Here is a 72,089-nt window from a genome sequence, read left to right as displayed (position 1 = left end):
TAATGACTGGAACACAGCTGATACATGTGAACTAATAATGACGTTAACCAAGGAGACAGACGAGTGGGGGGAAACAAACTGAAAGTCCATGAAACTGAACAAAACAGAACTGAATGTGACATCCTTAATATTTCAAGAAGAAACAAAGAATGTCGTTCAAAGAATTCTATGAATGTTACTGGAAGATCATGGTAACACTTTATTTTAGGGTTCAATTCTCAATTTTAAATAGTTGCCTATTAGCTTGCATATTACTAGGATATTGGCTGTTTATTAATACTTATAAAGCACATATTAACGCCTTATTCTGCATGACCTTATTCTACATCCTTTAATCCTACCCAATACCTAAACTTAAAGGTAACACTTTAGAATAGCTCACTCTATGAAGCATTAGTTAAGCATTAGTAAATAGTTAGTTCATCATTTATAGTCAAGTCAATTCAAGTCACCTTTATTTATATAGCGCTTTTTACAATGCAGATTGTGTCAAAGCAGCTTTACATTGATAACTGGTACAATATTTGGCTGCACAGCAGCTCTTAAAGAATAGTGTCAATGCAGGCAGATCACAGCACTGTTGAATATCAAATGTCAAGTCAAATGTCAAGTGTCCCCAACTAAGCAAGCCAGAGGCGACAGCGGCAAGGAACCCAAACTCCATCAGGTGACATCAGGTGGCAGACAAGTGGCAAATTGGTGTTAAAATAGAAAAAAAAACCTTGGGAGAAACCAGGCTTAGTCGGTGGGCCAGTTCTCCTCTGGCCAACAGTGCTTTGTTACAATTCAGGTTGCTATCATAAGTCCAATAGGATCGCAACATTAAAAGTATTTATTCCAGTTCCATCCAATTGAGGATCGTATTGAGGATCACACCGGTATGGACGGTTGTTGAGGAACTGTGTCGTGGCTCTCGAAAAGCATTAATGTCTATTAAAGCATTAATAGACATTAGTAAGCAGTTTATAAATACACCTATAAATGCTTTGTTCTTGATTTATATGTATATCTATAATGTGTTTAATAAATGTATTTTCATACTTTATTAATGATCAATTTATAATTTCTAAATTAAGTATTACATTATTTACAAACCAGTTCTTTAGTTGTCGTCAGTGGTTCATAAGATCATTTATAAATGTTGTAAGTAAATTATTCATATATCATTTATAAAAATTGTAAGTAAATTATTAATAATCAATTTAAATGTACATTTATGCATCTTATTATTTAGACATATAGTAATAGTTACTCCGTGTGTTAATAAATGCTTTATTAACACAAATTTCTACTGCAATTCATGATTAATTCAGGTAGTTATAAAACATTTAGTAGTTGTCAGTTAACTATTTTTGTGAGCTTATCTAAAGTGAGGACTATTTATGCCTCGTAAAGCTTTTATAAAGGAGATTTAAGAGATACAGAACATAGAAATATTTATTTCAAGGAATAAAAATGAAACTTTACCATAGGTAACTTGATTAAAAGTAAACCTCTGCAATTTCAAAGAAAGTAAAAATCCCTGTACTCCTCCAGAAAACATAATTGTGCAGTAAAATGAAACTAAGCTTTTGCAATCTGATATAAAAATAAATTTCTGTAAAGTGTAAACATTGCTGAAAAAAAAATTAACAGTGCCAACACTGGATTACAGGAGTGCCAAAATACAACAAATAATGTTTTTATAAAACAATAATAATGTAATAAAATATTTCATAGTGTCAAAACTACCTCAGTACTAACTTTAAAACATTAGAGAACAGCAGTGCAGAAGATAACTGAGCCTTTAAAATCTTCTTTGTAAAGCTTTACGAGGCTCACTTTAGATAGAGCTCACAACAATAGTTAACTGACAACTTCTAAATTTTAAATTTTATAACTACCTGAATTAATCATGAATTACAGTAGGAATATGTATTAATAAAGCATTTATTAACACACTGAGTAACTATTACTATATGTCTAAATAATAAGATGTATAAATGTTTTAAATAGTTTATTAATTATTTACTTACATTTCCTAAATGATCTTATGAACCACTGACAACTCCTAAATAACTGGTTTGTAAATAATGTAATACTTAATTTAGAAATGATAAATTGATCATTAATAAAGTATTAAAGTACAATTATTAAACACATTATAGATATGCTTATAAATCAAGAACAAAGCATTTATAGATGTATTTATAAACTGCTTATTAATGTCTATTAATGCTTTATAAATGATGAATTGACTGTTTACTAATGCTTAACTAATTCTTCATAGTGTGCAGTTATTATAAAGTGTTACCAACTTAAATTCTACAAAAACTACCTTACCAACTATTAATAAGCAGTACATTAGGAGTTTGAGTTTGCCAAAGTTATGAAAATGTTATGTTAGCTGGGTCATCATTTCATCTTGTTTATCAAAACTTACAGTCAGGAGGTTCGTTTTTGCTCCATCTTTTCCTGTCAGGATGATTGTGAGCATCATTCTCTGTATAAAACAGAAGTCTTACATTACAATTAGTTCTTTCATCACAGTATACACATACCAGCAGAAATAATTTTAATCATTTTGCAAATAGCTATATTAGTCAGAGAATGTGAGATGAAAATAGAAATTACATTTCAGAAAGTGTAATCAATTATACTATTATTATTGTTGCCTTAACAAATAAACATAATATATAATATATATGATACATAATATATAATTATGTTTATTAAGGCAACAGTGATAATATATATGCGTGTGTGTGTTTAAATCTCCATTTTGACATTTCCTTGACATAGCCTACTTAAACAATTTGTATTGACAGTTAAGAATGCACTTGAGCAATAATTTAAAATGGATTTGTCTGTGACTCTCACCTCTGGTTTCAACAGTTGACATGTTGATATTCTGTTCTCTCCTCAGTGTCTTTCTTTAGTTTCAGCTTAATCTTTTCTGACTCCTGATGTCTATCTGTTCATTGTCCTGTAAAAGATTCATCAGACTGTGTCATATGGAGCTGCACACCTGCTGTGAGTCACGGGTTTGATTCCCAATGAACAAACATTAGGGATGTGTCGTTCATGAACGATTTGTTCAAATTGAACAAATCTTTAATATGACTCGGGAACATCGTGTTGTCTCATTGAGGGATTGGATCATTTCAGGTTGACCAACATCCTATAGGTTCTGTACAAGAAAAATAAATTATTTATTCACCTCTCAATTCTTCGGGTTTGGGTCCGAGTCATTTGTTCATCCCGTGACAGCCCTATATGCTGTCTGTACCGGAAAGAGAAATGATTAGGCCACCTCTGAGTTCGGGTCTGAGATGTTCGTTCTTTTGTCACATTACATGACAGTCATATTGGATACAGAAATTATAGTTGACAATTCCTTACAAACATGGGTAGTCAGGTTTTTTTTTTTTTTTTTAACTCTTGCAGTTATGCAATGCGTTTCTGGTCTCAAATTGTAGCTTTTTATTTCTTACAATATATACATTTGTGAATTTCTGTCATTATTTTCCATAACACTGAATGTGGTAATAAAGAGTTGGTTACTTTAAACTTTATCTTTATTACAGGGAAAAAAATCACTCTGATAAAGAGACCATAATAACAGCATACAGTTGTAATACTAATGTAATGTTGTTTGTTGTAAGATACTGAGCCAGGAAGCTGTCACGTGACAAAAGACTGGAGAGGTGAACTAATCAATTTGGTTTCGGGTACAGACTGCATTATAACTTATGGGGCTGTCATGGGATGAACAAATGAATCAAACCCAAAGACTCGAGAGGCGAACTAATCAATTCTGTTTCCGGTGGTACACACTGCATAGTTTCAGCTTATGGAGATATGATGTGACAAAAGAATGGTTATGGCCAGTACTAGGAGAAATGCCGCCCCATGCTTGCTATGACCTCGTTAGTATTTTTATCTAGCCCCCTATTGTGAATATGACTGCATAACAACTTAAAGTCAAGCAGTTAGTCAGGAAACTAGAATCTCGCCTGATGTCCCCTCATGCTCCATACAATCCGAGATTTAGTATGTACTTAACCCTGGTCGTAGATTTGCGGTCACAATTAATACAACGTAATCTACTAGAAAATAAGTTCAGAGTAAATCAGAATAAAATCAAATGTAACAATGTAGCAAAAGATGCAAAGTGCCATCTGAAATGTGTGGAATGAAGATTGGTGTAATAAAAAATAATATAAAGAATATTATAATATAGAATCGAACTGTAAAAAAAAAGAAAGGTGAATTCTACTGTACATTGCTCAACTCTGAGAATGAATCAACAATGCATTTCATTCCTTGCTCGTCTTGCTGGAGGACATTTTTCATGAGGGAAGTGTCAGTGAAAAGAAGCAGCAAAACCTTATGTGAAACAAAACCTCATCTGCTTTAGATAATCACTTTTTAAATTATTTTTTGGCTTATTTTTAACACAACAAAATTGGTGTATGCTTTCAAAAAGTCATTTAACCCTCTATGGTACGCAATATGATATCAATGAGGAAAAAATTATTTGTGTTGTTTTTCCTGCTTAAAATTGGACACTTTAACAATATCAATCAACATTTTCATAAATTTTTAAATTATTTATTTTTAAGTTTTTTTTGCTTTGAGGCAACATTGGAAAAATTTAAACATTTGGCATTTTCATGTAGAAAAAAAGAAATATATTTATTGAAAACATCAATTTCTTTAACTAGACACTTGAACAAACAAATTTATCCAGTTTTTAATGTATTAAAAGTTTCATATTTGATAAAAAGTAACATTTTATATCCAGCTGTTGCCCTCAGGCAACATTGTACCATAGTGGAACACAAGTATTACCAAACCATCATATTATTATGTTATTATATCAAGTTATCATATCCATCTTCATCCTCATCTCCATCTTCTCTCTCACCCTCACTCTCTCCCTGACGGATTGTCACTATGATTTTATCTTCCTCATCACAGTATTTCAGTTCATTTTTTTTTTTAAATATTGGCTGAAACATGTTATTTCAATTTACAGTCAAAATCTGTTAAACAACGATTTAAACTTTATTTCAGTTTACAGTCAAAACATGCTTTCTTAAGTAATGGGTTTACATGTTATGTATATTTTCAGTCAAAGAATGGTATTTAATTTAATGGTCTATGCATGTTTCTTAATTACACAGACAAAACATCTCATTTCAGATTACACTTTAAGCATTTTTTTGGATTGTATAGTCAATGTACCATTTCTCATGTTGCTGTGTAAGCAACTTCAGTTCATGGTGTATCACTGTTATTCCCATTAATGGCAAACGTTTGGCACCTTGTGCTGTCATGCATTGCACCTTTTATTTTTTTACGTGTTTTTTTTTTATTTTTTTTTACAGTGTATGGTACAATGTTGCCTTGAGGCAACACACAGGTTTTTGTTATTTTCTCCAAAACATTTAATGATATATAATGTAAAGTTCTTGAAAATACTTCTTTACTTGCCAGTGAAGGTGACTCGTATTTTTTTGTGGGTGATTAAATGGATACAAACATGTGAAAAAAGCACTTTTCATTGGAGAAAATATGGAGCCATGTGATATATGCACATGTGCTGAAACAGGACACAAAATGGACCTGTTGGTCATGTTTTGGTCTTTTTTTGCACTTTTATTGATTAGTATTTGAGTTATTCTGTCCTGAGATACATTTTATCAATCAATTGGTGCCTTATTTTATTAAAAACAAACTAAAATAGGCCATGTTGCCTGGAGGCAACACCGTACCATAGTTGTGCAACAGAAAAATCAGTTGTGCCTGGATGTTTTTCACAGCACACACAATCATGTAAATAATCAACTATACTGAACCATAATAAACTAAATGACTGAAGGAGATGAATGATCTGCTCCTTCATATAATAAAATCTAAAATAAAAAGAGATCATTGTTGAGCAACATCATATAGAACAATTCATCATTTTCTGCTCCAGCATCTCTTAATACAATTGTACATGGATTTGTAGCAAGAAAACAATATGAAAACAGCAATATTTGTGCTTCTCAACACTGAACAGTGTTTTATACACAGATTTACTTCAGTTATGTGACAGAAGATGAAAGTGAAACTCACTGATGTTACTGGAGCTCATACAATTAATAATTACATTCATATTTAAAGCAAACTCATTATTTATTGTTACACATTACAATTAACGTTTATAGAACAAACATAAAGAGAGTATTTATAATAAAATATTATACCTGTTTTCCAAGGTCTCATCATGCTTAGACGTTTCTTTCCTTGTTTCCAACATGCAAGCAACTGAAGTTTTTGGGTGGAGTCGAGGGAAAAAAAAATAAACCTGTTTCTGTCTGTCTGGTCTGACAACAAATGCAGCAAAAAGTTCAAGCTATGTTTCCTGTGAGAATGAGGAATAATTCGTGTAAATGACAAAGCCAGAAAGAAAAAGACCTTAAAAACTTTCAACAACAAAAACAGATACAGATGGAGTAAAATCTGTCTATTTCAGTTTTCAGTGATATTGTTATAATTGATGACTGATGACTAGTTTGTGTTCTGTATAGTATCTGACGGGTGTCCACTTTTCACATTGTCTTGTCTGAATATTATCATATCATGTTCAATTTCTTCATGAGTAAAATCAGCAGAAACACACGAGGAGAACGTGAGATGGACGTGAAGTCTTTTGATTCTCAGGTAATTATTACTTCAATTACACCAGTAAACAGGACGAAAAGCCCAATTAAGTTTCATGCACGTGAACCTTTTTATTTTTGTATAAGACATTTTATATAAATCCCTCATGCTTTAAATAAGAGTAAAACCAAGTGTCATAACTGTAATGTTTAAGTTGCAAATAATGCAAGTGTAAATTTGCTCACTTGTGGTGAAGCTGTAGAACTGAAGCTCCAGATATTACAGTAGAAAAGCCTGCAGTTACACATACTGTAGTCATTATTCATTCACCTCTAAAGTTGCTGCTCTCTTATTATTTTTGATATCATATAGCATGTTTTGTTGTATCTTATAGGACTATAATATGAATGTCTTACAGACAGAAGTGGAAAGAGTTCAATTGTTTTAAATTATAAATTCCAGTTATTTATGCTCATTATTTTTCTAGTTTTTAACATATAGTCACTACTGAATCAGAAGTGTTGCACATTCAAAAAAAAAAAAAAAAAAAAAAAGCTTCATAAAGTACTATTCATGTGGCTGTTGCATAATAGTTGTGTACTAGTGATGACTGACAGTATTTTTTTTTTTTTTTTTTTTTAAGGTGTCTGTACAGTGTAATTAAGTACTGAGTAATAAGTGTGTTAGGCTTTCTGCTATTTTCAATATATATGCTGCCACTCTGCAATATTATTAGAAAGCATGGAATTAGTTTCCACTGCTTTGCCGATGACACTCAGTTATATATTTCATCATGACCAGATGAAATCTCTAAATGAACCAAATTGACAGAGTGTATTAAAGAAGTAAAACATTGGATGACCAGTCATTTTCTTCGATTAAATTCAGATAAGACTGAAGTATTACTTATTGGACCAAAAACCTGTACACAGAATCTCTCAGACTACAATCTGCATTTAGAAGGATGTACTGTTACTCCATCCTCGACAGTTAAAGACCTGGGTGTTATATTAGACAGCAAATTGTCTTTCCAAAATCATATTTCATATGTTACAAAAACAGCCTTCTTCCACCTCAGAAACATTGCTAAGATACGGAATAACTTTACATTGTTATTCCGTAACAAAACATTAGTTGTATTCTTGTGCATGCACTAAAACAAAAATTTGAACATGCAGAACTGCTTGTGTTTCAGTGTGTGCGGATGGAATAAAACCATCTGTAACATTTCTCTGCCCATTGTCTCTGCGAGCTTCAACTCTCAAACTATGTTGTTTTCTTAATTTGTCATATTATATATCTTTACTTCTGTAACTACTTTCTATATGTAAAGCTGCTTTGTAACCATGCAAAATTGTGAAAAGCACAATAGAAATAAATTTGAATTGAATTAAAAATTCAAAGTGTGGTTAAATTATTGAAAAGGTAAAGGTCATAATTATAAAACTTACTTCATGATTATGAATTATTATTTTTTAACTCAAAACACTGGCCCTCATTTATCAAACGATCGTACGACAGAAAACTGCGTACGCTCGTTTCCACAAAACAAAAGAGAAAAACCGTGCATCAAGTAGGGCTAGTACAGGCTACGCTCATTGGACGCGTTGTATTCGTTTTCTTTATTTTATTAAAATATTTACCTGTATTTTCACTCTCACACGCAGACGCTACATATCAGTTCTAGCGTCGCTAATTTTACATTTCAGCCATTTATCAGCAACTTAAACGCAGGCAAAGTTAACACTGCTCAGTTTAAACAGGAGTACATCTGTACCAGTCGGCTCGCGCAACACCCAACCTAACACATTTCTGTGCATGTGAAGGATAATGTTTTACCTGGATATTGAAACAAAAGTGAAATAGAAAGCCTAAGTTTTTAATGAACAGTAGTTCAGCAATCAATAAATGTTACATTGCGAATATGGAAACGTTTGGATTCCTCCGGAATGAGAGAGGCCTACTTATTTTTCGGTCTTGTTATTTTCTGAATAAAATACATTTTAAGGATCTTCTGTGGCGTGAAGAGGGGTACTAAAATAACCAAGTTTATATAGCCTATGTTAGTAATGTTTGTAAGTATTTCGTTTTATTTACCGGTATTTTTATTTAAATTAATTATATTGTTACTTTGAGGGGTGTTTTTAGAGTAAGATAAATTTCTTTTTCATGAGATTACTTCCTCTTCATGGCTGGGTTACATTTCTCTGTGTCGTAAACTGGGCGAGGCTTCTAAAATTTGGGGCGTGATATTTAAATGACGAAAAATACATTCATCAAAGTACGATCAGTCGTACGATTGCCAGCATACGAATGTTTGATAAATCACACGTGAGCCCAGTAGTAAGATGATTTCTGCGCTCGGATCTGCACTCATTCCTATGTTAGATTGATAAATGAAGCCCATTTTCTGTAAATTTTTATCTATACAATTTTTACTCAACAAGTAAGGAACTCAAATACAGTTTATTGTATTGTACATTTAATCAGGATAAATTACTGAAGTAGTTCTTAAATATTTAACAAATTAAATCATTTTATTTGCAAATTGTGTTTGCAAAATTCTGCCCTCAAAGCACCTGTTAGCAGAAACAAACTAGAAGTTTCAATTCATGCCTCACATTTTCTTTGGTTTGCACAAAAACAAAGTCTCATCTTAAAAAAAATAAAATAAATAAAAAATTATATATATATATATATATATATATATATATATTCTGTTTGCTGACAATGTCACAGTAGGGAAGATTTATTTGGGTCAGATGTCATTCAGAAATAAGTGTTGACTGAATGTTTGTCATAAGAAAATTAATTATTTGTTAGGCTCGAAGAGTATGGTGAGTAAACAGCAAAATGGTTTATTAACAGATGATATAGCACAAGGTGGCTATATTACATAAAACAACAACTGAGCAGAAGAGAAAGGTGGAATCATGTCCAGGTATGCTGCACCACACACACCTAGTTGAAGATGTCACTGAATATGAGGTAATAATGATGAATATGATATTGATATTGTCAGAACACAGATGGAGGCAGAGGGGTGAGTGAACACAGATGTTTATTTAAACAGAGGCACGAACACAGGTAATGGAGAAGGCAGGTGAGTAGATGAACAAGCACTTTCAAACGGTCACTTAGCTGAATATAATTAGAGTTCTTTCTTGCTGGTCGGAAGGACAACGTGGAGCTGACGACTGGAGACAGAAGACGAGAGGAGGGAGGCACAAGAAGACGCCGGTAAGTAGCGGGTAATTAGTCCATGAGTCTCACGAGACCAGACACTGAGTGCAGGGAGTGAGAGTCTTTTAAGGTGTCACTGGTGACGAGGTGCAGGTGCAGGTGATCAGAATTCAGGGGATTGTGAACGAGTGGGTGGAGCGTGAAGATCTGGTGACGATGTGTTGTAATTGGAGGGTGCAGGCTGTGACTCCGTGACAGATATTGTGAATAAAGTGCTGGACATATATAATAAGAATAACCAGTAACACTTTAGAATACTGATCCTTCGTTGACGAATAACTTCACAGGAACAAATGAGTAATGCATTATTAACACTCTAGTAACTACTATTAACTAACAAGAAACTCTGATTAATGAATTAGTAAGTAATAGTGCTCAGTTGAATGTGGTATTTCACTATTAGCTAACCAGTAACTACTGTTTTTTTTTTTTTTTTCATACCTCCCAGAGAACTACTAAGAACTACTATATACAGGTTCATATTTAACATGAATAATGCATAATGTATAATTAATTCTAAAGTAATACTTAAGTGTTACCAAATCCATCAGAAGGAATTACTGTACAAAACTGAACAAAAACGTACAAAACCCTCAAAAGTTTACAGTGACTCCAGTAGTTACTAGAGAGTTATCATGTTTCTCACTTTAGAATACTGATCCAAATAATTAGTAATTCCTTCTGAGGGATTTGGTAATACATCAGTCATTACTAGTGGGTTACCATGATCTTCACTTTAGAATTAATTATACATTATGCATCATTCATGTTAATTATGAACCTGTATATAGTAGATTTATATAATAATGTAACTAGACATTTGATTATTCTACTATACTCTTTATTTCAATTATACTCGTCCATTCGGATTCCACTGTAGCTCAAGTTCTCACACTGGCCATGTACACAGATCCTACAGTCACAAACTCACTCATCTTGGTAATTCGTCAGAGGTTATGACTAATACTATTTAATAGGAGAGAGAATATATGTATTAGATATATATATATTCACAATGCAAGTTTTTGATGGTACAAGAGATCTACATTGCATCTGTATATAACATACAGCTAGTACGATTGTTGTTCCTGTTTAGATGCTCTGGTCATCATTTGGCTACAGAAACAGGCAGATGGAGTAACACACCAGTGGCAGAGAGAATCTGCAGTTATTGTTAGTTAACTTTGAAGTCTTCTGTGATAGAAGATGAGAAACATTTCTTGTATGATTGTTCTTTGTATGTGGATCTGCGTAAGAAATATTTGGGTGATCTTGCTTTTGTTGGTGATGTTTGTATTGATGTGTCACATGTTTGTAATTCCGAGTATGCATGGAGATTGGCATTGTATATATATCATGGAATGAAGAAAAGAGCATCTTTTATGCTATTGTGATTCTGTGGAACTATGGGCCGAGAGGCCATGTATTCCTGAAATAAATTTGATTGATTGATTGAATATGGTACTGATAGTTCGCTTCTATTTCTTTGGTTCAGACAGACAGCAAATCATAAATGATGCATCACGATACAAATGTCAACTTGTGTCCGATACACACTTTCTAAAATTGATAACTCATCGATAACTTAATTGTTAACTTTTATGCCGATGCACTAAAGCGAATCGGTGAATCTTACCATCTCTAGTGGTTAAAATAGAGAAAGAGCTAAGAAACAGGTGAGTGCAATTCAATATTTTTACACCGTCTGGAGTATATGTGGAACTGTTTTACTTTAACCTGTTAACTGTCACCCCAACTTTTTTTTTTTAGACAAGAAAATGCACTATCCAAACTTAAATGGTTGTAATTCAAGAATACTTTGGAGTATAGACATAAGGCTGGTCTTGTTTTAAAGATGAAATTTGGCAGATTGTTGTAGCCATTACTGACCATATAAAGGCGTCTCCATTTCCATATATGGTTTGAGTGATATGAACCATATATTTCCATTATTTTCATACAATTTATGAAGTAGACATCCTATATAGAAGTAGTATGGGAAGTTTGGCAGAATATGATATGAATTCATCCTCTAATAAAAATAAAAACAACATGTATGTGGGTTATAGATCGTCGCCACAATCATAAATGTATTTTTTTTTTATTAAAAACATTTTCAGACCTTTTTTTCTCAAAAAATTGAATGGATGTTATCTTTTGAACTCTTGGCATGAAAACAAACATGTTTCAACCAATCTTTAATGATTTTTCATGTTCATCGCTATTTCAAAATAAAGGTCTGAACATGCCTTATGAGTATGAAAATATGCTTGTTGCAAATTGATAAATTACTGCTCCTCTGTAATTCATTTTGAAAATCACCAAATATGAAAAGTAGAGATTCTAAACTTTCAAATGATATTGTCACAGTTGTGTGGAATAGAGAGGCACAGGCATGGACTTCAACATAACAATGGGGTTTTAATCATAGAAAAAAGGTCACAACACAACATACGATAAACAATATAACCGACCAGGAGTGCAAGGATTGAGTCCAACTTAAAGGGAGTGCTAATGACAATACACTGGTGCAGGGAATCCAGGGAATGGCGGGAAGGCTGATGAGGGAAGTGCAAACAGGTGTGGAGCAGGGAGGATGCTGGGAAATGGAGTCCAGGAAGGCGTGATTGTAACATTACCTACCCCTCCCCGGTAGGTGCGTCCTCGTGCCATAACAATGGGGGAGGGGGGAGGGCACCCTGGAGACCTACACGCATGTGTGGGGGGAGGTGCAGACGGGCGCGGAGGTCTCCAGGGCGGGTCTAGGAGTGCGGACCGTCACGGCGGGTCAGGAGCCGTGGGCGACCATGGCGGGTCAGGAGCCGTGGGCGAACATGGCGGGTCAGGGACCATGGGCGACCATGGCGGGTCAGGGACCGTGGGCAGCCATGGCGGGTCAGGAGCCGTGGGCAGCCATGGCGGGTCAGGAGCCGTGGGCGGCCACCCACATGTGTCCCCCACACATGTTCCCCACATGTTCCCCACCCACGGTACATATTAATTTTGTCATAAACATTAACAACAAAGATTTACATAATAAACATGATTTTTATTAGATGTTATTATACATTTTATAAATTGAACAACTTAAAATTATTAATTGATTAATGTGAATATCTACAAATAATTTCACTATAAAATACACAATGAAAATCTGCAAATCTATACAATTCAGCACAATTACAATTCAGTGAGGTTAAATATTGTATACAATTTTTAATACATTAAATTTGGAAAATTCTATTTCAAATTCTGTTTTCTAGACCAGAAGACATGTAGTAATAAATGTTGTCTTTAAACACTTTGTATCCAGTGTACATTTAATTCTCTGCAAGGTGTAGATGAGTTCAGACTCTCACTGATGTATGTTATAGACGTTGATTGTGATCTGAAGAGAATCGTAAGAATAAGATGTAAGAGTCTCATTTTTTATCTTCCCTATTAGATGCACTGATCTACTACACTCTCAATGGCATCCAGTTTTGAGTATTTTCTCCATTCATCTGGAATCTTACCAGAACCATCAAATGTTTTACTGTGGTATTTTTCCAGATCTTTCTGGAATCTGCACACAAACCACCTCCAGTAGGGCAGCTCAGAGAGATCAGGGGTGATGCTCCAATTAGCAAACCTTCCACCTGCTTTTCTGTATTTTCTATATTTAAACATTCCATTTTCTGTATTAAAATACTGATTACTTGCCACTAAATTTGTGCAAATATCAGCACAAAGATTCTGTGTTGAATGGTAAAATGTGCCATTAATTCCAGTCACTCTGTGGAAAGGAACACTGTGCTCTTCATGATGATTTTCTATGGTGTTGGTGCAGGTGGCTCTACAGAACGGACACTGAACCCAACAGCACTGACAGAAGTGATCAATCAGAAGCTCATCTGGTCTGAACTTATAGTCCAGATTTACAGGAAAAGTCTTTGTGTTAAATCTACTGCTGATATCAGACATTATAGCAGGAAGTTCTCGTCTTATCACATCTTCTAGGAGTTTGAAATCATCAACACCTTCATGTTTCACTCCACTGAGGTCTTTTTCAGAGAAGATCAGCACACCTGAGAGCTGCTGTGTGAAACTCTTCAACCACAAACCAACATCTCCTCTGTTGACTTGAACATGTTTAGTAGATTCATGTGCTGCTTTCATGATCTTCTGCTGCAGGAGTTCAATGTTCTTCTTCATCTTGGGTAAAACACTGACACTGAACTTATCAGTGATGTACCGACTGACTTCTTTTCTGATGAAACTCTTGAAGTGATCTCTGGGATTATAAATGTAGTTCATGTATTTTTCAAAATCCTCCATTTCAGCCACTGTCTTCAGGATGTGTTTCTCCAGATTTGATCTGTTTCCATTCAGTGATTCACAGTTTGATCTCATTTAATCTGTCAGATCTCTAGCAGTCTTCTTGTAGACACTCTGCTCAATGGGCTCTTTCAGTTTCTGACAGATGATCTCACCAAAAATGGCAGCTGATGCAGCTCCAGCTCCATGCAGGTGTTTTTGGAAAATAATATAGTTCTCCTGTTTCTTCTTTTTAAGATATATTTCAGGATTATTGGCTTCTCTGAACATCCTGTGTTGGTCAGTGATGATCTTGTTTGCTTTTTTACATATTGAAAGAACTAAATGAATGAAGAATTTTTTCTTGAACTTGTATTTCACTGGTCCTTCCTGATGTTCTGTGACTCTCTTATTGATGCATTCTGTGAGTTGTTGAATGTAGCTGATGTTGTATCCCATCTTTGAAATGTTAAATGACTGAATCATTCTGTCTGTCTGCTGTTCAACATCTCTGACTAATGAACTTATTTGGGCTTCTTCCTCTTTAGAGAGACTGTAACCAAGTTTCTCTTTTGTTGTTCTGAAGGAATCTTTAAAAACAATGTTTTTCTTGTCCTGTACATAATATGAATAACTTGACAGAGAGGAAATATCTCTGTTCACCTTCAGGTTGTTTACAGGGAGATATCCTTCATAGATGTCACTGAGGATCTCTTTCACATCTCTCATTATGTCAATGTCTTTGATTGCTAGAGTGTCTTTTATTATCTTTTTCACACTCTGTTCCCAAAACAAATCAAACTCTTTCTTCAGTGTTTCATTATTTGTTTTGTCTTTGAGTTTTAAGGCAAGTTCTTTGCTCTTTTCATAGAGAGTGTTTTCATTATATGTCCTCTGAGCATCAATCTTTTTCTTCAGGTCTCGCTGCTGAAGAATCTCATTTAATTTCCACTTTGTTTCTCTCACAATGTTTTCCTGAAGCTCTTTGATTTTGATTTCAAATGACGTTTTCCACTGAATCATTATATCTTTATCTTTGTCTTTCTCAAAGAATTCAGACATTGATTTTTCCACTTCTTCACTTGTCTTCTTCAGTTCTCTTTGAAGATCAGTTTCCTCAATCTCATGAATTACTTTATTATCTACTTTATTTTGTAGTTTGTTCTCAGTTTCCATCATGGCACTGTGAAGACTCCAGGACCATTTGCTGTATTCGGTCTCCAGTTTCCTGTAAGCTGTGACTTTCTAGAGTTAAAACCAACACAAATAGTTTATTAACAATTCTTGAGAAAGAATAGTTCCCTTTTGAAAGGCAACTCACACTCAAAGTCATAGCGCAATGGGGAGCGCCCTGCTGAGGAAGCTCCACTCTCATTTGTCTCTCTTCTCGAGGGAAGAGGGACAGGCTTCTGTGCTCGGTAACACACAGAAGGAAGTGTTTAAGGGGTGTTTATCTTTCACATGCTTCAGTGGCTGATGAGAGTGTTTTGCTGATTGAGGATGTGTTGTGTCTTGCGTCCTCAGGATCAGCAGACGGTGCTTTATATAACATTTTCAGTGATGTGTGGATTTGTGTTCAAAGTTTTTTGACATTTAATCACACACACAACTTTTGTGTTGTTTGTTTGGGTAAGGAGCACACGTGTTCAGTTCTTGAGAGAGCTGTTTGCATGCAATGTGAGCGTTTCCCTCAGGAAACCCCAGTCTTATTTTATCTTATGTCTTGTTATCTTCCCGAGGGAAGAGTGTCAGGCATCTGCACCTGTGTATGATGAGCCTTCCTTTCCCTTTTGATATCCACTCTGAGATCTAGAATCGAGAGGGCATGGAAGAATCCGTATTTGACCCACATCCATTGACATCAGCATGTAATTTATGCAGTTGTCCAGGTGTTGAATGAGCTTGGATACGTGTCGATGCCCCCATCAGACGAGATGTTTGCGATCTATCTCGTGGCTGGAGAGGCATCAACATTGCTTTTTCATCAGGCCTGAGGCTGGGCCGATGATGTGTTTGTTCCATCATTTGGAACCTGGCACAGAGCTTGATAGTGAGCGCATCCTTTCATGGCAGGCCACTTTTACATTTAGGCCGCCGATCTCTAAAGTCTCAGGTCGAGCTTTTTAGGTCACCTCACAATTGGTGAGAGCTGTTATAAATTCAGTGACCTCAACTCCCTAAAGAAAGGAATAAAGGGGAAAAGGAATAAAGCTATGCATCTCATTAGGAACCCTACGTAGAGTAACCAGCCTCCACAGTGCTTTGAAAAAGAAGCACTCTGTAGATCCAAGGTCGAGCAGAGTAACTCCCCTCACTTGCAAGGGTTGAAAAGTGCTATGCTGAGTCCTGCTCTCCAGGATGCCCATCTCTACGATCCGGTCTGAGTTGGTTACTGCCAGTTTGCAGTTCTTCTTTCTGGATGCCTCCTCGGGAGGCAAGTGTTTCAGAGACTCTGTTTAGGAAACAGACAGTTTGCTGGTCAGACTAAGTTGCTAGAAAAGTAAGACCAGGCAGGCATTCCTGGCGGCATTTGGGGTCGACTATGCTCCCCTGAGAAGTGACTGGCTGGAACACATTTTGGCTCCCTGGCCACATTCCCTTAAAGGGACCCCTTCTATGTGAAGTTGTTGGTTCCAAGCCTTTTAGCGGCCTTGGTAGGCCTCTAGGTATTTGGAGGCCTCTTTGAGGCTTATAGCTTGGGTGTTGGCTGTAGGGAATGCTGTCACTGACAGCCTATTGACCTGTGACCCGTAGGGGGAGTGATCATGGCATTTCAGTTGAAATGGCTTTTTCTGACATTTGTCACAGCCATTCTCTTGCATCCACTCCCCTCAGCATGGCGGCATGGGTATATCGTTCCCCATAGTGTTTTGATGCAGTGCGAGTTCCCTTTCGAAAGGGAATGTCTCAGGTTACACATGTAACCATGGTCCCCTGAGATAAGGGAATGAGACACTGCATCTCTTTGCCATGCCTCGGGACCGCCTGCTGAACAGTCCCTAGACGAAAAGTGGATGACTTGTTCTCTAGACGCCCCTTAGGTGTATTCGGGTCGCACTAGTAGTGAAGTCATAGGCTGTCGCCTGCCAATAGGATTGCCATGATTTGATAAGCATTTCAGACACTGGTTCACGAGGAGGCATTCCCCATAGCGCCATGACGCAGCGTCTCATTCCCTGTTCTCAGGGAACCATGGTTGAATGCGTAACCTGAGACGTTTTCTTAAGCTCCAAGGGCATAATACTAACAGAACGAACATGAAAGACCAAAAATGACATGAACGCTCACCTGTATTGAATCAGAGCAGATCTTCTTCATCTCCTCTTTCTCTCTTTCATATTCCTCTCTCCACTCCACTTGTCTTCTCATTAGCTCATCTTCATGATGTTCTTCAAGGAGTTTCACTGCTACTTCAAAAGTCTTTAATTGATCTTCTCTCATGTTTATTTCTTCTTTCAGTCTCTTTTCTAAATCCTCTAGTTTTCCCCGTCCTTCTCTTTCTATTCTCTCTTTCTCTCTAATTATTCCCTCCATTTCACTCTTCAGTCTCAGAATCTGTTCATCAGCAATCTGCTTTTCTCTCTCTCTCCTTTTCTCATCTTCTTCTTTTCTGATCTTTTCCTCTAGTTTCCGTTTCTCTCATTCCCATTGTTCTCTCTTAATTTTCTGCATCTGTTCCTCTCTCTCCTCTTTGTGTTTCATTTTTTGTGTTTTATATTGTTCTTCCCTTTCATTAAACTCTTCTTCTCTTCTCTTTCTCTCTGTATCATTATTCTGTCTTTCATCCTCTATTCTCTTCATTAGTCTCTCTATTTCTGTAATGTATTCAGATTTAAGGGTTTCTTTTTCTTTCTTTACATTTTCTTTTTCTTGCCTAATTGTCTCCATTTCATTTTTTAACATCTCTTGTTCTCTTTTTGCATTCTCCCTCATCTCTCTCTCTTGCTCCTCTTTGTCTTTCATTTCTCTTTTTTGTCTTTCTTCTCTCTCTCTGAATTCTTCTTCTCTCCTCTTTCTCTCTTTGTCATGATTCTTTCGCTCTTCCTCCATCATCATCATCATTTTCATTTTCTCTTTTTCATGTTTCTTCATCAGTTCTTCTCTTTCTCTGTTCAGTTCCTCCATCATCATCTTCATCTTGTTTTCTTCTGCTTCATGTTTAGATTGAAGATCTTCTTTCTCTTTTTTCATTCTCTCTCTCTCTTGTTTCAGTCTCTGATTAAATTCATCACAAACTCTCTGTTCTTTTTCTCTTCTTTTCTCATCCTCTTCCTCTCTTCTTGTCTTTTCCTGTAGTTTCTGTTTCTCCCATTCTTCACGTTCTCTCTTCATCTCCTCATGGATCTCTCTTTCTTTCTCTTCTTTCTCTTTTATTTGTGTTTTAAATTGTTCTTCTCTTTCTATATATTCTTTTTCTATTTTCTTTCTCTCTTTTTCATGATTCTGTCTTTCATTCTCTATTTTGTTCGTAAGTCTGTCTATTTCTGTGTCATATTTCATTTGAAGTTTTTCTCTTTCTATTTTTATTTTCTCTTTTTCTTGCCTCATTTCCTCTATTTCATGTTTAAATGTCTCTTGTTCTCTTCTCATCTCGTCTCGTATCTCTCTCTGATGTTTCTCTTGTTCTCTTATTTCTCTTTTAAATTCATCTTCTCTTCTTTTTCTCTCTTTGTCATGATTCTGTCGTTCTTCCTCCATCATCATCTTCATTCTCTCTTTCTCTTCTTCTAGTTCCTTCATCTCCTCTTCCTTTTCTCTGACTCTGTCCATCAGGATCTTCATCTGTAGTTCTTGTTTTTCTCTTTCCATCTGTCTGAACATCTTACAAGAGTAGAAACTCCCTCCGTTTGCTTCCACCATGTTGTCTATCTTCTCCAGTAGATCAGACACCTGTGTTCGGTCTCCAGTCTGATTATTATTGAACACATGGAATCTGTTTCCACACGCTTCAATCAGATTCATCAAATGAGATCCAGGTTCTCCCAGAAACTGTTCAATGGTTTTGTCCTTCAGATAATCTCCTCTGGTGAAGAGCACCATGGTGTACTTTAAAGATCTCTCACCAAACGTCTCTTGGATGATTTTCACTGATGTAGCTTCTTCTTGAGTGAACCGCTGTCCTAAATTGAGCACAATGATGAACACATGTGGTCCAGGCAGGATCATGGAGATGCAATGGCTGATTTCTCTCTGGATCTCCTCATTACTCAGTTCAGTATCAAACAGTCCTGGAGTGTCGATCACAGTAACGTGTCGGCCGTTGATTTCAGATGATTCTCTCTGACTCTCTTTAGTAACTGACTTATGAGATGTTTCTGCTGTAAATGTATCATTTCCTACGATTGTATTTCCGGTTGCACTTTTCCCAACTCCAGTTTTTCCCAGCAGCACAATCCTCAGATCATCCTCACTTTCTGTTAAACCTGTACAGGAGAAAATGCACCAGGATCAATGCAAACATCACAGATGAAAATTGTGAACAATATTTTGCAAGTCTAATGAAATTTTCATCAGTAATCATCACAACTTGCTCTTGACATCTGAGTAAGTAAGCACAGTGATGGGAGATCACCTGATACTCTGGTCATCCAGCCAGAAAGAGTGAAGGATGAAGATAGCATAGAGTGACAACTCACAAGACCAGCACCATCCTTGATACGTGCTTTTTTAAAATGACTTTCCAATGAGGAAAATATATTAGAGATGGAATAACATTATTAAAGTGCCCCTATTATGGCATTTGAAAGGTTCCTATTTTTGTTTTGGGAGTCCCCAACAACAGGTTTAAAAGCATGCAAGGTCAAAAAACACTTTATTTGTCTTATAGCATTTATTTTTACCTTATTTGCTCAACGACTCCCAAACGATTCGCTCAACGATTCATTTTGCTGAACCCTTTGTTTGCGTGATGCTAATCTGCAGTGATTGGTCTTCTGCTGGTTAACACAGTATAGTACAGTATACAGTGCTTGCATTACTTACGTTATATTATAATAATGATGGTGCCCCGCTCTGTTCTAAAAATAAAGACTCAAGAGAGGAATTAAGTTGTTTTGTGTTTATGTTAGTGAACCTAGCCCACAGCTCGGTGGTAAACACCCAAACACTCATGGTATATGCGTTAGCCCAACGCAGAAACGTATTGATAAAGCACTGCAGTTGTACACCAACGTATTGCTCTATTCTTTATCATAACTCCAAGTAATAACAACGATAAACATTTGACACATTTTTAGACAATTGCGAGTGAACACATATTGCTGTTAGCGTTTTTCAAAATCTACAGAAAGAGACATACATTGGAAAGTTCAACATGATAGCTTCCAATATGATAACTTCCACTATAGTTGCAGGCAAATCAATACCATTCTCTAGCCACCCAAGTATGACCACACAGTGAGGTTCATTCGTGTTGGTGCCAGACTCCACAGTCAACTACAAGACGCAGATGTTATTCACCCAGTTGTTCTAGAACCATCCCAAAAAACAACCCATCTCCTCATTTAGGACAGACAAAGAGCTTCACCAATCCGGTTCTGAACAAATCGTTGTGGAGCTCTGCCATAAGTACTGAATTTTATGTGGTAGAGAAGCCATTAAACAGCAGCAATACTTGTGCCCTGATAGTCAAAGATGGCCAACTAAACCAACAATGCATCAAATGACTGATCTCCCTCAGACCCGACTGCGAATATTCAAACCCCTATTCTTCTTCACTTGAATCTACTGTTTTTTCCCTTTACAGCTAAAGTAGGTAAACAGTTTAAGAAACTGAGGCATTTTGTTTAAATGCCATGTGCTGTCTACATATACCTTTTAAGATGCTCCACATCTAATGTGTAGTGTCTTATTAACTCACTGTCAGGCATTTTGCAACACATTTCTTCTCCCTCTTTGTGTTTCGGCCATTTTCGCAGCTGCTACAGAAACTCTTAAGCTAATTACATTTTTCTTTAATAGGATCTTTTCTTTAACTTTAAGAGGAAACCTAGGCATCTTTTCTCCTGTGGAACACTTGACCTTTAACCTTGTTTTTGTGTAGTCAGAATACCTAGGATTTTGGGATTTTAAGCTGTATAGTTTAAGACCCGAGCTGATTTTCTGGTCATTACCTGGTGACAGTAAATGTGTCTCTAGTGAATTAATTTTCTTTTTCATCTCTTCAAATTGCAGCAGTTTTTTCATCTGTGCCTCCAAAAATGTCTCTGTGGTGAAAAACTCTCCTCTGCTTTCTTCCAGCATCTTCTCAATGTTCTTCATCAATGTGGACACTTGTGTTTTGGGACCAAAGAAATTATGTCGTCCTCCAAAACTCTCAATGACAGACTGTGTTTCTTCATTGAGTTCTGCTGTCTGATGCTCTGAATTCTGCATTATGAGGATCATCATGTGTTTGTTGATTTTTGAGCTGAAGATCCTTTTGATTGCCTCCATTTCTGCTTTGTCTTCATTAGTCAGTGGAGTATCAGGAATAATGAGGAGGAAAACATGAACTCCAGGATGACAGAGAGACAGACAGCGGAGAGTCTCACGCATCACTTCCTCCTCTGAGAGCCGAGAGTTGAACAGAGCTGGAAGCTCCACCAGGCTGATCTGACGTCCATGAAGCTCCACGTCTGATCTTCTGTCTGTCTGCTGCAGGATCAGCTCTGATATGGAGGATTTTAATGTCCCGTCACTTCCACCCACAACCAGATTTAGCTTTACATCATCTGAAACTGATAGAAGAAGGAAGTTTAACAAAACCTTTGATTTATCATTAGAAACATCAAATATCATCACACTCACATTTTTTCATGCCTTGTTGTTTCATTGAGAAATACTGTGAAGCCTCATCTTCAGCACAATCCAGGTGTTGTCCATCATTCATTTGCACAATGTCCTCAAACACCTGCAGAAGATCATCAGGAGAGCTGCTCCTCTGAAGACTGAAGTGTCTGTTGAAGCACTTCTGAATGATCTTCTGTAGGATGTCATTGGTTTCAGTGGGCTCTTGTGTGGTGAGCACCATGGTGTGTTGATAAACCCGCTCAGAGAAAGAGTCCAGCACCTTCTCCACACACTCTTGATCTTCTGCTGAACACTGATCATGTTTGAGGAGCAGAACAATCACATGAGGTCCTGGAGCAGAACAATCACATGAGGTCCTGGATCAGACAGAGACACACACTCTCTCACTGTCTGTGTGAACTGATCATCTGAGATGTTTGTCTGGAGCAGCTGAGGACTGTTGATGACGGTCACGTGTCTGTCCTTCAATCTTCCTCCGACTCTCTCTACAACATCTGGAGGAGCTTCACTGTCAAACGCTGCTCGTCCCAACAGGAAGTTTCCCACTCCACTGTTTTCTGACACACTCTTCCCCAGGAGGACAATCCTCAGATCCTTCACTGAAACAAAGCACACATGTGATATGAAGAAAAGTCAACAGAAGCAGACATATTTGAGGTTCAGATTTGCACTTATGTTGCAGTGTTTTTGGCCATTTTTCAGTGTAAATTGCCCATAATTTCTACACACTCTTTATCACTTCATAATATATTTGTTCATCTATACTAGGGGTGTACAATCCTGCTCCTGGAGGGCAACTGTCCAGCAGAGTTTAGCTCCAACCCCAATTAAACATACCTGAACCAGCTAATCAAGGCTCTTAGGCATACTAGAAACTTCCAGGCAGGTGTGTTGTGGTAAGTTGGAGCTAAACTCTGCAGGAAAGTAGCCCTGCAGGACTGAGTTTGGACACCCCTGATCTATACTCAAACTTACTCAAAGGAGGTAGGCTTAGGCTCTCTTCTCTCCTAGAATCAGGATTCTGGGAAGCAGTCACTGTATAAAAACAAATCATTATACTTGACTCCATAACAGTAACATTATCAACTTTGAATAATATTGCTGATTGAAAAAATTATTTGAAGTGGAAGTACAGCAAAATCCCCAGTGTAAAATTAACACTGCTCTGTTAATGTGGGAACCACCAGCAAAGTTAACACTGAAGCACTGTTAGAGTTAATGAGATAATTAAGTGAGTAAATGAATGAATTGAGCATTATTGAAGACGCCTGATGAAAAATGAACAGAATTACTGGCTATATTTACATGCAACCAAATAATCTGTTAGTAATCATATTGATGGCTCAGTTGGACTGAAAAGCTTTCACGTAAATGCCTTAATCGATCCGACTGATCTCAATCCGAATGAAATTTTGATTGGATTGAAAGGGATGCTTTGTTCCTTTTCTAATACGATTGAGTGTGCATGTAAACACTTGTTCGTATTCAAAACCGCTGCACTTGTGCAATGATGTAGAAATAGTGTAATGACATATGACGCGTAGAACGAGCTGTTCGTCCTGTTGAATTAAGTGAATAAACTGTCATATAAACAAGTGTCCTGTCATTCTAAAATTCTCATGAGTCCTTATTTCAGATTCTCATCCATAGACAACTTGTTTTGGGCACAGGCAGGGGCATTTTTATGAGTGATAAATATAAACAGCTAGGCACCATGGTTCATATGCTCATTGTCACCAAATTATGACCAGAAATGGATAAATATTAAGTCTGTCATTTAAAACAAATAAACAACCAATGTAGGCGAATGGTTAGTGGGAAACACTGTATATTCGTGCAATGTGCGCAAATCAAAAAATCGATTCTGATTTGAAGCTTGTGACATAAACGCGCACACCAACCCTATCACTTTATTTAGTGTTCATGTAAACACTACATTTAGATTCATCACTCGGAATGAATTCAGTCCAATTGAAACAAAAAATGTGCATGCAAACATAGCTACTAAAGCATAGCTACTACATAGCTACTTCCAGCCTTCAGAAATCAACTCAAGATAAAAGAAGACATTAAATCTCTGAAGTTTTCAGCAGAGGAGGATTAAACAACTCCATAAACAGCATTACCAGCTTCACTTATTAGACACTTTAGAATTAGAATTTATCAGTGTTGTTTCTCTGAACAAATGAAAAGAGCTAATTTTCACTGAAAATGTAATTAAGAATTTGTCTCGAGACTTCATCAGATATTATATATATATCTCCATTTATAATAATCTATAATCGATAATAAATATCTTCACGTAAATAAAGTGCTTCAAGATATTTGAATTCTTTAATAGAATCCCAGTCATTTGAAAACCTGTGTTGTCTGTGTTTTATCACCTGTGCTGGACATGTTTAGATGCAGATCATCTTCTGTAACTCCTGACATCTTGTAAGAGATTCTTCACAGTCCTGAGACTCTCTTCATTTCATGAGGCTCAAACATTGATCAAACTTTCAGGTTGAATTCACTGTATGAGCCTTTAGACAAAACCATCTGCTGAAGCATAAATGTAAATTGTTTGATGGGACAGTGGGGAATGACATCTAATGTTAAAACATACGTTTATAATGCAAGCTCCCTTTAAATACTGTGCTCAGTTCAAGAATTGAGGCTGCATGAAATAGGAAAAAATTACATTGCTATTTGTTTTTCTGCATCATATATTGCGATGTGAAAACTTCACCAGATGACTTGAACAGCTCCATTTGCAAGGAATTGATCATTCTAGAATGATTGGGGTGATTTTGTAGGATAGAAAATAAATTACAAGCATAAATATATACAACAGAACAAAGGTACAAATTAAATGAACAGTGATTTATGTTTTTCAGGTAAGTCTAACTTAACATTGCAGATCCTGCAAGCCATATAATAAATGTGATTTTATATTTATTATTTGAAAGAATTTAAATTGCAGTTCCATGTCTAACCTTTTATTGTTTACCAGGTCAAGTTTGATATGGGATTTAAAAAGTATAATTGGGATAAGTGATAATTTTTAGAGATGGTAACCTAAATACACTGTTGAAGATGCTTACATCTAGCATGTGCAAAACATGAATTCATTAGCTGCGTCCCAACTCAAAGGCTGGATCCTTCAAGGGCACATTTAAAGGCTGATTGCGTCACCACAACATGACGAAAGCTGTCCCAATTCAAAGGCTCCTTTAAATGCAGCCTCAAAATTAATATATAATTATTATTACAAATTAATATATAATTATTATTACAAATTTATATATATATATATATATATATATATATATATATACACACACACACACACACACACACAGGTGCTGGTCATATAATTAGAATATCATCAAAAAGTTGATTTATTTCACTAATTCCATTCAAAAAGTGAAACTTGTATATTATATTCATTCATTACACACAGACTGATATATTTCAAATGTTTATTTCTTTTAATTTTGATGATTATAACTGACAACTAAGGAAAATCCCAAATTCAGTATCTCAGAAAATTAGAATATTGTGAAAAGGTTCAATACTGAAGACACCTGGTGCCACACTCTAATCAGCTACTTAACTCAAAACACCTGCAAAGGCCTTTAAATTGTCTCTCAGTCTAGTTCTGTAGGCTACACAATCATGGGGAAGGCTGCTGACTTGACAGTTGTCCAAAAGACGACCATTGACACCTTGCACAAGGAGGGCAAGACACAAAAGGTCATTGCAAAAGAGGCTGGCTGTTCACAGAGCTCTGTGTCCAAGCACATTAATAGAGAGGCGAAGGGAAGGAAAAGATGTGGTAGAAAAAAGTGTACAAGCAATAGGGATAACCGCACCCTGGAGAGGATTGTGAAACAAAACCCATTCAAAAATGTGGGGGAGATTCACAAAGAGTGGACTGCAGCTGGAGTCAGTGCTTCAAGAACCACTACGCACAGACGTATGCAAGACATGGGTTTCAGCTGTCGCATTCCTTGTGCCAAGCCACTCTTGAACAACAGACAGCGTCAGAAGCGTCTCGCCTGGGCTAAAAACAAAAAGGACTGGTCTGCTGCTGAGTGGTCCAAAGTTATGTTCTCTGATGAAAGTAAATTTTGCATTTCCTTTGGTCCCAGAGTCTGGAGGAAGAGAGGAGAGGCACACAACCCACGTTGCTTGAGGTCCAGTTTCCACAGTTAGTGATGGTTTGGGGTGCCATGTCATCTGCTGGCGTTGGTCCACTGTGTTTTCTGAGGTCCAAGGTCAACGCAGTCGTATACCAGGACGTTTTAGAGCACTTCATACTTCCTGCTGCTGACCAACTTTATGGAGATGCAGATTTCATTTTCCAACAGGACTTGGCACCTGCACACAGTGAAGCTACCAGTACCTGGTTTAAGGACCACGGTATCCCTGTTCTTAATTGGCCAGCAAACTCGCCTGACCTTAACCCCATAGAAAATCTATGGGGTATTGTGAAGAGGAAGATGCGATATGCCAGACCCAACAATGCAGAAGAGCTGAAGGCCACTATCAGAGCAACCTGGGCTCTTATAACACCTGAGCAGTGCCACAGACTGATCGACTCCATGCCACGCCACGCCACATTGCTGCAGTAATTCAGGCAAAAGGAGCCCCAACTAAGTATTGAGTGCTGTACATGCTCATACTTTTCATGTTCATACTTTTCAGTTGGCCAAGATTTCTAAAAATCCTTTCTTTGTATTGGTCTTAAGTAATATTCTAATTTTCTGAGATACTGAATTTGGGATTTTCCTTAGTTGTCAGTTATAATCATCAAAATTAAAAGAAATAAACATTTGAAAAATATCAGTCTGTGTGTAATTGTAATGATGGGTCGACAGAATGTGGATCCATTCGCAGCTATTTTATTAAAAGGAATTACAGAGCAGACAGGGCAAAGGCAGAGGCTCAAACAGGGACAGGCAATGGTCGAGGCAGGCGGCAGACAAACAGAATCAGGGTACAGGCAAGGATCAGGGCAGGCAGCAAACAACCACAGTCAAGGAAACAGGCAAAGATCAGGGTAGGCAGCAAAGGGTCGCAGGGAATAAACAGTCCAATCGATAACAGGAAAACAGTCCACAGAAAAACGCTCAGAGATGATCACCAAGGCAAATCAAGACTTTGCGATGTGTGTGTGTGTGTGTGTGTGTGTGTCTTAAATAGTGTGATGCGGTGCAGGTGTGTGTGCAATCAGTCCCAGGAATGAGGGCCCATGGGAAACGTAGTCCGAATGAGAACTGATCAGTATACCGGTGATGGCTCCCTCCGGCGGGCCGACCCATTATCCCACGGCATACTGGGGGTTGGGGCGTCGGTGACGATTGGCCTGCATCTCCTGCCTTCTTACGACGCGTTGTAAGTGATGGTGAGCTTGGTCCCAAGTTTCCTCACTTCTTTGCATCCAATCAGTAACAGACGGTAGATTGGATGGTTCCCCAGACCAGGGAAATAATGGAGGTTGGAAGCCAAGGATGCATTGGAAGGGTGTGACTCCCGTGGCAGGTTTTTGGAGGGAGTTTTGGGCGTACTCCGCCCAGAGCAGATAACGACTCCAGTCAGTTTGGTTGTGTTGGCAGTAGGTGCGTAGAAATCTGGTTAATTCTTGATTCATGCGCTCTGTTTGGCCATTGGATTCTGGATGATACCCTGAAGTGAGGCTGACATTGACGTTGAGGCTCTTGAAGAAGGCTGACCAGACTCGAGATGTGAACTGTGGGCCCCTGTCCGACACAATGTCCTCAGGTAGTCCATAGAAGCGGAATACATAGTTGCACAGAAGCTCGGCTGTCTCGAATGCAGTGGGTAGCTTGACCAGTGGTATAAGTCTGCATGCTTTTGAGAAGCGGTCGATGACTGTGAGCACGGTGGTGTGGCCCTGTGATTCTGGGAGATCAGTGACGAAATCAATGGCTATATGAGACCAGGGACGTTGTGGAATGGGTAGTGGTTGTAACAATCCGGCTGGCGCTTGATGTGATGCTTTGGTGGTTTGACAGAGAGAACAATTGGTGATGAAGCGGGTGGTGTCGGATAACATAGAGTCCCACCAGAACCGGTTTTGTAGCAGATGGACAGCGGCTGTAGCTTGGGAAGTCGTGCACGTGATGAAGTAGTCTGTCCCGAAGCGGTGCTGGGACGTAGGTGCGGTCCGGTGGACATGTTGGAGGAGGAGCGGTTTGTTCGTTAGCATGTGTGATTTCTGTGATAATGTCCCATTGAACTGGAGCGAGCAGCAAGGCGTCAGGGATTATGTTCTCTACTTTCTCTGTCCGCTCCACCTCCTCATGCTGCCTTGACAGTGCGTCTGCCTTGGTGTTTCTAGAGCCTGGTCTGTAAGTTACCGTGAACTGGAAGCGTGTGAAGAACAGAGCCCATCTGGCTTGCCGTGGATTTAGACGTTTGGCGGAACGCAGGTATTCCAGGTTCTTATGGTCCGTGAGAATGGTGAACGGATGTTTTGCTCCCTCCAGCCAGTGACGCCACTCCTCCAGAGCTGCTTTCATAGCCAGTAACTCCCGATTTCCCACATCGTAATTACGTTCTGCCGCCGACATTTTCCTTGAGTAAAAGGCACAGGGGTACATTTTCTCTGGGTTACCTTGGCGCTGGGAAAGGACAGCCCCTATGCCTGTGCTGGAGGCGTCCACCTCAACGATGAAAGGGAGTTCGGGGTCTGGATGACGGAGAATGGGTGCTGTGGTGAAACGCTCCTTTAGCTCTTGAAAAGCCTGTACTGCCTCCGAGGACCAGATGAGACGCGAGGACTGCCGCTTGGTCATGGACGTTAATGGGGCTGCGACGCTGCTGAAGTTCCGTATGAACCGTCTATAGAAGTTGGCAAACCCCAGGAACTGTTGTAGCTCCCTCAATGTGCGAGGCTGTGGCCATTCCAGTACCGCCCTCACCTTACTGTCATCCATGGCCACGCCCTCACGACTGATAACGTAACCCAGAAAGGTTGTGGAGGTTTGGTGAAATTCACATTTCTCTGCTTTTGCATACAGTTTATGTTGTATCAGTCTTTGAAGTACTACCCGTACGTGCTGAACATGTTCCTCAAAAGAGCTGGAGTAGATGAGGATGTCATCTATGTAGACTATGACCCATCGATTGAGCATGTCACGGAAGACGTCGTTAATGAAGGATTGGAAGACAGAAGGACTGTTGGACAGCCCGAACGGCATGACGAGGGTCTCGTAGTGACCAGTGGTTGTGGAAAAGGCTGTCTTCCATTCGTCCCCTTCTCTGATGCGGATTAGATTGTAAGCACAGCGGAGGTCCAGCTTGGTGAAGTATGCGGCTTGTCTGAGTTGTTCAAGGGCTGGAGGAACCAAAGGCAAGGGGTACCGGAACTTGACGGTGATGTCATTTAATCCACGGTAATCGATACAGGGTCTTAAACCTCCGTCTTTTTTCTTGACAAAGAAGAACCCGGATGCTGCTGGTGATGTGGACGGGCGGATAAATCCTTTGGCTAGCTCCTCTTCGATGTAGGTTTTCATTGCCGCTGACTCGGGTTGTGACAGGGGAAAGATCCTGCCCTTGGGAGGCGTGGTACCAGGCAGCAGGTCGATGGCGCAGTCACCGGGTCGATGAGGAGGTAGCTCGGTGGATTTGTTTTTACTGAATGCCACAGCCAGATCAGCATATTCTTCGGGTATGTTAAGTTTTCCAGAGTCCGAATCGTGGAGCGAAGCAGCTTGAAGTGGCAGGGGAGAGATTTGTTTCAAGCACCTTTTATGGCAGTTAACGTCCCATTGCACAATCTGGCCGTCTTTCCAGGAAACGTGAGGGTTGTGAGTTCTGAGCCATGGTAGACCAAGGATTACAGGGTTGTTGGGTGAGTGAATAACGTAGAAGCGGATTTGTTCATGGTGGAGGGCTCCTACTTGCAAGGCGAGCTCAGCGGTGATATGAGCCACTCTGCCTCCGCCGATGGGCTTCCCATCTAGCGCCTCCACTGTCAACAGGGAATTACAGTCTGTTAAAGGGATGTTATGATCTTTGATGAATGAGTCTGACATGAAATTCCCAGCAGCTCCAGAATCCAGTAGAGCGTGAGTGGATAGACTTTGGCCATTAACGGTAATTTGAATGGGAATTTTGAAGCAGTTGGTAGAGTAGTTAGAGTGATGTGGGGAACTCACCGCTTTGGTAATGGAGGACTGAGGTCGTACGGGGCAATCGATCTTGACATGGCCAGCCTGACCGCAATAGAGACACAGGTGTAGTTGTCGTCTCCTTTCTCTCTCTTCGGGAGGTAGTGGGGTATAACCGAGTTGCATGGGTTCCAGAGCGAGACTGGCTGGGGCGGATTGCCGGACTGGGCGTCGGGTTCGTAGCAGGTTGTCAATGTGAATGGTCAGTTCAATGAAAGCGTTGAGCGAGCTACCCTCATCCCGGCAGGCGAGTTCGGCCTGCAGTTCCAGTGTTAGGCCCCTTCGGAACAACAGCTTTAGAGTGTCCTCAACCCAGTTCGTTTGAGCGGCCAGAGTACGAAATATCAGCGTGTACTCGGCTGCCGTTTGTTTACCTTGGCTGAGAGAAAGTAACTGATCGCCAGCGCTTTTGCCCCCTTCGGGATGTTCAAAGACTTCTTTAAAGTTTCGCAGGAAATCTTGAAAGGTGGAAAACACGGGGCTGTCATCTCTCCACACCTCGGTGGCCCAATCCAGTGCTTTGCCAGTGAGCAAGGAACACACAAACGATATCTGACTGGATTCGGTGGGATACAGAGACGGTTGCTGGTTGATGAACAGGGAACATTGGAGAAGGAACCCCTTACATCTGGCTGGAGTGCCGTCGAAGTTTTCTGGGAGCGCTAGGCGAGGATTGACTGCAGAGGAGGCCGCGAAGCCTGGATTGGCGGGAGCAGTGGGCGGCGGCGTGGCGGTTTCGGCAGGACTGAATCGGAGGCCTTGAAGCGTCTTCACCAGCTCTTCAGTAAGGGAAGTTAAGCGGTTGAGTTGATGTTGATGCACCGCAAGCTGGTTGGCCTGGGCAGTTAATTCAGATGAAATCTGCATGAGGGCTGCTGGATCGCTGTGTGGCGAAGTCTTCTGTAATGATGGGTCGACAGAATGTGGATCCATTCGCAGCTATTTTATTAAAAGGAATTACAGAGCAGACAGGGCAAAGGCAGAGGCTCAAACAGGGACAGGCAATGGTCGAGGCAGGCGGCAGACAAACAGAATCAGGGTACAGGCAAGGATCAGGGCAGGCAGCAAACAATCACAGTCCAGGAAACAGGCAAAGATCAGGGTAGGCAGCAAAGGGTCGCAGGGAATAAACAGTCCAATCGATAACAGGAAAACAGTCCACAGAAAAACGCTCAGAAATGATCACCTAGGCAAATCAAGACTTCGCGATGTGTGTGTGTGTGTGTGTGTGTCTTAAATAGTGTGAGTGTGATGCGGTGCAGGTGTGTGTGCAATCAGTCCCAGGAATGAGGGCCCATGGGAAACGTAGTCCGAATGAGAACTGATCAGTATTCCGGTGATGGCTCCCTCCGGCGGGCCGGAGGAAGAGCCGAGGGAGCCACATTCGTGACAGTAATGAATGAATATAATATACAAGTTTCACTTTTTGAATGGAATTAGTGAAATAAATCAACTTTTTGATGATGTTCTAATTATATGACCAGTACCTGTGTGTATATATATAATAACATTTAATAAGAGGTTCAAATGTTGACACCTATTACCAAGATGCATTTTATATAGTTTATATTACACTTTATTATGCACATAAATGGACCATGGTGAACATATTTAGACAGGTTATGAACCCTATTTTGTTTTTAGGCAGTTGAATACAACATTTACAAAAGTCCAGTACAAACTTTACTACTACTCAATAATGGCAGCTGTGACAGTTGCTAGGTGACAAAAACAGTTGTGCATAGGCTAGACCGTCCCATTTAACAATGCTCAGTCTGACCTTTGTGGCCTTTGTGACTTCTCTAGCATACTGTTTAATTTTTAGTTTTCCAGTAGATGGCAGCAGTCTTCCACTAAACCATGGCACATTTTTCATGTTAAATACCATAAATATAACTAAGAAATGTAGATATTTTTAAAGTGAATTTTACATAAAATGTTTCTGTTTTAATGTAAAAGTAACTGTTATATCTAGCTAGATAGCTAGCTATTTCAAATTAACAAACTTTACTAGTATCGTCTACACCAGTGGTTCTTAAACCTGTCCTGGAGGACCCCCAGCCCTGCACATTTTGTATGTCTCCCACATCTTTTACACCTGATCCAACTCATGTGCTCATTAGTAGAGACAGCAAGACCTAAATGGGTGTGTCAGAAAAAGGGAGACATACAAAATGTGCAGGGCTGGGGGTCCTCCAGGACAGGTTTAAGAACCACTGCTCTACACACTATACAATTAAATAAACTGCTTTCCATTACATCACATTACCTCTGTCTTTATCCTGTTCTCTTACTCTTTTCTTCTTATTTTTCTTCCCCGAGCACCAGAGGACTTTGGTCTTTCTGGCTATATGGCAGGCTATAATGTTAAGTTATCATGTGTCATGGGAATTCGGCCATCCACCTCAATCAGGAAAGTGAAGTCTGTGAGTGTACTTGCCTGTACTGCCTATTCCACAGACTGGCCCTGCAGTCTTTCTAGTATATGTCCCCAGCGTTGAATACAAAATAATAATTTAAAATTTATAATTATTCTGTTGCAACAAATAAAACAGCATCTGGCATTATATCATGCTGGTCTGTAGTCTAACAAATTATGCTTTACTACTTTTTTTTACATTCAGTACAATTTGAAGATGAACAGTCAGTTAAAATGTATGTTTTGGCTCTCTTTTATTTTTATTATCATTTATTTTTCTTTTCTTTTTTTACGACGATTCCAATAGTTGTTTCAATTTGTGTTTTAAATTTATATTGATATTACAACAATATAAAGGGGGCTTGAAAGTCAAATGCCAATTGTTATCTTATAATCTATAAAATGGCCATGTTCAATTTAAATTGTCCTGTAGTGTGGCGTACATATGTACTTTGAAAAGAATTGTCAGTAAAATACTTTCCAATAAGGTTCATTAGTTAAACATTAGTTAATGTATTTACTAACATGAACTAACCATGAGCAATACATTTGTTACTGTGTTTGTTAATCTTTGTCAATGTTAGTAAAAATACGTCTGTTAGTTTGTTTGTTACTTCACAATGCGTTAACTAATGTTAACAAATACAACTCTTGATTTTAATAATGCATTAGTAAATGTTGAAATAACATTAACAAAAATTAATAAATGCTGCAGAAGTGCAGTTCATTATAAGATTATGTTAACTAATGAACCTTATTGTAAAGTGTTACCGAATTTTCAAACTGTACTATAATTCTTAAACATGCAGTGTTATGAGCCCATATTAATTACATGAAACAGTCATACTTTAAAACATTAAAATAGTTTTGCAGCCTATACAGTCATTAATTACATTCATACATTCATATTCATAATTATTTACATACATTACATAAACATTTACATTTCACATTATATACATTTATATTTCTAAGGTTTTTATAAGGAAATTTCAGACCTGTATGTTGACATGTCATCATGTAGAAATTCAAGTTTCTTTCCTTATTGCCAACATTAAAGCTGTATGTGCAGGTGGAGTCAGTTACAATACAAAGGTTAAAATTTTTTACTGTTGTGCAGGTCAAAGTCACAAAGTACAATTACTGTGGAAATAAGAAAATAGCAGCTGGCCATAAAGAGTTTCAACAACACAAATATGTACACAATAGTGAAACATAACAATAAAACAGTGTAATATCTCTACTAATTTTAATGTTACAATTACATCACACCTCTCACCCTCAAGAGATTCAAGATTTACATTTACATTTGGCTGACTCTTTTCTTACCATGCCTTGCACAAGTCAAGTCAAGTCAAGTCACCTTTATTTATATAGCACTTTTTACAATGTAGATTGTGTCAAAGCAGCTTTACATTGATAACTGGTACATTATTTGGCTGCACAGCAGCTCTTAAAAGAATAGTGTCAATGCAGGCAGATCAAAGCACTGTTGAATATCAAATGTCCCCAACTAAGCAAGCCAGAGGTGACAGCGGCAAGGAACCCAAACTCCATCAGGTTTCATCAGGTGGCAGACAAGTGGCAAATTGGTGTTAAAATGGAGAAAAAAACCTTGGGAGAAACCAGGCTAGGTGTATAATAAGAAAAATAATGATTTGCTGTATTATTTACTCGAATGTTTGAGTATTTTCTTCATGTTCCTTTTGTCATGACAGAACTTCACTGGTATCGAGGTCTGAGTGTGCTGAAGTTTCACCTATCAACTGTGGGAGTTTTTCCTTGTGTAGCAGATTGAAGTATTTTTAATGGGTTGTGAAGTGGGGAAAATGTCATCCTCATTTGTGTATCATTTGGTCATGTTCTTAAAGTGCACTTGTGTTCCACTTCATTCTTTGATAAGTGGGGTGCATTTATCCTGTTTTGCTGTTGCCTCTGGCTAATGTTTTAGATCTTGTTCTTTTTGTGTTTTAATAATTTGATTTGGTCTAGCTTGGGTTTTGTTCTGGGGTCTAACTGGGCATGTTTGGATTGTGAAGTCTGGCCAAGGTGGTTTCTCTCTGGGCTCTCTTTGTTACAGATACCATTGACTTTCAGAAAAGAAGGTATAAAAGCTGTCACTTGGGTGGTACCTTTTCAAAAGGTACACTTTTGTAACTTTTAGGTACTAATATGTACAGTTGAGCTCAAAAGTTTACATACCCTTGATTCTTAATACTGTGTGTGGTTACCTGGATGATCTACAACTGTTTTTTTGTTTTTGTTTTTGTTGATGGTTGTTCATGAGTCTCTTGTTTGTTCTGAGCAGTTAAACTGAGCTCTGTTCTTCAGAAAAATCCTCCAGGTCCTGCAAATTGCAAATCTGCGTATTTAAACTCTTTCCAGCAGTGACTGTATGATTTTGAGATCCATTTTTTCACACTGAGGACAATTGAGGGACTCAAACACAACTATTACAAAAGGTTCAAATATTCACTGATGCTCCAGAATGAAACATGATGCATTAAGAGCCGGGGATGAAAACTTTTTGAATTGGATGATCAGGATAAATTGTACTAAATTGTTTTTTTTTTTTTTTTTTTTTTTTTTTTTTTGTCTTCTGGAAAACATGTAAGTATCTTCTGTAGTTTCTGAAGGGCAGTACTAAATTAAAAAATATGATCTTTAAAAAAAAAAAAAAAAAAAAAAAAAAAAAAAACCTGCACATTATCTTCTTGTTCAAAAGTTTTCACCCCCCGACTCTTGATGCGTTGTGTTTCCTTCTGAAGCATCAGTGAATGTTTGAACCTTTTTTAATAGTTGTGTTTGAGTCCCTCGATTGTCCTCAGTGTGAAAAGATGGATCTCAAAGTCATACAGTCACTGCTGGAAACTTGGAAAGGGTTCAAATATGCAAAAGATGCTTGAAAACTGAAGAATCTGCAGGACCTGGAGGATTTTTCTGAGCAACAGAGCTCAGTTTAACTGCTCAGGACAAACAAGGGACTCATGAACAACCATCACACAACAAAAAAACAGTCATAGATCATCCAGGTAACCACACACAGTATTAATAATCAATGGTATGTAAACTTTTGAACGAGGTCATTTTTATAAATTCAGCTATTTTTTTGTCTTGTGGACTTCATGTAAACATCTGTTATTTGAAATAGTTTATTCAGGACAGTACTAAATAAAAATAACATGCAATTTTCATGATCCTTCTTATTTTGTTAAAATGATTAACATTATTGCATATTCTGCAAGGGGAATGTAAACTTTCGAGCTCAACTGTACCTGTACGGTTCATGCCTGCTATTGAATATGGATTTAAGGACTTAAATAATAGTGATAGCTAAGTAAACAGCAGTAATTAGTTCAAAGATTATTTCATATGTAATGCGTATGGTGATTTGGTGATCTGCTGTGAAACAAAAGAGTCAAATCACAGTCGAGGAGGTAAACGGAAAGACCTGTGCAGGGAACAGGAAATGCTGAGGTTGAAGGTCACAAGCTAGAGGCTAATCACACACACACACGTGCGTCTATGAGAGTTTGATCAGGTGAGAGTGTTTAGGCTACCCATTTTGGTAACACTTTATAATAACTGCACACTATGAAGAATTAGTTAAGCATTAGTAAACAGTCAATTCATCATTTATAAAGCATTAATAGACATTAATATGCAGTTTATAAATACACCTATAAATGCTTTGTTCTTGATTTATAAGCATATCTATAATGTGTTTAATAATTGTATTTTTTTTATACTTTATTAATGATCAATTTATCATTTCTAAATTAAGTATTACATTATTTACAAATCAGTTATTTAGGAGTTGTCAGTGGTTCATAAGATCATTTAGGAAATGTAGTAAATGATTAATAAACTATTTAAACGTACATTTTGTTTTATGGTGCTTTTTTTCTACACCTTCTACCTTATTTTAATTATTCTCAGGTTAGGTAAAGCAAGTCGAATCTGTCCTAATCTATAAGTAGTTAAAATCTCATACTTACAAAATAGGTCTTAGACGACTTCTCCGTGGTCTGTTCAGCTCAGTTTTTTTTTTTTCTTTGATATAAAAAAATTCTTCTGTTATTCCATTTCTCACACTTAATTTCCAACAAGCTATCTCTGTCATAATTTTTCTTTTTATGAACAGATATCACTTCAATTCATATTATTTCCAACAAGCTATCTCTGCATTTTTTAATTGTTACTATTTTGTCTATTATATATTTCAATAAACGTTTTTTCAATTAATTTCTGTAGTTGTGTCTTTCTTTTTATTAATTTACTACTCTTACAGATAAGAAATATGTTCATACCATCAAAGTTGCATTATTCCAATGAGACAGGGCGTGGCTTTCAACAACAATTTATACATCTTATTATTTAGACCTATAGTAATAGTTACTCAGTGTGTTAATAAATGCTTTATTAATACATATTTCTACTGTAATTCATGATTAAGTCAGGTAGTTATAAAACATTTAGTAGTGGTCAGTTACCTATTTTTGTGAGCTCATCTGAAGTGAGGACTATTCATGCCTCGTAAAGCTTTACAAAGGAGATTTAAAGGCTCAGTGATCTTCTGCGCTGCTGTTCTCTAATGTTTTAAAGTTAGTACTGAGGTAGTTTTGACACTATGAAATATTTTATTACATTATTACTGCATTTTGGCACTCCTGTAATCCAGTGTTGGCACTGGTAAATTTTTGTTCAGCAATGTTTACACTTTACAGAAATTTATTTTTATATCAGATTGCAAAAGCTTAGTTTCATTTTACTGCACAGTTATGTTTTCTGGAGGAGTACAGGGATTTTTATTTTCTTTGAAATTGCAGAGGTTTACTTTTAATCAATTTACCTATCGTAAAGATTCATTTTTTTCCCCTTGAAATAAATATTTCTATGTTCTGTATCTCTTAAATCTCCTTTATAAAAGCTTTACGAGGTATAAATAGTCCTCACTTTAGATGAGCTCACAAAAATAGTTAACTGACAACTACTAAATGTTTTATAACTACCTGAAGTAATCATGAATTGCAGTAGAAATACAGGTTAATAAAGCATTTATTAACACACGGAGTAACTATTACTATATGTCTAAATTATAAGATGTATAAATGCATAAATTGTTTATTAATAATTTACTTACACTTTATAAATGATCTTATGAACCACTGACGACAACTAAAGAACTGGTTTGTAAATAATGTGGTAACACTTTAGTATAGGGAACACATATGAACTATTAACTATGACTTTTCCCTCAATAAACTCCTAATTTACTGCTTATTAATAGTTAGTAAGATAGTAGTTAAGTTTAGGTATTGGGCAGGATTAAGAATGTAGAATAAGGTTATGCAGAATAAGGCATTCATATGTGCTTAATAAGTACTAATAAATAGCTAATATTCTAGTTATATGCATGCTAATAAGCAACTAGTTAAAAGACCCTAAAATAAAGTGTTACCAATAATGTAATACTTCATTTAGAAATTATAAATTGATCATTAATAAAGTATGAAAATACATTTATTAAACACATTATAGATATGCTTATAAATCAAGAACAAAGCATTTATAGGTGTATTTATAAACTGCTTACTAATGTCTATTAATGCTTTATAAATGAACTAACTATTTACTAATGCTTCATAGCGTGAGTTATTCTAAAGTGTTACCGACTATATTAGTATATTATATTATATACTACATAAACTATTTCTTATATACTGTGTATAACAAACTATTTACTATTCTCACTTTCTTATATTTACTATTTGCATTGCGCTGTAGTTGTACCATGTCACCATGTATTACCATAAAGGATCCATCAGTTATCATTGTTGTTGTATGTTTTTGGAGTATCTATCTGTAAATATCATTTTAGTGCTATAAAAATACAGAGAGCAGCCTGTGTGATTTGTATTTGATGATTTGTTTCATTTTCTCAATGGTGGTCAATTCTAAGCTCAAGAAGATCTAAAATTGGGTTAAAGACAGAAAATGCCTTTTCCACAATAAGAAAACTTTATTTAATTTAATGTGAAAATTAAATTATATCTCAGTATGGGCGTTTTCACAATTCTTATGCAAGAATAAAGCAGCCAAATACATGACAAGCCTGAGTTTTGACTATTATTAAAATAAATATTTTATATGTCTAACTATAGAGATTTTAAGTAACTAGAACTTTTTGTACACCACGTACATTATAAACCACTGAAATCAGTTGATAAATGTAAATGTTATTTTTGTTTTTATCCAGAAAAACCGCAGCTCGCCCGTTTACTTGCATTTGTTAACAACGCAGTCTTGCCCCACACACTATGGCGGACTCGTATCGCAGCAACAGTCCAAAGAGGGCAATAGGGCGTCTAGTGTTTATTATAATGTCTATGGGTACAACCCTTTTGGACCATGAATTTTGTGCCAAAGCAATGATAAATGATCCACAGTTTAGCTCACAAAGATTTCTGTTTTGAAAAAGTGAACTAAGTATTGAGAAACGGGTCCTAGCGAAACTTTTTCTGTGATTTAATTTAATTGGTTAGAGTGCCATAGTGTCTTATTATTCTGAATTTGAAATAAAAGATGAAGCATACAAAATAAAAATGCCCTTTATAAAAGTTAAAAAGGTTATCATCTTTTTAAAACATCTATTTTAAAGAAAAGTTTTATGTTTTTCAAGGTTCTGTCTGTTTTTTTTTTGTTTGTTTTTTTTTTGTTTGTTTGTTTGTTTTTGTTTTTTTACTTAATTATACTGGATTATAATAACTCAACAATTACAATCCTCTGGCAAATTTATCCTCCATAATTCCATGTTGTTTTGGTTGGGTTTAATGATAATGCAAGAGTCCTAAACCTTTGTGTTTTGGTACACAAAACGCACTCTTTTGACGCGTCAGTGTGCAATCAGACGTCCGACCAGGTGTATGTGAATACTTTGGCTTGACATAATCGAGTGAGTTGCCCGCTATGTGAGGAAAGTGAGTCGCTCGCTGAGGAGAGTGAGTCGCACGCTGCGTGAGGAAAGTGAGTCACCAGCTGAGGAGAGTGAGTCGTCTGCCATGTGAGGATAGTGGGTATACAGATCTACCGCTGGCCTATCAGTGGGAAACGCAGTAGCCACTGGCGATAGTATAGTGACTTCCCACGAGTCTTATTTTAGGACTTTGTGGTCCGCCATAACAGCCGAACCGCCCATAACCGAGCGCACACACGTAATATCTGAGCCAGAGTAGAGGCATGAAAGGGAACTCTACACTGCGTTTTAACTGTTTTGGCCACAAAATGGCCTCTCAGCCACCTTTGGTAGAGTAGCTTCTCCTCTGGTTTTTAGCTAGAGTATTAGCTATTATTAGCTAAAGTTAGTACTCTTTACTTCAGATAGATCTAATGTCTGGTGTCAGCCTCCTGGGCCGCCTGACAATGTTTGCTTGTTGAGCTTTGCTTGTGAACTTAAGTTTCTTAAGTTTACTTAAGTTTCCTCTTCTCTGGTCGAGTTCAGAGGTTGAGTTTAAGCCCCAGGCAGATCTATGCTTCGTGCGGCCCTATAGGCCCACAGCTTAGCCGGCCTAGGCTAGAACTAGGGTTTAGGTGACTTACTAAAGCATTCACACTTTATTGCTACTATCCCTTGTCAGGTTGTATAGTTCCTAGCTCTGGCCTCCTCTTATCTGAGTTGTCAGGCCAAATGCCCATTACCCCTTTGGTGCAGGTGCTAGTTAGATAGCAGCTAAGGTAGCAGGCTGTCACTAGCCTCCCTGGTGCCGTTGTCTCAGGTGGTAGGCCCTTATCTTTGTTTAGATAAGTGTATGCTATGTTGCTTAGGCCCCACTTTTCTAGAACTTCATTCATACTGAATTTGTCTTTCCCCTGAGCCCCTTGAATTAACATTCAAGCTTGAGGTTACGGTGTTAGCTTGGTTTAGCTCCCGTTCTCTAGGGTTCAGTATAGATGTATTATTTCTGTTTGGTGAAAGCATCCATTCTTTTCAGGATGATATGTATGAATAGCAAAGCATTGTTTTGCTTGGGGTTCTAGTTTTGCCCTACACATGTGTGAGCTTAACTCTTTGCTGCCACAGGTTAGCACCTGTTCTTATGAGTAGTAGGCCTGTCTCTAGCCTCCTTTAGAGCATGGTGACTATTTGTACTCCCCTTGCTTTTAGGGTTACTGGTGTTTTACTGAGTACATGACCTGATGGATTGCATAGCTCAGGTTGAGTGGTAGGGAACCTCACTTTTAGTTTGGTTCTTTTTAGCTCCCTTTAGAGTTAATCACTGCCAAAACAGCTTATTGTGTCTGTGGGGTTGAAGGCTCAGGTGAATCTAAGCCTCCTTCTGAGCACGATAGCTTGTGGTTTCACAAGTGTTGTTGGTAGATGTTCATGAGTTTTGCTTGCTTTATTTAACACTGCCACAGGTTTATGCCTGTGTCTGTCCGAAGTAGTAGGCCAGTTCAGGCCTCCTTCAGACCATGGTAGCATATGTTGTTGTGCTCCCCTTTCTGTAAGGGTTTAGTGTGTTTGTACAGAGTACATTGCCTATTGAAATGTGTAGACTTAAGCTCAGGTTGAGTTAAGCTAGTTAACCGCAACTGATTGTTGGGTTTTAGAGATGGTTCCCCTTGAGCTTGGTCACCTGTGAAACCACTAGCTGACGCCACGTGTCTTTTGGAGTCAAAAGTCGCAAAAAAAGAGTCCTTCAGTTAACATGCTGGCACAGTTCTGTGTTGGTTTTGCTATCACTGCCACTGGCTACGCCCGTGTCTGCTATAGCAGGCCCGGTTTTGGGCCTCTCTCAGAGCATGATGGCGGAGTATGTACTCCTCTTGCTAAAAGGTGAGTAAAAGGTTTTTTACTGAGTACATGGCCTGTTGGTTTGTGTTGGATTATTAAGCTCTAGTCGAGCTAAATAGTTACCTCACTAAGTAAGTCTGGTTGTATTATGGCTCCTAGAACTTTTAGTAATGCCACTAGCTGACGCCACGTGTCTGTGAGTTGTAGGCCCTCTGGGCCTCCTTTGAGAGCACATTGGCATATGTCCATGATGTTGAAAAACATTGTTTCTGAAAGCTGCAGTTGTTTTTTATTGGTTAAAATAAATGGAATATCTCATATTTTTCCCTGGGTGCTCAACGCCATTATAGCCTATAGTTAACATCTGTCATACAGCGCTATTATGCCTGCATGACCTGTCGCCCCCACATTAATAATAAATGTGAACATATTTTGAATTAATTTAATAAACCCAGTAACCTAGCTTTCTCGGTAGCTGTCAGTAAATTAACTTCTCTAAGAAAATGATTCATAAAACATCAGTTGACCATATTTTTACTTTCAATTTCATATTTCCATATTGATAAACAAAATTAAAGAAAAAAAAACAAAAACAAGATTTAGTTCACCCAAAAATTAAAATTCAGTCATCATTTGCTCAACCTTCTAGTCCAAAAGTTTGTGTAATAAATTCTGTTGACTCAAATAAAATATTTCTTTTTCAATCTACTTTTTGTAATGTCTATTTGATGCTTTAGACAAAAATGACTTCAAATTATCTTTTGGGGATAATTTATCAGCCAAATTTGATGAATGATAAATTTGCGATTAATTAGATTAATTAATCGGCACATCATGTAATTAATTTGATTAAAATTTTTTATCGTTTCCCAGCCCTAATTTTTATTTAAATCTAGTGTTTTGCACATGTTTCTGTGATGGGTAGGTTTAGGAGTAGGGGTTGGGTAAGGTGATAGAAAATATAATTGACCTGATATAAAATCAATGGACGTTTTGTAGTTTTATAATTAGGTTTTATAGTTTTATAATTAGGTTAAAAGGGTAGGTTAATAAAAAAAGACCTTGAGATAAATACTAGAAATACAAAATTTTGAGCATCAAAATATAACTTTGCACATATTTGAAAGTGAGCTGTAACATCCTATGATATTCATCTAAATTGAAATGATCTCATAGATGTGGCTGTTGTGGTTCACAGTCATAGGTGCATCAGCTGCCTCCAGTAAATGTGGCATTTCAAATGACTTTGACATATTCCTTTTTTATTCACCCAGTTTAAATGCATATTGCCTTTCATGCACAGTTGCCCTAAAGCCACTGGGGTGGTGGTGGCGCCGGGACTTGGGACCGTCATCGCTGATTATTGCTATATTATTGAATTTCAATTATAATTTTGATCCAGAGGTTGCATATATATATATATATTACAGCCACTGCCATAACACAAGAGAGGGATAACACAAAGGCTCGGTCAAAAGGGGAATTTATTGAAATACCACAATATATAAACAAAGTGTGGGAGAAATTAGACAGGAAAATAAAGAGTAAACACAATGGAGAATGCAACTCCATGTCTGGATGGCCGCTCAAGTTCCGCCACTAGAGTGTAGCAACTTGGCTTCTTTTAAGCACACTCTAATTGTCCACAGTTGTAAGGAATCTGCTCAAACACAAAACACAGGTAAACGCTTTTCCTGCCCCAGACAAATAATTAAATAAACATACACCTGATTATATATATATATATATATGTGAAAATATATGTGAAAACATACAGAACATCATGCAAATTAAGTAAAGCTGAGCCTCTTCAAATCGTAATATGCCTCTAAAAATCCATATAATACATTGGTCAGTAATTTTATTAAATGTTGCAGAATTTGTACGAGTGATGAATCTTGTCAACCTCTCATATTTGCTGAGATGTTGATGATTTCAGAATCTCTGTGGTGTGTAATAGAAACACTTGCTGTGATCATAGATGTAAGAGTTTAATTATTTTGTTTTTCTAATCATCTCCATTACATATACTGATCCAAACTCTTTATAGCATCATGTTTTCTGTATTTTTTCCATTCATCTGGAACATAGTGCATTTCTAGATCTTTCTGGAATCTGCACACAAACCACTTCCAGTAGGGCAGATCGGAGTGGTCAGGGATGATGCTCCAATCTGCATAAACTCCTCCTGCTGTTCTATAATGTCTCCAAGGGAATCTTCCATCTGGTGTATAAAAATACTGATCACTTGGCACTAAATTTGTACAAATATCAGCACAGAGATTCTGGTTTAAACCGCAATATGTGCTGTTAATTCCATTCACTCTGTAGAAAACAACACTGTGATCTTCATGGTGGTTTTCTATGGTGTTGGTGCAGGTGGCTCCACAGAACGGACACTGAACCCAACAGCACTGACAGAAGTGATCAATCAGAAGTTCACCTGGTCTGAAACTGAGGTCTAGATTTTCATCAAATGTTTTTGTGTTGAATCTACTGCTCATATCAGACATTATAGCAGTAAGTTCTTGTCTTATCACATCTTCTAAGAGGTTCAAATCTTGAAAATCATCATGTTTCACTTTTTCAGAGAAGATCAGCACATCTGACAGCTGCTGTGTGAAACTATTCAACCACAAACCAACATCTCCTCTGTTCACTTGAACATGTTCAGTAGATTCATGTGCTGCTTTCATGATCTTCTGCTGCAGGAGTTCAATGTTCTCCTTCATCTTGTGTAAAACACTGACACTGAACTTATCAGTGATGTACCGACTGACTTCATCTCTGATGAAACTCTTGAAGTGATCTCTGGGATTATAAATGTAATTCATGTATTTGTTAAAATCCTCCTCTTCTGCCAGTGTCTTCAGGATGTGTTTATCCAGATTTGATCTGTTTCCATTCAGTGATTCACAGTTTGTCATCATTTCATCTGTCAGATCTCTGGCAGTCTTCTTGTAGACACTCTGCTCAATGGGCTCTTTCAGTTTCTGACAGATGATCTCTCCAAAAATGGCAGCTGATGTTGCTCCATGACAGTATTTCTGGAAAATACTGTAGTATTCTTCTCTCTTCAGTCTATGTTGGTCAGTGATCATCTTTTTTGCCCTCTTACAGATGGAATAAACCAAATCCATGATGAATTCATTCTTAAACTTATATTTCACTGCTCTTTCCTCATGTTCTGTTACTCTTCTCTTGATGTAATCTGTGAGTTGTTGAATGTAGCTGATGTTGTAGCCCATCTTTGAAATATTAAATGACTGAATCATTCTGTCTGTCTGCTGAACAACATCTGTGACTAACAACTTTATTTCAGCTTCCTTCTCTGGAGAAAGAGTTCGTTTTTTTTTTTTTTTTTTTTTTACTTTTCTCCAAGCACGTTTTGCAACCCACTTTAACCCTTTTTTTGTGGACTTTTTGAAAATAACATATTCAGAATAACTTGACACAGTGAAAATGTCCTCTTTTATGTGGTCTGCATCGAGATGCCCTTCATATGCATCACTGAGGATCTCTCTTACATCTCTCATTATGTCAATGTCTTCAATCGTAGGAATGTCTGAGATAATCTTATCCTCACTAGAATCGCAAATCAAATCAAACTCTTTCTTCAGTGTTTCTTCATCATTTGTTTTGTCTTTGAGTTTTAAGGCAAGTTCTTTGCTCTTTTCATAGAGAGTGTTTTCATGATGTGTCCTCTGAGCATCAAACTTTTTATTAAGTATTCTTGCATCATTTGTTTTGTCTTTGAGTTTTAAGGCATGTTCATTTTCATGATGTGTCCTGTGACCATCAATCTTTTTCTTCATGTCTCGCTGCTGAAGAATCTCATTTAATTTCCTCTTTGTTTCTCTCACAATGTTTTCCTGAAGCTCTTTGATTTTGATTTCAAATGAAGTTTTCCACTGAATCAGTATATCTTTATCTTTGTCTTTCTCAAAGAATTCAGACATTGATCTTTCCACTTCTTCACTTGTCTTCTTCAGATCTGTTTGAAGATCAGTTTCCTCAATCTCATGAATTGCTTCATTTTCTATTTTGTTGTATAGTTTGTTCTCAGTTTCCATCATGGTACTGCGAAGACTCCAGGACCATTTGCTGTATTTTGTCTCCAGTTTCCTGTAGGCTGAAATCTCCAGAGAATTTCTGAAGCTGAAGATGAATCGCTCATTCAGTAAAGCTTCCCAAAGATCTTTAATATGATCTTTTAAATCAATTAGCATCATTCCACCTGATTTTGAGGCTTGAGACATAACAGTTTTCTTTAGTTCTTGAATATTCTCACAGTAGTTTGGGTTTGGTGGTGCCATCGGTGGGTTTCCCTCCCAGAGCTGAGCAAAATACTTCACATCATTCTGTACATCAAATCTAGTGACATCACTGAAACATTCTGCATCACAGTCTTCCTCTTTAGCAGTGAGTTTTGTCATCTCATCCAGTTTCTCCAGCAGTCGTCTCCTTCCCTCCATGTTTTTCTCTCTGGCTGTGACATCTGAGACGTTCTGATGCACAAACACACAGCTGGGATTCAGTCTGACCTTCTTCATCCTCAGGAAGGCCTGAACAACAATCTGAAGAATGTCCTGCATCTCAGATGGGTTTTCTCCAAAGATGTTGATCAAGGTCAGATTTCCAAGACCAAAAACAAATGTGGCCAATTCATTGTCATGAACTTTTGTTGATCTTCTAGCCAGTTCTAGAGCACGAAGACCCTCAGTATCAACAACCAGAATATAGTCAAAGTTCATCTGTGTTTTCATCTCGTCTGACACTTTGACCAGCTGCATAAAAGCTCCTCTGGTGCACCTGCCAGCACTGACAGCAAACTGGAGTCCAAACATGGCATTCAGCATGGTGGATTTCCCAGAGCTCTGAAGCCCTAAAACTGAAAGCACAAAGACTCTCTGGTCTCCCAGTTTCTGGATGAGTTCATCTAGAACAGCAGAGATCCAGATCACAGGAACATGAGCAGCATCTCCATCCATCAGCTCCAGTGGAAATCCAGAGATCATCATCTCTGCTGCAAGACTCGGGAGAGAAGAGAAGTGAAACTGCAGGTCTTTCTTGTTCTTCTTCACAGATGAACATGATTCATAGATCTGACCGATCTCCCTCATGATGTGCTGCAGACCAAATTCTGAAGCTTGAAGTTCCTCAGATATTCTCTCAAGTTCAGTTTGTTCAGCTTTGAGTGTTTCAGATTTATCATGTTTCTCTTTGAGTTTTAAGACCTTTGACCATTTTTCATCATACTTGTTATGTAGATTGGAAAGGTCAGCTGAAATATATTCATCCAGTAGGATTATGAGGCAGTTAATAAAAAACATCTTCTCCTGTTCAGCATGTGAGTTCATTTGTTTTACAAAGTATTTTATGAACTCACTGATGTTAGAATTATACTGTTGTTGACGGATTTCCTTAATTTCTGTTTGTTTTCTGCTGATGTCCATTTCTGTCTCATCTGCTCGAGGTCGATGTAGTTCTTTGTTCTTCTGACTCCACTGATGCCACAGTTTCCCCTGATGAGGCAGAACTGATTCTTTGATTTCTGTCAGATCTTTCTTCTCCAGTAAACTCATCATCTGCTGTGCTGCTTCTCTTCCTCTCCTGCAGTCATCATCATCTTTCTTAAGTATTTCTTCATCATTAGATTTGTCTTTGAGTTGTAAGGTAGGATCTTTGCTCTTTTCATAGAGAGTGTTTTCATAATGTGTTCTCTGAGCATCAGAGTTTTTCTTCAGGTCTCGCTGCTTAATAATATCACAAAATTTCCTCTTTGTTTCTCTCACAATGTTTTTCTGAAGCTCTTTGATTTTGATTTCAAACGATGTTTTCCAGTGAATCAGTATATCTTTATCTTTGTCTTTCTCAAAGAATTCAGACATTGATTTCTCCACTTCTTCACTTTTCTTCTTTAGTTCTGTTTGAAGATCAGTTTCCTCAATCTCATGAATTGCTTCATTTTCTATTTTGTTGTATAGTTTGTTCTCAGTTTCCATCATGGTACTGCGAAGACTCCAGGACCATTTGCTGTATTCAGTCTTCAATTTCTTGTAGGCTGAAATCTCCAGAGAATTTCTGAAACTGAAGACGAATCGCTCCTTCAGTAAAGCTTCCCAGAGATCTTTAATATGATCTTTTAAATCTTTCAGCTTTGTTCCATGTGATTTTGAGGCATGAGACATAATGGTTTTCTTTAGTTCATGAATATTCTCACAGTAGTTTGGGTTTGGTGGTGCCATCGGTGGGTTTCCCTCCCAGAGCTGAGCAAAATACTTCACATCATTCTGTACATCAAATCTAGTGACATCACTGAAACATTCTGCATCACAGTCTTCCTCTTTAGCAGTGAGTTTTGTCATCTCATCCAGTTTCTCCAGCAGTCGTCTCCTTCCCTCCATGTTTTTCTCTCTGGCTGTGACATCTGAGACGTTCTGATGCACAAACACACAGCTGGGATTCAGTCTGACCTTCTTCATCCTCAGGAAGGCCTGAACAACAATCTGAAGAATGTCCTGCATCTCAGATGGGTTTTCTCCAAAGATGTTGATCAAGGTCAGATTTCCAAGACCAAAAACAAATGTGGCCAATTCATTGTCATGAACTTTTGTTGATCTTCTAGCCAGTTCTAGAGCACGAAGACCCTCAGTATCAACAACCAGAATATAGTCAAAGTTCATCTGTGTTTTCATCTCGTCTGACACTTTGACCAGCTGCATAAAAGCTCCTCTGGTGCACCTGCCAGCACTGACAGCAAACTGGAGTCCAAACATGGCATTCAGCATGGTGGATTTCCCAGAGCTCTGAAGCCCTAAAACTGAAAGCACAAAGACTCTCTGGTCTCCCAGTTTCTGGATGAGTTCATCTAGAACAGCAGAGATCCAGATCACAGGAACATGAGCAGCATCTCCATCCATCAGCTCCAGTGGAAATCCAGAGATCATCATCTCTGCTGCAAGACTCGGGAGAGAAGAGAAGTGAAACTGCAGGTCTTTCTTGTTCTTCTTCACAGATGAACATGATTCATAGATCTGACCGATCTCCCTCATGATGTGCTGCAGACCAAATTCTGAAGCTTGAAGTTCCTCAGATATTCTCTCAAGTTCAGTTTGTTCAGCTTTGAGTGTTTCAGATTTATCATGTTTCTCTTTGAGTTTTAAGACCTTTGACCATTTTTCATCATACTTGTTATGTAGATTGGAAAGGTCAGCTGAAATATATTCATCCAGTAGGATTATGAGGCAGTTAATAAAAAACATCTTCTCCTGTTCAGCATGTGAGTTCATTTGTTTTACAAAGTATTTTATGAACTCACTGATGTTAGAATTATACTGTTGTTGACGGATTTCCTTAATTTCTGTTTGTTTTCTGCTGATGTCCATTTCTGTCTCATCTGCTCGAGGTCGATGTAGTTCTTTGTTCTTCTGACTCCACTGATGCCACAGTTTCCCCTGATGAGGCAGAACTGATTCTTTGATTTCTGTCAGATCTTTCTTCTCCAGTAAACTCATCATCTGCTGTGCTGCTTCTCTTCCTCTCCTGCAGTCATCATCATCTTTCTTAAGTATTTCTTCATCATTAGATTTGTCTTTGAGTTGTAAGGTAGGATCTTTGCTCTTTTCATAGAGAGTGTTTTCATAATGTGTTCTCTGAGCATCAGAGTTTTTCTTCAGGTCTCGCTGCTTAATAATATCACAAAATTTCCTCTTTGTTTCTCTCACAATGTTTTTCTGAAGCTCTTTGATTTTGATTTCAAACGATGTTTTCCAGTGAATCAGTATATCTTTATCTTTGTCTTTCTCAAAGAATTCAGACATTGATTTCTCCACTTCTTCACTTTTCTTCTTTAGTTCTGTTTGAAGATCAGTTTCCTCAATCTCATGAATTGCTTCATTTTCTATTTTGTTGTATAGTTTGTTCTCAGTTTCCATCATGGTACTGCGAAGACTCCAGGACCATTTGCTGTATTCAGTCTTCAATTTCTTGTAGGCTGAAATCTCCAGAGAATTTCTGAAACTGAAGACGAATCGCTCCTTCAGTAAAGCTTCCCAGAGATCTTTAATATGATCTTTTAAATCTTTCAGCTTTGTTCCATGTGATTTTGAGGCATGAGACATAATGGTTTTCTTTAGTTCATGAATATTCTCACAGTAGTTTGGGTTTGGTGGTGCCATGGGTGGGCTGCCCTCCCAGAGCTGAGCAAAATACTTCACATCATTCTGAACATCAAATTTAATGACATCACTGAAACATTCTGCATCACAGTCTTCCTCTTCAGCATTGAGTTTTGTCATCTTATCCAGTTTCTCCTGCAGTCGTCTCCTTCCCTCCTTGATTTTCTCTCCAGCTGTGACATCTGAAACATTCTGATGCACAAACATACAGCTGCAATTCTGTATGAACTTCTTCATCCTCATGAAGGCCTGAACAACAATCTGAAGAATGTCCTGCATCTCAGATGTGTTTTCTCCAAAGATATTGATTAAGGTCAAATTTGCAAAACCAACAACAAATGTGGCCAATTCATTGTCATGATGTCTGGTTGATATTCCAGCCAGTTCAAGAGCATGAAGCCCCTCAGTATCAACAACCAGAATATAGCCAAAGTTAATCTGTGTTTTCATCTCGTCTGACACTTTGACCAGCTGCATGAAAGCTCCTCTGGTGCACCTGCCAGCACTGACGGCAAACTGGAGTCCAAACATGGCATTCAGCATGGTGGATTTCCCAGAGCTCTGAAGCCCTAAAACTGACAGCACAAAGACTCTCTGGTCTCCCAGTTTCTGGATGAGTTCATCTAGAACAGCAGAGATCCAGACCACAGGAACATTAGCAGCATCTCCATCCATCAGCTCCAGTGGAAATCCAGAGATCATCATCTCTGCTGCAAGACTCGGGAGAGAAGAGAAGTGAACCTGCAGATCTTTCTTGTCCTTCTGCACAGATGAACATGATTCATAGATCTGACTGATCTCCCTCATGATGTGCTCCAGACCAAAGGTTGCTGCTTGTAATTCCTCAGATATTCTCTGAAGTGCAGTTTGTTCAGCTGTGAGTTGTTCAGATTTGTCATGATTCTTTTTCAATTTCATGACTGTTGACCACTTTTCATCATACTTGTGATGTAGATCAAAAAGGTCAGCTGATGTATATTCATCCAGGATGATTCTGAGCCATTTGATGAAAAATGTCTTCACATGTTCAGCATCTGAGTTAATTTCTTTAATGAAGAACTTCATAAAATCTGTGATGTCAGCTTCATGCTGCTGTTTACGAATCTTCTTCATCTCTGTTTGTTTTCTAATGATGTCCATTTCTATCTCATTTCCTTGAAATCGATGTAGTTCTTTGTTCATCTGACTCCACTGATGCCACAGTTTCCCCTGATGAGGCAGAACTGATTCTTTGATTTCTGTCAGATCTTTCTTCTCCAGTAAACTCATCATCTGCTGTGCTGCTTCTCTTCCTCTCCTGCAGTCATCGACATCTTCCTCATCTACTCTGATGTCTGAGTGTTTGGACACATCTTCAAGTCTGAAAGTGTGAGATGATTCTTTGAGACAATCATTTATAACCATTCTGAATTCATCAGATACATCTGATTGATTTCTGTCTCTCAGACCAATTTTAAATTTCCCTTTCTTCATCTCAGTTACAGCAGATTCATCCTCAGTAAAAAGACAAATGAGTGGCTTTCTGTCCTTGTAGAGGTTTTGGATTATTGCTGCACTTCTGTCATTCCTGTCCAGTTGTGGTAGCAGAACAACATTGACTGAGGCCATTTCAGTGAGGATCTGCAGCTGTTTCTCATGGTCTCCTGCATCACCGTGTAGATTACAGAATGCAACACAGTCATTGAATTTATCCATGTTTTTCCCAGAGGGGCAGAACCAGGCAATCTCCACCACTCCATCCATCAGGACTCTGGTTCTGCTGCTGCCTGGGCAGTTCCTGTGGAAGAACGTGTTGTGTTTCTCATTGATCAGACTGTTCATCAGCTCAGACTTGGATGAAGACACAGAGCCAAACCTGAAGAAAAACACCATTGGAGTTTCTGCCTTGTAGATTGGCTGAGTTTGACTGATGATTTCATTGTTGGTGTTTCTGATCTTCCAGCTCTTGTTGATTTGTCTGAATGTCCAGAGAGGAAACTCAATCTGTTGTGTTAATGGATCAGGAACAAGCAGAGGCAGAGCGTACTGACACTGGGACAGTTTAGTGACCAACAGCTGCCTCAGGAAACCATCAGCACAATGAAATACGGCCATCTGAACATCCATTGGGTGAATTTGCTCAGATCGACTTGATACTTTGTTTTTAAGAACATCATCAAAAATATCACTCTCATCTTCAGACAAATCACTGCTACTGCGTATTGTTTGATCCTGTTGATGGTTCACTTTAGTTTTAAGGTATCTTGCCCTATAGTTATGTATCAGTAGTTTTTGTATGAAAGTCTGAACAAGCTCCTCTTCAGCACAAGACTCATGAGACTGTAATGAATGTTCAGTTATCTGAAGAACATCTGCAGCTCTTAGTTTGAGTTGTCTGACTTCAAGATGGAGTTTGTGAAACAGATGATTCATATTTTCATTCTTTTGCTGTTGCAGGTGTTGATCTGGACTGACTTTTGTTTGTGTTCCAGTGTCTTTGTTTTTTTCCCTGATGAAGAAATAAATATTTAAATTAATTTTATAATTTTTGGCATTAAATGGCTAAATAATTTTCAATTATTCAATTAAATTGTAATAATAATAATATTCAATTATTGCACTTAATCTTAAATTTAGACATAAATATTATTTCATGTGTTTGAATTGCATATGAAATTTCTATCCATTTGGATTACAGTTTTAACACATATTAGTAAACTGAATGTGATTTGATATTTGTCAGTCATACATGAATGAAACAGATAGGATATATGTAATAATATCAATACACAGTGAAGAACTTAACGACATGACAACCATCAGCACAGATCCTCAGCAAAGTCCACGGGACACAGACAGGTCCTCTGCACAGACATTTAAGGCCCAATATACTCACAGGAAGTTCTTTTTTGTTCTTTGCTTATAGGGGTAAAACGAAGTGTGAAATATAATTCGAGAAAGAAATGAGAAACTTGGAACACATGTGTATGAGCTCAATCTTTGGTCACAGTAAAAAAAATCACGACGATTGGACACTTGGTGGCGCTATAACTTAAATAAAAACATGAAAACAGCTAACTACGCAACCATTAGTCCAATCGACTTGAAATTTGGCATGCAGTGTCTTGGTCCAAGGGGACATGATAGTCTATGAGGACATTGGCGTATCTCGATAAACATGGCCGCCATCGGCCAATAAATTTTGAGCACCTATTAGACAAGGTTAATGGAGGCCGATCGGTACGAAACAGTGTGCATGTTCGACTCATGGCCCTAGAGGTCTGTAAGAATTTTGATGAGTTTTACGGACCTGTAATCACGTGGTGTTTCACACATCCACGCAATATGCATATCTTTTGATAGATCTCCTCATTCTGAACAACTTTGCCTCAAGAACCAATGCCAACATCAATCAAATCTTTCATTAATTATTTGCGATTATGTAAAAAACTTACTTTTGCGAACTAGTCCTAGGTTTTTCGCCCGATCGGAACCAGACCAGTGCAGTATGTTCCTAATATAGTAAATAAAACTACAATTGGACAGAAGCTTCAGCCCTAAAGTTTAGAGAGATATAAATGTGAGGGAGCCCTCCCTTCTTTGTCACACTCTGCAGCCAGTCTGAATGACTGTATGACTGCTGGCCTTTTCTTGCAAAAATAAATAAAATTCATCAAAGACAATTATTATATTTGTCTCTTATTCAGAATTGTTAATTGTTTATTTGCCACAACACCCTCATTCTGAGCAACTTTGGCTCTCAACCGCCATTGTCAATTAAATCATTCGTTAAATATTGGAGATTATTTAAAAAAAAAAAAACTTTTGCAAAATCATCCTAGATTTGTGGCTCAACCTCTATAACTGTTAAATAGCATTAAAACACGTGTTTCCTTAGTAAATTGCCTGTATTGGCTGTAACTGGTCTTTTCCATTTATGAAAGCTACACTAAAAGATTTTTAAAATCTTGTAAGACTTTCAAAATGTGAGAGACCCCAAACATGATAAGAAGTCATAGATTTAACCGTTTTGTTGCTCTAGCAGTGGTGTATAAAGTACTTGAAAGCCATACTTGAGTAAAAGTATAGATATCCTACCAGAAAATGACTTTGGTAGAAGTTAAAGTCACTGTTTAGAATATTACTTGAGTAAAAGTTTTAAAGTATGTGATATTTTTTGTACTTAAGTATGAAATGTATTTTTTTTATATATTAAACGTACTTAAAATATTGAAAGTAAAAGTACAAGGAAATGTAAAATATAAAAGGAGTGAATATTAAATATTAAAAATTGTTACAGTTTGAGCAGCAAGATTGTGTTCAGTTTTAACTCTCTCTTACATTTTTTTCTTTGAATTAAAAACATGGCAAAATGTTTATTGTAAGTTTTAAATATAAAAGCCCAACCAAAATATTCATCCAAACATAGACCTCTCCATATACACTGAATTAATAATAAATTATAAATGCGTTCAGCATTCTGCAAATATTTTGCAGATTTTCTATTTTAAGACGTGAAGTGAGCAGGTTATATTAAAATGTAGCGCATGGATTCGGCAGGCATGTAGCCTATTATGATATTAAGCGGGGCAGCCGGTCTCAGAGCCCTCTCCAGCGCCAACAAATTTCCAATGTAAACCCGTGATGAAAAATAGAGAGCCATTGGGGCAGATTTCTGGCTGCCCCGCTTATTCCACGTGACGTTACCTCACGTAAACCTCGGTCCAGGCCAAGACGATATCAGTCCGCTTCAGAACACAGCATCAGGTCAGTAACTAGTTAGCATGTCTGTTCTTCCTGTGTGGAGCAGTGTATTAAATTAATGAGAGCATAAATCCTTTAATTTAAACGTGCTCATGTGAATAGATTTTATAGTAGTTCTGTTGTGTTTGTTTTATGTTTTTCTGAGAGTAGACATGACTGTTTTCCTCACTGGAATTCCCAACTTGTAACATTCTGAAACAAGATTCGAATGCAATAAATACTACATTAAGGCAATTCTAAGATAGCATTCTATCCGTTTGTCGTTTGTACTAAAATCTGTCAATCATCATTAGAGCGCCACCCTCAGGCTGAATAACTCAAGGACATTAGAATTCTGCCAAAAGTGTGTCTCATGTGCTCAGCAATTAGAATATAATGCTTACAAAATGTTTATCATAAACTAGCGCTAAGACCCAGAATCTGCCCTACCTAAATTTATGGCCAGGAGCCGCTACTGGCAGCATGTTAACTGAGTTTCTTTGTGTCTGCTGCGCTCATTTGTTTCGATTTCTCCTCGAGAGGCAGCGGGAGCGCCTCAACAGAACCACCTTGTTACCGTCAGTACATTATACATTATTACTATTATGTACTATCGATCGCCTCTTAGACCAAATGAATGCAGAATCATTATCGCGTTTTGGTGATTCCCTAGTTATTTTTTGTTATTGGCATTTTAATCCGGCTAGGCTAGGCTGCTTGTCCGGTCGGTCAAGTAAAATTCTCTTTCACTTGCCCCTTTAAAAAATCAACTTGTCCCTGACAAGCAAATGTCGAGCACTGCGACGTGTGTTTAAACTGCTTCAGTAGGCTATTATGAAAGTAAATCAGTAGCAAAACTCGAGAGGTTGCTGATTTGGATGTGAGAACTTGTCGTATTAATATTTGTATTTGTAAACTGAAATTTACACTCACAGCCCTGATGTGAAAAGCTGAATGTTTCGATTTGCACACACAGACAACAATCAAAACACCCGTGTTACGAAGCTGAAGTTGCAGATTAATAGTTACAAATGTGTAAAATGGCATTCACATAAACAAAAGCCGTTGAAGCCGTTTTATTGGTCGATGCCTGACCAATGAACAACGCCAGCCATTGCGACTTGGCATGCGGAATTAAACATTTTTATGCATATTTATGAGACAATATTTTCATTAAAATATCATTAGTTTTAACGGGTTTTTATATTACAGTAAAAGAGTAGTAAAGTCGTTTATTGGGTGGCTGCTACATGGACCACCAAAATGGCGCGATCTGCTCTATGTAGTGACGTCATCGCGTACAAAAACGTCATTTCATTGGTTGACTCCAATAATAAACGACTTTATTACTCTTTTACTGTAATATAAAAACCCGTTAAAACTAATGATATTTTAATGTAAACAGCGGCGCCTGCAGGATTTTATCTCAGGGTACGCACAGAACTAGAACAGTACAATTTACTTGCCTCAAACAACTCAGTAGCTATTATTAGTATAATTATTGTTTTTGTTGATCCATTTCATCCAGAGCAGGTTTTATTCTGGGTTAGAGATCGAAAAACCAAAACTGGACCAATTAGCTGTGAGTAAAGTGACACGTATCTGATGCAATAAAGACACTCCCCCTGTATCTCTCACTCCAAATTAAATCATTTTATAGTGAAAACATTTTAGAGACAAAATTGCTCATCTTTTGCTGCTAATTATTTAATAGATTTATATTATATGAATTATGTATAATTCATATAATAGTATATTCATATAATTATTATATTAAATTGGCAATTAATATTACTTTGCTTTTAAATTGATATTAATATAATACGTGCATCAATATATAAAGCTATTAAACAAATTTAGCTTGTGTATTCATTTGAGCTCTTTGTGAAACTAATATAAATTATTTTTTTTGATTCACATGCATTGATATAGTCAGATATTTTCTTTCAGCTGCCTTCTCAAACTTTCACTGCAGCAGCAGTGTTTATTCCTGCCTTGTAAATGCATTTAATTTCATGATATTTTTATAACGATCTCTTAATCTTCAGAAGAGAAGTGAATTGTGTGGCTCTGTGAATCAAATGGACGCTCTTCCTGTTTTGTGTGATTGGCTGTTTGCCACACGTGTCACACTTTCAGGTGCACACGCTTCAGAGTTAATCGCAAACTCTGGATTTGAGAGAGAATATTTATACTGAGCGTTGTGCAAGGGCTGATCCTGATCTAAACAAGGTTGGATTTATCTGGATTTGTGAACCCTAAACCTACTTTGAAATTCAGAGATTGTTCAACTAGCTTCATGCAACAGGCCACAGGAAAGCAAACCACACACTAACAAATTCCATTCACAAACAACCAGAGTCCTGCCTGTGAACATGGGAAATCTCGCAAAATCTCTCACATCAAACATGACTTTAAAGTAAACAAACATGGCGGACAACCAGGAAGAAGAAATGGCACTTATAGTGTATGGACTGCTTTTTACATAAAATTTTTGGGGGTGGTTGGGGGGTTGGATGTTTAGAAGTCGTGGAGATGGTGAGAACATGGACTTTACATGTTTCAGCGTGAGCTGGAGGTGAGTCTTCTGTCAGCTCACTTTCTGATTGGGTATTGTTTCATTTCACGTGATAATCTCCAGAGTGTGTGCATGTTTGTCCTCAGGGTTCCACCCACACAACAGGATTACTGAGATCAGGGCGGCTCTGATGTTCTTCCGAGCAGATTCAGTCACTCTTAACACTCACACCACAGGGAAATCTGATAAAATAATCTGTAGAATCATCAACACTTAAGCAAATGTATGTCCAGAAAACGTATTTTTCACAAAAGTCATACATTGAAAAGACATCCACTGAGGAGCCAAAATGAAAGTTTTTATGATGTCTTTTTTTTGTCTTCTGCACGTATGATATAGACGTTCATGATCCAGATCCACGGATCCATCCATAGACAGTAAAAAACACGTTCACACCTTTAGACAACTTAGTATCTGTAATTCACACATATTTGGATTGTGAGGGACACCATATCTTAGGGAAAGACTTTCTGGCTCAGCTGGGAGTCGAACCAGAGACCTTCTTGTTGTGAGGAGAAAGTGTTTCCCACAGAGCCACTTCTGCTGCCCTTAGACACAGACATAAAATACAGGGCTGGATTTCCCGAAACCATCTTAACTCTACGTTGTTCTTATACCTTAAGCTGTACCGTAACGTTAATACGTGTTTCCCGAAACGTTCTTAGTTAAGTATACCTTCTGTAAGTCATTCATTCATAAGGTTACTCTTAGCTATACCTTATCACTGTTGACAGTCTATACGAATATAATTCTGAAGTTGTAATATATGCAGTGTTCAATTAGGATAATGCCAAATAATAAAATGCAAATATGCACTGCTAAATTCAAATGTGCTTTGGCACTGAGCCAGAGACAGACGCGCTTAGCACTTGTCATATTCCATACACAGATGTCTATGGAAGCTGCAATAATAACCCTTTCAATTATATAATTTGACGAAGTGTTTTATTTATATCAGATACACATTGTGTATGAAACAAAGTTTATTCTATTCTTCTCCCAGTTCCCTGGCCACATGTATGTATTTTGGGGAAAATTTTGTAAATCCGACAGCTTTGTGGTGCCAACTCATCGCTCGACAAAACACATTCACTTCCACATATTTTACAATTGGAATATATCATAAAATTCATGATATAGTTCACAAGTTTGTGAATATTTTGAATAAAAAAAGGAAAACGATATAAACGCGATACCTACATATCTGTCAGCTGCATGATGCGTCTCCAAGGAATTAATACTTTCTAAAATAATGTTCTAAAATAGCGGTCGCTTTAAACTCACGCAAAATATAGATGAATTACAATATAGATTTAATTTGCAATTTGGATTCTTTTTATAAGATCCTGATAAATGTGATTTCAACTTCTGAAGTGCTTTGTTTATAAAGACAACTGCTTTCTCATGTAACGCAGTGAAGCAGCCCCTGTATAGAGTGAATTATCAATTCTATAGCCATCAATATCAACCAATTCAGCAACACCACCATGGACAGTGTTGATAAATATCTATCAATATCTCTATTTTGTTTAAAGTTGTTTTTTGCTTTGTAGTAGCTTTATGTAACCCAATTAGTGATGATGCATAAAAATGTATTGAAATGATGGAACGTAGAAAAGAAAACTATGTATAAGAATGATATTAATTGCTATTATGTATGCATGTATACTTAACCATGTTGAAGTAGTTTGTATATGGCTGCTTTACTTACAGTATATGTTTGTTAAAAAAAATATATATTAAACTTTAGTGTATAGTACAAAATTTATATTAAGTAACTTAGAGTAGAAAACATTTATGTATTAGATAAAAACTGCATACAAGGAAAATGTAATGCTGTAGATAAGGCATATTTTACAGACGAGAAGGAGATGGACACAGAGGAGAAGAGCCAAGAGGAGAGTTAACAGAGAAAACGCAGGCTACGTCAGAAACACCTTAAAAGGATTGTGGAAGACTTGGCAGCTCTCCAACTGATGACAACAGATGAGAATTTAACATCAGCAGTGAACTGTCTGAGGATAAAAGACGGATGAGAAGACTGGCCAGGCAGATACTGATTGAGCAGTGTCTCTCGACGCGAGAAACCCAGTTGATTACACCTTTGATTGAAACTTTGCTTTGTTTTGTTAACTTTGTTAATGACCTTTGTTTGCCATTATTTTTGGTAAATTGTAATTAAAAAAAAATTACTATTACATCAATTGCAAATAACTGTCTACCGATATTTTTATTACTAAACACTTGAGCACGAACAGACCACAGAAAAGTCTTCTGAGCAAATTGTAAGTACCGTTTGAATGCTTATGATTTAGTTCAGATTTGACTTACTCTACCTAACCTGAGAATAATAAATAATAAGGTTAAATGTGTTAAGGTAAAATGATACACTATAAGAAGATATACCTTAAGCAACCTAGTTCGGGGAACACGTCTAGAAAATGTATATCTTCAGTTACGGTATGTCTTTAGAGTCTTCGTAGCATGCTAAGATATCAGGAAACTCAGCCCAGATACTTGTAGAATTTACATATATATATATATATATATATATATAAAATGCAGGCTTTTTATTTCATGTAAAATAAAATAAAATAAAATAAAAAGGGACATGATGGTGGAAAAAAATTGGGATTGGAGGAAAAATATTTTTCAAAGCTTTTGCATTCCCCTGAGAAACTTTGTGTTCTCTTGGAAAACTTTTGTGTTCTCTCACAAAGATTTTGCATTCTCTCGGAAAGATATTTGCATTCTCTTGCAAAACTTTCGCTGAAATGAAATGTCGAGAGTGCATTATTGTAGCGCGAGGGCACATCCCCTATTCGCGGATTTGCTTTCTTTCTCATACAAAACTGGATGCGTGCTCTCCAATATAAGACTACAGTGCTCTTATGAACTGCCTCCCCTCTCGCTCAGATGTGCTCAATCAAACTGTCCTGTGCAGTCACAAATCTCAGATTTGTGTCAGAATACACAGTGCATCACAGTTTGTTGCGTAAGGAGCTGCATAACCGCAAACCAGTCAGGGTGCCCATGCTGACCCCTGTCCACCGCCGAAAGAGCCAACAGTGGGCACGTGAACATCAGAACTGGACCACGGAGCAATGGAAGAAGGTGGCCTGGTCTGATGAATCACATTTTCTTTTACATCATGTGGATGGCCGGGTGCGTGTGCATCGCTTACCTGGGGAACACATGGCACCAGGATGCAGTGCAATGCTTTGGGCAATGTTCTGCTGGGAAACCTTGGGTCCTGCCATCCATGTGAATGTTACTTTAACATGTACCACCTACCTAAGCATTGTTGCAGACCATGTACACCCTTTCATGGAAACGGTATTCCCTGGTGGCTGTGGACTCATTCAGCAGGATAATGTGCCCTGCCACAAAGCATAAATTGTTCAGGAATATTTTGAGGAGCACAACAACGAGTTTGAGGTGTTGACTTGGCCTCCAAATTCCCCAGATCTCAATCCAACCAAGCATCTGTGGGATGTGCTGAACAAACAAGTCCGATCCATGGAGGCCCCACCTTGCAACTTACAGGACTTAAAGGATCTACTGCTAACATCTTGGTGTCAGATACCACAGCACACCTTCAGGGGTCTAGTGGAGTCCATGCCTTGACGGGTCAGGGCTGTTTTGGCAACAAAAGGGGGACCAACACAATATTAGGAAAGTGGTCATAATCAGAGGTGGAAAGTAATGAAGTGTATTTACTTGAGTACTGTACTTAAGTACACTTTTTGAGTATCTGCACTGTACTTGAGTATTATTTTTTCTGGAAACATGTTACTTTAATTTCACTACATTTGAAAGACAAATATAGTACATTTTACTTCACTACATTGCTGTCAAGGTCCTTGAGTAGAAAGTAGTTACAATAGTCAGGGAATTATTTTTTTTTCTTCTCTGAAACGTGATTGGATTTTTGCAGGCGACAGACAGCCTATCAGTAATCACTCTTGTAGGGTCACATGTTGTGAAGTTCGTTGATTTCCCACCAATTTTTTTGAACACTAATCAACTGGTGGTAAAATGGACGAAGACAGATCCTCGGCGCAGTGTGCGCATCCATGGCCATACTTAGACATTATGTTACAGTTTTTAGAAAAGAGTAAAGATTCTTTTCATTTTAAATGTTTGCTTTGTTTACCGAAAACAAACCAGTTCACAGCCTACAAAAACTCTCCATCCAACCTGTGGAAGCATATTGAGGTATATCTACTTTTAATTTCTGGTAAAAGCTTGAAATGGATATTGGCTGTACTTTTAGCCACCGAGCAGCCACCTGGGATATCGAATAAACAAAAAGTTCATTTTTTAAGGACTCATTGAAGCCATGGTTGAAGAGAAAACTAAAGTTTAATAATCGTCTTTGTAATATGCACCCATCAAAACGTCTCGGGTTACGTTTGTAACCCTGGTTCCCTGAATAGGGAACGAGACGCTGCGTCGAACGCAGTGTGGAGCCCAATTCAAGGTTATAAAACCTAATGAAGGTATGCTGAGAGGACCACCCAGCCGCATCACATATCTCATTGAGGGGAACCCCCGAGATCAAAGCCTTTTAGGCAGCCATACCCCTAGTAGAGTGTGCCCGGACAGCCAAAGGTGAAGGCTGCCCGGATGACTCATAAGCAAGAGAGATGGCCTCGACCACCCACTTACTCATTCTTCCTGATCCGGATTAATAAAAGGAGGAGGACAAAAGGCCTGCAGTACAATCAGTCCTGGGACGTTGGTGGGGACCTTGGGTATATAACCAGGTCTAGAATGAAGGAAAGCCCTGAACATACCAGCCGCAAATTCCAAACATGAGGGAGCAACCGAAAGTGCTTAAAGATCTCAAATTCTTTTGAGAGATGAAATTGCCATCAGGAAGACAGTTTTAAGAAAGAGGAATCTCCCAGACACCTCTTCTAATGGTTCAAAGGGAGCCTCAGCTAACCCTTCCAACACAATAGCCAAGTCCCAGGCCAGAGTTTGTACGCACAGAGGCCTCAGCCTCTGGGTTCCACAGAGAAAGCGTATAAATAGGGGGTCTCTTCCCACAGAAGAGTGCCCCACCGGAGCATGATAAGCGGAAATAGCCGCTATATAAACCTTCAAGGAAAGAAGGAGATAAACCATCCAAGATTTATACTTGGAGAAATCACAGCACAAGACTGATAAAGGAGTGGAATGGGTCCAGCTGACGTTGTCTACAGCAAGTAGAAAACAACTTCCATTTATATGCATATAGCTTTCTCATGGAAGGAGCTCTGGAGTGGAGTATGGTCTCGACAACCTCAGTTGGGAGACTGGATTCTATGAGCCTAGCCCCCTCAGAGGCCAGGCCCAGAGTTTCCACAACTCCAGGCGGGGGTGAATTATCATGCCACCCGCTTGAGACAGAAGGACCTGTCTGATGGGGATCTCCATGGGGGAGACGTCTAGAAGAGACACTAGGTCTGCAAATCAAACTCGGGTCGGCCGGAACGGAGCTATCAGTATGAGATGGACCCTGTCCCGGCGAACCCTCTTCAGAACTCCTAGGAGCAGAGCAATCAGGGGAAAAGTGTACAGGATGACAGGATGTCTGCCCCCACATTTTGATGCCCCGGGATATAAGCTGCTCTCAGGGAGAGGAGCTTCCCCTGGGCCCACACAAGGATCCGAATGGCCTAATTTCACCCCATTCACGGCTGAGAGAATGGAATTCACCAGAGCAGGAGACAGACATGCCTGCATCGTGATGGAATCCCAGACTACCCATAGATAGTTGGTAGTTTGAGCTGGAAGAAGCACACTCTTCTTGGCATTAAGTCTCAGCCCTAACCTTCTCATGTGAGACAGAACAACATCTCGATGTTGGACTGCCATGTGCTCAAATTGAGCTAAAATCAACCAATCGTTGATATAATTCAACACGCGAATGCCCTGGAGTCTCAGAGGAGCCAGAGCTGCATCCACGCATTTTGTGAAGGTGCGGGGTGAAAGAGCTAGGCAGAAAGGAAGAACCCTGTATTGATAAGCTTCGCACCCAAAAGCAAATCTGAGGAACCTCCTGTGCTGAGGATGGATGGATACATGAAAGTACCCTCCAACCCTCTTTGGAACAAATTACAGGCTGTAAAACCCTGACAGCTTGCTGGGAGGAGAAACCCTTTCTATAGCTCCTTTTTGCAAGAACGTCAGAACTTCCTGTTCCAATACCAGAGACTGCAAGGGGTCCGCCACTATAGGGAATGCCCCGTTGAACTGGGGCGGGCAAGACCCGAATTCTGTAACCCTTTTCTATTGCGAGCAGTACCCATTGAGAAATATTTGGAAGAAGTTTCCATTCTACCAGAAATTCTAGGAACCAGTCTCTCGAGATTAGCCTCTGGTGTTTTTTGAGCATTTGACTCAGTGCCCTGAAGCGGCGAACCGGCAGGGAACAACCGAATCAAATGTCGACCGGCCCTCCTCAGAGGGTCGGTGGAGACCGCTGCACCCTGAAGCACACAAGGTGGCAGGGTTAGCAGAACGGCTCCCTGAGGGCACCGAGGAGGGGCGGATACCATGTAGTGTGGTAAAGGACCCTCTTCGGAGGGGGCTACCTTCGAATGTCCCACGCCACTGGCGTCAGGACCTCTTCGAAGCCTTTTTGGTGATAATAACAGTCCGCAGATCTGTCTTACCCCACAAAGACTTCAGCTGTGTCACCTGTCCCTTTCCCCAAGCTTTCTGCGGGGGAGCATGGGTGGCGACACTTTTTTTTTTTTTGGATGAACGGTCAGACCCGTGCCCTGAAACGGCGAACTGGCAGGGAACATCTGAACTGACCACTCTACGACCCTCCTCTTCTTGGAGGATCACTGGAAACCGCTGCGCCCTGAAGCACATGAGGTGGCAGGGTTGGCAGACCGGCCTCCTTTCTTTTCTTTTAAATTCCTCGGAATTTAATGTATTCAATATTTCATTTAATCCTCAAATTAAATGCAGCCAGAAACAAGCAGTCAAGAATGGCTGAATGACAGGCTGAATATATTAGAATATACAAAGAATTATAGCTCGTAATAGCTCGCAAGGGATTTTAGGGAAAGAGAGAAAGGGAAACTCCCGTCTGCTCAGTTCCCTCCAAATATATATAAATACTATATATATATATATATATATATATATATATATATATATATATATATATATATATGCACATGTGAAATCTGTCCAATGGCGTGACGGAACGTCATAGGCGGGTGACGTCATGACCAGGAAACTATAAAGCACACCCGAACTAAACAGAGTTAGCTTCTGAAAGTTGAGGTAAGTCGATACAGGCATGCAGGGAGTATGGCAACGGGACGCAGCGTCTCGTTCCCTCTCAGGGAACCATGGTTACATACGTAACCTGAGACGTTCCCTTTCAAGGGAACTCGCGCTGCGTCAAGCGCTTTGGGAATGGGATACCCACGCCGCCATAAGACCGAGTGCCTGTCTGTGTGAAACTGTTCAGCGCACACTAAGACACCAGCACCCTTGACCCGGGGGTAGAGGCCGCATCTAGGTTATAAAACCTAACAAAAGTGTGCGGCGAGGACCACCCCGCTGCATCACAAACCTCTTGGAGGGACACTCCAGACAACAGGGCCAAAGAGGCCGCCATACTCCGTGTAGAGTGAGCACGGACCTTAAGTGGAGAAGGAAGACCGGCAGACTCATACGCAAGTGAGATAGCCTCAACTACCCACTTGCTCAAGGTTTGCTTAGATGCGGGGTGCCCCTTACGTGGGGCCCCGAAACAGACGAACAACTGATCCGTCTTACGCCACAGGGCAGCTCTGTGGACGTAAGCATCCAAAGCCCGAACAGGGCACAGCAAATTAAGTTTTTCCTGGTCTGGATCCAGAAATGGAGGAGGGCAAAAGGCCTGCAACATAATAGGGCCCGCCACATTAGTGGGGACCTTAGGGACGTAACCTTCCCGAGGAAAGAGGAAGGCTTTGACCATGCCTGGCGCGAAGTCCAAGCAAGAGGGAGAGACCGAAAGGGCTTGTAGGTCACCAATTCTCTTTAACAAAGAGATAGCGAGGAGGAAAAGAGTCTTTAGAGTGAGGAATTTAACATGAACCTCTTCGATAGGCTCGAAAGGAGCAGTAGACAGGCCCTCCAACACTATGGCCAAGTCCCAAGTGGGAACTCTCTGACGTGCCGCAGGCCTCAGCCTCAGAGTACCACGGAGGAAGCAAGTAACCCATGGGTGTCTGCCGAGAGAAGCACCCTCCAAAGGAACATGGTAAGCTGCAACGGCCGCCACATTGACCTTTAGCGTCGAAGGAGATAAACCAGAAGAAAACTTTTCTTGAAGAAACTCCAGAACTGTACCGACTGGGCAGTTAACAGGATCAACGTTACGTTCTCTACACCAAGAAGAGAAAACATTCCATTTCAAGGAATACAGCTTCCTCGTGGAGGGAGCTCTGGAATGGAGCATAGTCTCCACTACCTCAGTAGAGAGACCAGAAGCTAAGAGCTGTGCCCCCTCAGAGGCCACGCCCACAACTTCCACAACTCCGGGCGGGGGTGAAGGATTGAGCCCCCCACCTGCGAGAGTAGGTCCCTCCTGACCGGAATCTCCAGGGGAGAGCCGTCGAGGAGGGACATAAGGTCCGAGAACCATACTCGGCGCGACCAAAACGGGGCTACTAGGAGCAACTGGACCCCGTCCTGGCGCACTCTCTCCAAAACTCCCGGAAGCAGAGCAATCAGGGGAAAGGCGTAAAGACACAGCCTCGGCCACGTCTGCACCATAGCGTCCAACCCCAGGGGGGCTGGATGTGAGAGGGAGAAATATAGAGGACATTGGGTTGTTTCCAGAGACGCAAACAAGTCCACATCCGCTTCCCCGAAGCGCTCCCAAAGGAGCTCCACCTCGGGGTGGAGTCTCCACTCCCCGGGCCTCGGCCCCTGCCTCCACAGGATGTCTGCTTCCTGATTCAGACACCCTGGGATGTAAACTGCCCTGACTGACAGCAACTTCCCTTGGGCCCACAGAAGGATCTGGTGTGCCAACTTGCATAAGGGGCGCGACCGCAGACCCCCCTGATGGTTTATATATGAGACCACCGCTGTGTTGTCCGTGCGGACCAACACATGATGGCCCCTGAGATCTGGGAGGAAGTGTTTGAGTGCCAGGAACACAGCCATCATCTCCAACTGGTTTATGTGCCAGGAAAGATAATGACCCCTCCACAGACCTTGAGTCGAGCGACCACTCATGATCGCCCCCCAACCGGTGAGGGACGGATCCGTCGTTAGCGTTAAGCGACGACAAGGAGCCCCCAACACCGGGCCTTGGGAAAGAAACCAGGGTTTCTTCCACATGACACAAGCACGAAGGCATCGCCGCGTGACCTTGATCATGCGAAACGGATTTCCCCTCGGGGAAAACCCCCTGGTTTTGAGCCACCACTGCAAAGGTCTCATGTACAGCAGGCCAAAAGGTATCACGTTAGACGCAGCTGCCATCAGACCTAACAGTCTCTGAAACTGTTTCACAGTGAGTGACTGACCTAGCTTCAGCTTGTTTACGGCTGTGAGAATGGCCTCTATGCGAGCTGGCAACAGACAAGCTTGCATTGACACTGAATCCCAAACTACGCCTAGAAAAGAGGTTCTCTGAGCTGGAGAAAGCACACTCTTCTTTGCGTTTAGCCGTAACCCCAGACGCTTCATATGGGCGAGAACAGCATCTCGATGCTGAACCACCAACTCTTCTGATTGTGCTAGAATCAACCAGTCGTCTATGTAGTTCAACACGCGCATGCCCTGGAGTCGCAGAGGAGCCAGAGCTGCATCCACGCATTTTGTGAAGGTGCGGGGAGATAAAGCTAGGCCAAAGGGAAGAACCCGATATTGGTACGCTTCGCCCCCGAAAGCGAACCTCAGGAACTTCCTGTGTTGATATGAAAGTATGCGTCTTTCAGATCTATCGTGACAAACCAATCCTCGAACTTGATTTGTGACACGATCTGTTTCAAAGTTAGCATTCTGAACTTGAGCTTCTTTACAGAGCGATTTAATAGGCACAGATCTAGAATGGTCCACGCTGCCAATGAATCTACTAAGGGAATCAGTCTCTCGAGACTGACCTCTGGTGTTAGATGGGTGACTAGCCCGGTGTCCTGAAGCGGCGGACCGGCAGGGAGCAACCGAACTGGCCACTTTTGGTCCCTCCTTGGAGGGAGCGAACATCCCAGCGCCACTACGTTGCCGGGTGGACGCTGAGATATGCGTTCGCTGGGAGCCGCTGCGCCCTGAAGCATGCGAGGTGGCAGGGTTGGCAGAACGGCCCCCTGAGGGCACCGAGGGGGGCCGGGCACCGTGTACTGAGGTGGACACCGACCCGCCTCGGAGGGGACTGCCCTCAGAAGCCTGACACCACTGGCGTCAGGACTTCTTTCCCGAAGCCCTCCGCTGGATAATAACGGTCCTAAGATCCGCCTTTCCTTTGGACGGCTTCGGTTGTGAGCGCTGCCCCGACCCCCAGTCTTTCTGCGGGGGGGCACGGGAAGCAACGCTCACTTTTTGTTGCGCCCTGTGAGAGGAGCTTGTACTCGGCTGGGACTGCTCCTTATGACTAGCAGTCCCAGAGACCTGAGATCAGCGGGGAAGAAACTTAGAGAAAGCCGCCGCCTGTTTCTTAGCTTCCTGGAACCTCTCAACGACTGTGTTGACGGAGTCGCCGAAGAGGCCAGGCGGCGTGAGCGGAGCATCAAGAAGAAAAGATCTATCTCGTTCTTTCATGTCAGCGAGGTTGAGCCAAAGGTGTCTCTCCGTGGCCACCAGGGCTGCCATAGACCACCCAATAGATCTGTCGGTCTCCTTGGTGGCACGGAGAGAGAGATCTGTAGCTTTCCTTAGCTCAGAGAATGCCTCGCGACTGACTTCCCCACCCTCATCAAGGTCTTTAAGCAGGTCGGCTTGATAGGCTTGAAGGAAGGCCATAGTGTGTAAACATGCCGCCGCCTGACCTGCTGCCGAGTACGCCTTACCCACTAAAGCAGAAGATGTACGTAGGGGCTTAGTGGGTAACTTCGGGGCTTTGAGGGAGGCTGCCGACTCGGGGGAGAGATAGCTCGCGAGCGTCTCTTCCACCCGAGGCATCTCCCCATAACCATGCCTTTTTAGTCCTAAGATGTTACTATAGTTGGACGTTTGCGGACTATAGACCCGGAAGGACGCGGGTCTGTTCCACGACCTCGACACCTCGGTGTGGAGGTCGGGAAAAAAAAGCAAGCCCCGGCGTGGAGGTTGTGCGCGAGAAGAGAGAAAGCGCTCGTCTAATAAACTAGCCTGACGGGCTTCCTGTTTCTCGGTCGGCCAGCTTATGTTTAATCTGGCCACCGCTCTAGTAACAACCTCCACTAGCTCCTCATATGCTTGTGAGTGTGGTGGCGACTCTTCACACTGATTGATGCTGACAACGTCTAGTTCCTCAGAACTAGAGCACTGCAACATCGGCGCTTCACCAGGGGCAGAAGAAACCGCAGCGCGTGCTTCTAGCTCCTGAAATGAAGCGCTGGATCCTGCAGGTAAAGGCAGAGAAAGGGCGGGGCCCGTCTCTAACCCCTCTGCAAGATCCATTTGCGAACCCCACGACGCGAGCCTTCGCTGTGCCTCGGCAGCAGCGGGACCCGAGTCGCGGGGAGCGCGAGCCGAACCGCTTTCCTTGAAAAGCGCCCGGCGGGAGCGGAGCGTCTTCATAGACATCTGCTCGCAATGCACACAGCCAGCTCCCTCGAGAGCTGACTGGGCATGCTCCACTCCCAAGCAAACAACACAAAGCTCGTGTGCATCTCCCGTCGGAATGTAGCGAGGACAAGGAGACGCACACGGCCTGAATTGCTGCACTTGTGTCGCCATAATAGTGTCTCAGATATGTGTGCTTGAATAACGTGAGAGACAAACAACAATAAATAAGACAGACAGTTTCACAGAAAGCGCTTACTGAAGACACAGAAGCTAACTCTGTTTAGTTCGGGTGTGCTTTATAGTTTCCTGGTCATGACGTCACCCGCCTATGACGTTCCGTCACGCCATTGGACAGATTTCACATGTGCTTCACGACGCATTCACGCAGAGGCGTTCCCAAAGCGCTTGACGCAGCGCGAGTTCCCTTGAAAGGGAACCGCAGAGCGTGCTTCCACCTGGGAAATGGCACTGAACCTGGCAGGTGAGGGCAGAGAAAGGGCGGTGCCCGTCTCTAACCCCTCTGCCAGATTCATCTGCGAACCCCATGATCTGAGCCGCCGCTCTGCCTCGGCAGAAGCGGGACCCGACCATGAGGAACGCAAGCCGTATTTAAATGAGATTCGTGATGATGATCTTATCCAACATGTATTTTTAGAGAGATTTTGCTTGTTGTCACTTATTGGCGCCCAGAAAAAATAAATGCGGTAAAACGAGTGAGATGTATTGAAGATTTATATACTGTTTGCTTTATACTCTGGGCCAAACTTTTTTTTTTTTTTTTTTTTTTTTGAAATCTCAACATTGCTTCAATAGTAACTGAGTGTGCAAAAGTGATGTTGAAAAAAAAAAAATCACTTTGTAATGTTGAGTCAACAAAATTACCATTAATTTGTGGTTGAAATCTCAACATTGCTTCAACATTAACTAAGGGTGCAAGAGTGATACTGAAGCAACATCACTTTGTAATGTTAATTCAATGCAATTAGTGTTGACACTTCAACGCTGACTCAGCATTGTTTCAATGATTACATGCTATCTGGGTAGTTATCAAAAAAATGTTGAACTTTGGCTTCCATGATAAATGACCTGAAAGTGCAAGAAGTGGTCTTTTTCCTCTCTGATATATGGGTTTACAGGCTTCATAAAGATATTGTAACAAGTAGCTAAGATCATTTTTATGCCTTTTTATTAGGGGTTCAATACCTATTGTATTGTTAAGTCTTAATAGTTTTCATTCTGTTATTTTTTTTCCTTTAACTTTTTCTTTAACTTTAGCAGTAAATCATATTGGAAAGTTTGCTAAACATGTTTGGATGTGGCACAGCCTAACCCATAGAATTTTCCAACAGCTGCCATTAGCTCACTTCTGTGTGCAGTTTTATCCCCAAAAAAGGGTTAAAGGGTTAGTCCAAAAAACATAAATTCTGTCATCATTTCGACTCGACCTCGTGTTGTTTCAAACCTGTATGACCTAAAAGATGATATTTTGAAGAATGTTGGGAACCAAACAGTTTTGTTGCCCTTTGAATTTCTTTGTATAGAGACAAAAACATTTCTTTAAATTTCTCACAGAAAGAGAGAGAGAGAGAGAGAGAGAGAGAGAGAATAAAATTATGTTATTTTTATATAAAAAGTAATGAAGTCAAACCTGAGCATGGTAGTCTTTCTTCTCTGTATCATCAGTTCGGTTATGAGCTGTAAATGAAAGTATCCTGTCAAATGTGTGTCTACTTAGGAAGATGGAAAATCCCCTGACATGGCAGTAAGAGAAAGTGAAAGTGTTTTGGTGTTATTTGTGGTAATGTTTTGCTGGTTTGAGCTAAGTATGCTTTTGTGCTTTTTGACCTTTGTGGTATTACTTGGAAACAAGTAAAGAGCATTTCCTGTGTCTACAGCATGTATAAAGTTTAGTAAAAAGTCAAAACCAAACAAATAGTTGAACCCAGTTCTTACAAAATATATTTTTGCATATCTTAAAATGGTTTGAGTTACTACACAGTATTCATTTCAAAACATTAATCTTTTAAATTGTGTGCTAAAGGAATTTGAGCCTTTGTTTCCTCCAGTGTTTGTTCCTTCCAGATTCTGACTCATGTTTCTACCAGTATATTATCAGTACATTATTAATCTATTACCTGCCTGACGGGACGGAAAAAAAGACAAAGTTTAAAAAAATTTAAAAGACATAAAAGGAAATCCCTGTCTATAGAGCAGTAAATGGCAAACTAATTCCTCTACAATTTAGTTAAAACTATCATTTACCAATAGTTGTAGTATTAAAGACAGAAATGCCACAAAGTTCAAAAAGTACAAAAGCTCACTTAGCTTAAATCAGCTCAAAAGACTTTACCACAAATAACACACTAAAACACTTTCACTTTCTCTTACTGCCATGTCAAGGGGTTCCCTTTCATGGGAACATCGACGCTGCGTTGAATCGCATTGGGATCACCTCTGTGTGATTACGTCTTGAAGCACTCGTGAAATCGAACCAATAGTGTGACGGGACGTCAGAGCGGGTGACGTCACGGACCAGGAAACTATAAAGCACTCCTGAGAACAAAGAACGCCAGCTTCTGTGTCTTCAGCAGCGCTCTGTGTTTTCGTGTGTCTTATTTGGTGTTGTCTGTCTGCTATATATACAGCTAACGAATATCTCTTCGTCCGAGGACAAGAGAAGTTTTTTCGTTACACCAAGCACTTATATACATATAAGAAAAGACACTTATTATGGCGACAAGCAAGCAGCAGTTTGTCAAGTGTGTTCCTCCCTGCCCTCGCTTCATCACGGGCGGGGATACACACGAGATGTGCGTTGCTTGCTTGGGAGTGGAGCATGCCCAGGCAGCTCTTGAGGGAGCTGTCTGCGTGCATTATGAGAAGCTAACGCTCCGTATACTCCGTTCACGCCGGGCGTTCTTCGACAAAGAGAAAGAAGGCGCTGCGGCGAGTGTTCCCCAGGGATCGGGTCCCGCTGCTGCTGAGGCACAGCGACGGCTTCATTCCTGGGGTTCACAAATGGATCTGGTGGAGGGATTAGAGACGGGCCCGTCCTTATCTCGGCCCTCACCTGCCAGACCCAGTGTCTCTCCTCTGGTTGTGGAAGCACGCGGTGCGGTTTCTTCCCCCAGGAGAGAGGCACCGGCGCTTCATCTATCCAGCTCCGAGGAGTTGGATGTGATGAGCGTCGAGGCTGGAGAGGAGGTCTCGCCATCCTCATCTCCAGCATATGAGGAGCTGTTGGAGGTTGTGACGCGGGCGGTGGCCAAATTAAATATCGACTGGCCAGCCAAAAGACCTGAAATGCGGCAAAAGAGCAAGTTAGATGAGCGCTTTTTGCCCGCCCGGTCACAGCCTCAGCGTCGGGGATTGCCGTTCTTCCCCGATCTCCACACCGCCACTGTCTCCCCTGGGCCTCTTGGGCGATTCTGTCACCTCGGTTGTCGAGAGGTTCCAGGAGGCCAAAAAACAGTCAGCGGCCTTTCAAAAGTTCCTCCCTCGCCGCTCTCTCCCCGCCGAGGCTGCTGAG

The 72,089-nt window shown here is 39.5% G+C and overlaps 4 protein-coding genes and 2 long non-coding RNA genes across 6 annotated transcripts in view; all 6 read right to left on the bottom strand.

Annotated features, from left to right (window-relative positions):
• LOC127508666 (uncharacterized) overlaps positions 1–6,294 on the bottom strand; it is a 19,401-nt gene extending 13,107 nt beyond the window's left edge. The window contains exons 1-3 of the long non-coding RNA XR_007928860.1: positions 6,237–6,294; positions 2,860–2,965; positions 2,423–2,482 (exon numbers count right to left, since the gene is read on the bottom strand). This is a non-coding gene — a long non-coding RNA (uncharacterized LOC127508666). The remainder of the gene's footprint in view (positions 1–2,422; positions 2,483–2,859; positions 2,966–6,236) is intronic.
• A 7,411-nt stretch (positions 6,295–13,705) lies between these two features.
• Positions 13,706–17,805, bottom strand: LOC127508652 (interferon-induced very large GTPase 1-like). Its single transcript, XM_051886789.1, has 2 exons — positions 17,461–17,805; positions 13,706–15,417 (listed from the first exon to the last, which is right to left on the bottom strand). Exons 1-2 carry the CDS (start codon positions 17,704–17,706, stop codon positions 14,269–14,271), a joined length of 1,395 nt encoding a protein of 464 aa, XP_051742749.1. The 5' UTR covers positions 17,707–17,805; the 3' UTR covers positions 13,706–14,268.
• On the bottom strand, positions 17,634–22,295 carry LOC127508644 (putative autophagy-related protein 11). The gene is made up of 3 exons (XM_051886772.1): positions 21,961–22,295; positions 21,285–21,890; positions 17,634–19,595 (listed from the first exon to the last, which is right to left on the bottom strand). The coding sequence occupies exons 1-3, from the start codon at positions 22,181–22,183 to the stop codon at positions 17,812–17,814; spliced, it is 2,613 nt and encodes an 870-aa protein (XP_051742732.1). The 5' UTR covers positions 22,184–22,295; the 3' UTR covers positions 17,634–17,811.
• A 22-nt stretch (positions 22,296–22,317) lies between these two features.
• LOC127508664 (uncharacterized) lies at positions 22,318–25,170 on the bottom strand. Its single transcript, XR_007928853.1, has 3 exons — positions 24,348–25,170; positions 22,939–22,998; positions 22,318–22,562 (listed from the first exon to the last, which is right to left on the bottom strand). It is a non-coding gene; the product is annotated as an uncharacterized LOC127508664 (long non-coding RNA).
• A 17,658-nt stretch (positions 25,171–42,828) lies between these two features.
• On the bottom strand, positions 42,829–49,848 carry LOC127508638 (interferon-induced very large GTPase 1-like). Its single transcript, XM_051886762.1, has one exon. It carries the CDS (start codon positions 49,819–49,821, stop codon positions 43,384–43,386), a length of 6,438 nt encoding a protein of 2,145 aa, XP_051742722.1. The 5' UTR covers positions 49,822–49,848; the 3' UTR covers positions 42,829–43,383.
• Positions 49,849–49,854: 6 nt separating this feature from the next.
• On the bottom strand, positions 49,855–70,248 carry LOC127510166 (interferon-induced very large GTPase 1-like; the record flags this gene model as incomplete). Its single annotated transcript, XM_051889669.1, has 2 exons — positions 70,209–70,248; positions 49,855–52,030 (listed from the first exon to the last, which is right to left on the bottom strand). Coding segments are annotated over exons 1-2 (2,208 nt in total), but the record flags the coding sequence as incomplete, so codon positions are not given.
• Between the last annotated feature and the right edge of the window lie 1,841 nt (positions 70,249–72,089).

This window comes from Ctenopharyngodon idella, chromosome 3 (genome assembly GCF_019924925.1).
Source record: "Ctenopharyngodon idella isolate HZGC_01 chromosome 3, HZGC01, whole genome shotgun sequence".
NCBI classification, from domain to species: Eukaryota; Metazoa; Chordata; class Actinopteri; order Cypriniformes; family Xenocyprididae; genus Ctenopharyngodon; species Ctenopharyngodon idella.
This window is presented reverse-complemented; position numbering and strand designations above follow the sequence as displayed.

Coding starts and splice junctions, on each gene's coding strand:
- LOC127508652 (XM_051886789.1), bottom strand. CDS start 17,706: ATGGAGGGAATAATTAGAGAGAAAGAGAGAATAGAAAGAGAAGGACGG. Junction 15,418..17,460: donor TCTGCTCTGATTCAATACAG/GTGAGCGTTCAT, acceptor TTTTAACTCTAG/AAAGTCACAGCTTACAGGAA.
- LOC127508644 (XM_051886772.1), bottom strand. CDS start 22,183: ATGGTGCTCACCACACAAGAGCCCACTGAAACCAATGACATCCTACAG. Junction 21,891..21,960: donor ACAACAAGGCATGAAAAAAT/GTGAGTGTGATG, acceptor TTCTTCTATCAG/TTTCAGATGATGTAAAGCTA. Junction 19,596..21,284: donor GACACATTTACTGTCACCAG/GTAATGACCAGA, acceptor TCTCCTGTACAG/GTTTAACAGAAAGTGAGGAT.
- LOC127508638 (XM_051886762.1), bottom strand. CDS start 49,821: ATGCAGGACATTCTTCAGATTGTTGTTCAGGCCTTCATGAGGATGAAG.